Source organism: Akebia trifoliata, chromosome 6 (assembly GCF_017979445.1).
Source record: "Akebia trifoliata isolate Shusen 1 chromosome 6, ASM1797944v1, whole genome shotgun sequence".
In the NCBI taxonomy this organism is placed as follows: domain Eukaryota; kingdom Viridiplantae; phylum Streptophyta; class Magnoliopsida; order Ranunculales; family Lardizabalaceae; genus Akebia; species Akebia trifoliata.
Genome location: NC_141380.1, coordinates 25,922,808 through 25,994,896, shown reverse-complemented (window position 1 = coordinate 25,994,896; position 72,089 = coordinate 25,922,808). Strand labels below are relative to the sequence as shown.

Genomic DNA, 72,089 nt, shown 5'->3' with positions numbered 1-72,089 from the left:
AAACATTTATTGTTCTATAAATAATAAATAGTTTTCCTACTTACATTTAATAAATAATTAAAACATTTTGTTTTATAAAACAATAAATTATTTTCACACTGAAGTATATAATTAGGTATAAAATGACTTGAACCCAGAACCAAATATTTTTAATATAAATTTGTACCCACTCAAATTCTACTAATCAATACCATATCCTGATTCGGACCGGGTCCAATTGGGTTGGATAATTCAAGAATACTTGATTTTTTTAAAATCTCTTTTACTTCTTTGCAAGCTGAAAAGAGTATTCCATTTTACGATTACAGTCTTTCATTTTATAAAAATCTATATTGCAGAAAGGTAGTGTAAAAAAACATTTCGAAAATCTTTTAATATATAGTTTTCACGCTAACAGACAATCTCGAACGTATCTTGGAATGGATCTATATTTGTTCGGATCCGAGGTTGGTCAACGGACATTAAATCATATACGATGTCACATCTAGATTCGGATCTAATCCAAGGATCGGAGGAAGAAGATTCCACTTATTGATTCGCCAGAGAAGACGATGGTACCCTTAAAAAAATTAAATTCTTTTCTCAACCTGGCCTGCCCTTAGAGATAATGGCATGTCAATAAAAATTTTCGAGATTTATCCTAAATTACTTTTATTTACCTTAAGGATGATAGTCAAAAAATCGACAATCTAATTGGATCAGATTGAATTAGCGATCCGACTTCAAAAGGATATTTTAAAAATATCCCCCTCTTAAATTGGTGATATTAGATTTATCCCCTTGCAAAATGCTAGATTAGGTTAGTCGCCTTGATTGCAAGTCAAGATTGCATTTTCTTGATGGTTTAATAGTGAAATTTTGATTTTGATTTTTTTTTCAAATACTTAAAATCTAAATCAAACTTTCGAAAATCAAAATTCCACCTGTAAGAAATAGCATTGTTGACTTATGGTTAAGAGGGTAAACCTGATCTTGCATTTTATGAGGGGGGGGGCTAATCTAATATTGCATTTTGTAAGGGTGTAAACCTAATATCACCAATTAAATAGAGGGGTATTTCTAAGTTGAATGTTTTGACACCGACAACTTCACGTGTAACATCTGGTACTACATGTTGGCTGGCCCTAGAGGTTCGTGCCACACAATTGTGTCGAGCATTGGAATCAAAGGACATGGCACGTTTTCACGGCCAGTATATAAGTGGCCAATTAATCACTTAAAAAATTAGAAGAATTTTGATAACTCTATTTTCTCTCTCCTATTATAGTGAAATAAAAAAAACTTTATGATCTGATCACCTTGAGACATTAAAAACATAATCTGATGGAATATAGTTGTAAAGAACAAAATTATATGAACTTAAAAAAAAAAAATTAAACTTAAAAAGAAATTTATTTTTCACCGTTAAAATTTACTTTTAAATTTGAGTGTTCATTGGCTATCCATTTTTGACACCTTGGATCAAGTTAGAAAAGTAATATCTTTTTAATATATATATTTTTTTGAATATGAATATTTTCATGAAATTTAAAAGGTTGTGTTGTTGGATTGTAAATGTGATAATCAATGTGAGCCCAACAACCTTTTTTAAGATTTGAAATCTTAAAAAATAAATATGTGGCAGAAGGCAAGAAAGAGAATCTTTCTATTGTTAATGTCATTTACTTCAAATGTCAAACGTTTGTTGGGCTGTGAGCAAACGCGTCATATTATCAACACTCAAATAAAAAATAGTCCTAATTTTCTAACTAAAAAATCTTCACTCAGTTAATACTCAGCTGACGTGGCAAGGACATAGAGCCATAAATTTTTTCCTCGGGAAACACATTTGCACTATTTTATGAAGATGTGCAGTTGTGTATCTCAAGAAAAAGATCGATGATTCCATGTCCTTACCATTGATATCTATAAAAAAAATAGTATGAAATAATTGAAGCAACCTATAATAATTGAATGAAGCATTGATGGAGATAGTATGAAATGAGGGGGCAACTACCATCCTTTCTTAAAATGGACAAGAAAAAAAAAAAGAATTGGATATGATGTTTGGATAGTAGATAAACATAAGAACTTCATATCAGCCATTTTGTTTGGTAAGGATTATACTTGAACTTTGTCAACATAGCTAGTCTCCTCTCCACTTAATGAGAATTTATTGGATGGTTGAATTATCTACAATGATCATTACCTATATATGTCCGTACCAGCAATGGCAAAAGTAGTAAGTAAAGACTAGCATACACATATACATATATATTTATTGTGCATAAAATAAGAATCGTGATAATCAGGCTACCCCATGGGGCACACTCAATCGACTCGTCTAACGTGACAAGTTTGGGATACAAAATTGGATTTCTCCGTAAAAATGAGTATCCCGACTACGATTTCTGAACTTATCACATCAAGAGAGTCGATTGAGTGTGCCACGTGGGGTAGTCAGATTAACACGACTCCATAAAATAATGCACTCAATGAATCTCACAAGTAGTATTATGAGATGTATGTTGTTTTCATTTCAAGCAATGGAAAGGTTTCTTTCATACGCATGCCTTCATTGATTTGTCGAATGTGTCTACAACCATTTTAGCTATAAGCATCTAATATGACACCACAAGGGCAGAGTTACTAAGGAGTTGGTGGGGGCAATTGCCCACTACAGAACTTTGAATCACCCCTATATTTTCAACTAATTACATATCTCATTTGTCCCCTCACCTCTCTCCACATTTGGCCCCCTCCCCCCTCCCACCTCACCTCTCTCCACATTTGCAAACACCCCCCCCCCCCCCTCTCTAAATTTTTGATTGATGACAATGCCTCTTGACCGGGCATTCTCATATACTAATTGGTTAAATATCCTTTTCTTCAATTTCTAATTAAAAACCTCGGAATTTCTCCCTAAAACCATTCATCTTCAAATTCTTCAACTACACAACTAACCATAGTTTGCCTCCACTACAAGAAAATCCTAGCTTCGCCCGTGGGACACCATCATTATTTTTCAATCTAATTGGCATGACTCTATAATAATAGATTCTCTGCCTAGTTTTTGATTAAAGCATAGTTACTAGTAATGAAGGATAGCAGTTCCCAATCCCAACGATAACATCTACCATAGCATGTTAATTCGTTACATAAGCTAGATCTTAGGACATAATTAGTTGAGATTGGTCTTCTAATACAAAATGTAATGGTTCTTTCTCTTTCTTAGAGAGTCATTTTTTCTATTAATGACTCTTGCTTGATTAGTATAATAAATAAATAAATAAATAAAAATACTATTCTTTTATCCAATCATGATTATTTGCAACCCAATTGAGGTACTAAACCCCATAAATAATTCTTACTTCGATAGGATTGTCTTTTTTCTCATTCATCACCTTAGTGAGGTTAATGTTCGATTGACTTTAGCTTCATTGGTTAAGTAGTGAAACAATGAATTCCCTGTAACGTCTTCCTCTCTTGCTATCATTGAAGAGAGGAGAGTTTTATTTATAGAAGATACATTCCTCTTATGGGAGATTTACACAATATATACTTTCTATAAACATAATGTCAAAGAGAGAAAGTTTCCTTATTACATAGATTCCTAAATAAACATTCCTAACACAGAGATATCAAAGAGGGAAGAGGGCTCTCCTATGGCAACAACATCTAGGAGATCCTATAATGCAGGATTCTCGTGATTACCTTATATACGCCACATCAAGTTAGGCGGGCTTTCTTGAACGGTTAACTTGGATCGAAGAGTAGAAAATTGCGGATAGGTGAGACCCTTGATAAATATATCGGCAATTTGATCTTTAGAGGATATGAACCGAACATCAAGAGCTTGATTAGCAACTTTTTCGCGCATAAAGTTATAATCAATCTCAATATGTTCAGTGCAGGCATGAAAAATCGAATTCACGGTAAGATAAGTAGCACCAATGTTATCACATCAAAATATAGGGGGAGAGGAACTAGAAATACCAAGTTCATGTAGAAGAGATTGAATCCATGTCAACTCAGCTGTAGCAATAGCCACTCTTCTATATTCGGATTCAGTACTGGACCTGGAGACGGTTTTCTTTTTTGTGGGCACTCCAAGATATAAGGTTCGGACCTGGAAAGATGCAATATCCACTAGTAGAACGATGATCATCTGGACAACCAGCCCAATCTGCATCAGAGAAAGCATTCAAGGCAAAAGATTTGGATGGTCGTAGGTGAATACCATAATGAGTTGTATTCTTGAGATAACGTAAAATACGTTTAACAACATTCCAATGCTCTTCAGAGGGATTCTGCATGAATTGACACACCTTACTGACAGAGAATGCAATGTCTGGTCTAGTAAGAGTGAGATATTGGAAAGCACCAACAACACTCTGATATTGGGTTGGATCATATAGCATATAGCCAGAGTGTTTGGAGAGTTTCGAATGGCTACACATAGAAGTATTGACTGGTTTCGCTCCATGCATTTTAGTTTTTCTCAGTAGATCAACTGTGTACTTCCGTTGAGAGAGGAATAAGCTGGTGGCACTACGATGTGCCTCAATACTCAGAAAGTAACTCAAAGAGTCGAGATCTTTGATGGCAAAAGTGGATTGGAGCTGTGAGATTAAATCCTGAATGCAATCCATGTTAGACCCAGTGATAATGATGTCATCAATGTAGATAAGCATATAAATCATAAACTGAGGTGTGGATTTGATAAATAAGGAGCTATCTGCTTTGGAATCAAGAAAGCCAATTTTCTGAAGAAAAGAACTGAGCTGATGATACCAACCTCTCGGTGCCTGTTTAAGACCATAAAGAGACTTATGTAATCGACACACGTGATTACGGAAGCGAGGATCAGTGAACCCAGGAGGTTGTTTCATATACACCTCCTCATCAAGGACACCATGAAGAAAGGCATTTTGAACGTCCAACTGATGCAGCGGCCATCCTTTAGACAAGGCAATACTCAGAGCAGTGTGAATAGTGCATGGTCTAACAATCTGAAAGCGCCCTCGATCCGCGAGGTGCGCGAATCCGCTTTTGACCCTTGAGGTTTGGGAGTCGCCACCTAGTTATTACGGTCTACGAACCGATCAATGACTCTAAACAGATAAAGGACTAATCTAGAACAGAAAAAACTGAATTCGGGGATCATGTTACGGGGTTGGAAGGTGTTAGGTACCAACCCCGCCCGGTCAAAATCGGTCTCTACTAATTTCCCAAATAAGTTACATTGCTAAAAAACCTAGATAATAATAAATAAATAAATAAAAGTTATACATTTCCGATAGCAAAGAATTTGTTCCCTCAGATCCGACAAAAATTACTCCTTGTACCGTACTTCTTTCTTCGTTTTGTCTCCGGATTTGATTTTCGATCTCCGAGGCAAGGTGTCTCTTTTTTTCTTGGATCTGAATTCTTCGAGTTTGTTATGGATTTTGGGATGTTTTTGAAGGACTTTTAGGTATTTTTTAGGCTAAAATCGAAGAAGGGATGTTAGGTACGGAGTTGGGACTCCAAAACTAGGGTTTATGGGAGGCTAGGGGGATTTTTAGACCTACTTCTCTTAGGGTTTATGATTTGATACGAAAATAGGGTGTGAGGACCTCTACTTATAGATTTTTTTTAGGGGTTGATTTAGATAGAGTTTGTGTTTAATTAGAGTTATTTTAATTAGAGTTGTGTTTTAGTTAGACTTGTTTTAGGTAGAGTTGTATTTTAATTAGAATTGTTTTAGATAGAATTGTATTTTAGTTAGAACTCTATTAGATAGAGTTATTATTTAATTAGAATTCTATTATGATTTTGACTTTTGGTCTTATTTGATTGACTTTTAATATTTTGACTTTTAGTCTTAATTGATTGACTTTAATACCTTGACTTTAGTCTTGCTTAATTGACTTTAAATTTTTGGAGAACCCCCTTCTTTTATATATTTAATTCTTTGGACCCCCAAATGGAGGGGTCCTTAAATAAATATCTCACGAACCCTCAACAATTTTTCATGAGAGCCCGATTGATAGATTTTTTTAATTCAAAATTTTAAATTAATTTCATTAATGTTTCACTTTAATTATTTAATTATTTAATATTTTATTTATTAATTTCAAAAATTTTAATTATGAAAATTGTGAAATTACCGTTTTGCCCCCGGAGAGGACTTTTCACGTTTTAAGTCGGTTTTTAATGTTCTAGGATGTTTTAGAATCGATTTTTCGTAAGGAATTCAATGGAAACATTAGTTTGTGTCATTTATGAAATTTTTTGTGTGAAATGGTCATGAACTTTATGAGGGGCATTTTCATAATTTTGTTAAATTCTGTGAAAATTGGCGAAATAATTTATTTGATTTTGATTTGTTATTTTATGTGTTTTAATGAGTTTTCCTAATCGTAACGTAGGCTCTATAGTTGTTTTGATGTTAGGGGTATTTTGGTAATTTGATCATTTTTAGTGATTTTTATCGTAAAGTATTTTTTTAGGTCTGCAAGATGATGATTTCTATGTTTCTGGAGTCGTATTTTCCTAACGTAGCGTGGTTTCTAAGGTTTTGTAAGTTCGAGATACCTCATCCGAATTTCTGAAATATTTCTGGTAACAAAATAAAGTAATGGAAATAACATACATCATTGGGAACCATTGCAATCGGGTTGATGAGTTGATTAATTAGGCGAGTGTAAAAATGAGGTGTCTACATATGCCCCTTTTTGGCAGAGGGTTGAAGCAAACTAGATAACAAATCTATTTTGGTAGATAGTGCGATATCCGAATGCCAAAGCTAGTGACAATTCATTTTGCAGCCTGATTTAGCAATTCGTTAGGGTGTTCGGATCCTTGAGGGTAAAGCTCTCCCCGAACTAAAAAATTGTCAGGTCATTGAGTGCAAACTCTCACTAACAGTGTCAGATCCTTGAATTTTAAAGAATTCTCCCTGACTAAAAAGTGCAAATGTGCAAGTGTGTGCACTGTGTGAAACTGAGTAAAATCTAAGTATAATTTGAGCATAACCTGAGCATAAACTGAGCATAAATTGAGTATAAACTGAGCATAATTTCGAGAAAATCATCGACGGTAACTGAGCAAAACCCAAGATATATCATTGGTGGTAATTGAGCAAAATCAAAGATAACCCTTGGCGGCAACTGAGCAAAATCCAAGATAATCCTTGGCGGCAACTGAGCAAAATCCAAGTTAACCCTTGGCGGCATCTGAGCAAAATCCAAGATAACCCTTGGCGGCATCTGAGCAAAATCCAAGTTAACCCTTGGCGGCAATTGAGCAAAATACCCTTGGCGAAAACTGAGCAAAATCCAAGATAACCCTTGGCGGCAACTGAGCAAAATCCAAGATAACCTTTGACGGCATCTGAGCAAAATCCAAGATAACCCTTGGCGGAAACTGAGCAAGATCCAAGATAACCCTTGGCGGCGACTGAGCAAAATCCAAGATAACCATTGGCGGCATCTGAGCAAAATCCAAGATAACCCTTGGCGGCAACTGAGCAAAATCCAAGATAATCCTTGGCGAAAACTGAGCAAAACTGGCAGAGGAATGAAGGAATTTTGGAAAAGAATGAATGAATTTGGAGAAGACTGATTGGAATGAATCGGAGAATGAATAAATCCGAAAGATAATGAATCTGGAAGAGAAATGATCGAATCTAAGAATGATTGGATCTGGAAAAGAATCTGAGAATGAAAGAATGCCATATCTCCTACTCTAGGTAAGCGAATTATTAGTTAATCTCTGGGCGCAGTCAAATGTGAGATCCAAAGTGCTTTTGTTTGAACCTCAAGGTTTTATCCAAAAAGTTTGATGAATTTAAAACCTGAGTTTTTTATTTCTTTTGAACCTCAAAAGTTTTTCGAAAAACTATTATCAAGAGGGTAATCTTAAGTTTGGGGTTCTTATTATTTTTTTAGGATTAACATTGCTCAAAGACAAAATGGCCCTAGTTTGACAATGTATGTGGCATTGAAGATAATTGAATACATCATGCAAAAATTAAAAAAAAAAATACCCCTAGTATAAGGGGGAAAAGTTGCATTAAAGAAGAAAGAAAATGCCCCTTGTATGAAGGTTTGAAATATTTGATTACCACAAGCGCAATAAAGATCCAACTTTTAATTTTGGTTGATTTTATTAAAGATTTTGAGTCAGGCTCAAGAGAACAAAATATTTCCTTTTCAGACTCATCATAGGATCCACCCTTCTCTTCATTGGTTCACTTGGGGAAGTAAACATTTTCAGATCGATTGTAGACAAAATACTTGTGGCTTCTGAGTCTATGCCTGGTTTAAGCTAAGTATTGAACTTGATTATTCAGACTTCTGATGTTTCAGCTTGGACTGCTCTCAGCTTAGGATTTTCTTCTGTTTTTCTTTGTTGCTCTAACTTTTGCCTAGATCGCTTTTTCAGGTTTTCAATCTATCGAGCTTGCTCTAGTTTTTGCCTAGATCGCCTTTTCAGGTTTTCAATCTAGCGAGCTTTTTCTTTTTTCTTTGCTTTGATAGTTGTCAAAGTTATCCTTTCAGATTTTCAACCTTGCGAGCTTGCCTTAATTTTTGCCTAAGTCGCCCTTTTGGGGTTTTCAACCTAGCAGGTCATTTTTTTCTTCTTTTTCCTTTTTTCCTGTCTAAACTTCTGGGATTGCTGTCTGATCATGCTTTGTTATCTTCCTTGACTTTTCGCACGGTACTTAGGAGGACTTTCATGGGTAGGCTTAGGACTGGGTATAAAAAGAAAGGAATTTTGAGGCTCAAAACCCAAATGCCCCTTGTGTGGCACTTCATTTAAAAATTTTCTTCCCCATTTTGAAGATATTTTCCTTTTTTTTTAAAAAAAATTTTTATTTTTTTATTTTTATCTTTTTACTGTATGGGGACATAGATTTTTTTTTTTTTTTGATGTGGTCGGGCCTGAAGTAACTTCTCAGGTTGCCTACATACCCTAGAATTTTGGGATCAGACCAAAACGTAGTTCGAAGCTTCCCTTCCCTAGGTTAGGTGATCGGGCTGAGAAAGACAAAGGCATAATTTTTATTTTTGAAAAGGCTGCAAAAGGTTGAGAAAGGATATGTTGAACTGGGTAATATGAGAATTGATTCGGCCAAAGATGGCCTCCTTAAATGTAGTACAGTTTGATTTGGTCAAGGTTGGTTGGTTCTGGTAATTCGATTCCATCATGATCTTGAAGCCTGACAGTTTTTCCTGGTAATATTTCTTTGACGATGAACGGACCTCCCCAATTTGGTTTGAACTTCCCTCTAGGGTCAAAAATAGGTGTCTGATTTTCTTTAAGTACTAAATCCCCAACTTGTAAGTGGCTGACCTTGATCTTTTTGTCAAATGCGCGAGCGATTCTTCTTTGATAAGCTTGCACGTGATACAACGCTCTTAGTCATTTTTCTTCGATCAAATTCAATTCTTCATACCGTTGGCGAACCCAATCCGCTTCTGACAACTGATTTTCTAACAAGACCCTGAGAGACGGAATCTCCATTTCAACTGGCAAGACTGCTTCCATGCCATACACTATGGAGTAGGGAGTAGCTCCAGTGAAGGATCGAATTGAGGTTCGATATGCCCATAATGCAAATGGCAGTTTTTCTGAGGATGGTCTTAATATTCTTATTAGCTGCTTCGACTGCTCCATTAGTCCGAGGACGGTAAGGAGATGATTTGTGGTGTGAACTTTGAACACAATTTGATAACCTCAGCTTTGAAGTGTGACCCATTATTAGAGATCAATACCGCTTCAACTGTTTCATTAATCTAATAATGGTAATCTATTCTGGGAGCTCTACCATGCTGAGAAGTCTAGTACTGATACATTTTGTAAGATCTTCTTTGTTATCATTTTATCAATTCAATATCTAATCCGTGTAAGACAACACCCAAGTTTGCACCTAACATATCCTCATAGGCCCACGCAAACAAGTCTTTTGAAATTTATGAGAAAATTCATTATCCCCTTGTGTTCCTCTAGAGATAAGATGGTTTCTATTTGAATCTCTTTAGGAATTTATTTTTGTTCCGAGGTCAATGACCTTTCCCGACTCTTATCTTCTTGTTTAGGAGAAAAAGATATCCTTAAAGCTATATTATTAATTAATTCGTTAATGCGCTCGAGGTATTCAAAAATTTTCTTTATCCAATCAAATTTAGAAGGGGCGACAGACACCTCTATAAACTCGATAAACTAACTCGACTCAATAGGAAAAGAGTAGACTCAATTTAAAGAAGACATGACCTTGTTGAAAAAAAGGACTTGAGCTAACCCAAATTACTCATGAAAACTCAAGATAACTACCCACACCGGACTTGATTAGGACTGAGGACTGAGACATTGCTTACAACCGACATGACTGAAGCACGGTGATCTTCAAAAAATAACTGGGCGGTGTTGAGAAATTTTGAGGTCATTTCTGACTGTTGACTTAATATTGACGTTTACTCTAATTGACCGGATTTACAATCCTAGCTAGACGATGGACGATTGAACTTAGATACAATGATAACCCTTAAACCTCTTTGAAGGTGAATTTAACCAATTTCAGTGTCACCCCCTTGATAACATTTTAAATGAACCCTGAAATTTTATTGAATTTTGTGCACCAATCCATTAAAAAATTCATCCATTCAATAAATATTCAGAAGAAAAATAATTATGTTGCACTCTTGAAAATTATTGGAAAATAATGTTTTTATTATATAAAAATTTTCACAAATTTGATTATTTTTCGCAACATATTTTTGTAATTTTTCAAGGTCTATAAAAATTTTTCATGCAAAAAAAGATCTTTTGTAAATTATTTTACCTTCTTTTTTCACTTCTTTTGGAAAGCATTTTCTTTTGGAAAATATTTTTCCAGAAAATATTTCCTTTTGTAAATCATTTTCCTTCTTTGAAAATGGGTTGAAACCCAAATTTAGCAAAGAATTTGATTTTCATTTTGATTTAAATGGCTCGGCCCATCATGATTGTTGGATCAAGATGGACTGGGTCATTACGAATTATTGCCAAAAATGGATTCTTTATTGGGTCGGTGCACCCATTTTAATTTTCAAAACAAAATTTTTGATCCTTGAGGACAATCATACACTCTGATCTCATCATTCATATACATTCGCATACATTCATCAATCAAAAGGTTCCATACAATAAACAACCCGGGAACACCCACGATAAGTTCGAGTCGTGACCTATAGGGAAGGTTTCTAGACTCTAAGCTTACTACGTGCAATGCATTTTTATCTGGCCACCCTTGCCTAAGCACACCTATATACATCTCGATACGTGGTGACTTGGTTTGATATACCGTATAGGTGATAGTCTAAAACCTCAACTCACTTCTCTAAAGCCAAAAACAGCCAGTTTGATCTTCAGTTGAGAGGTGGCGCACAATGCTGAGCAAGGGCCCACTTAAATACATCTCGTCTAAAATAGACGTAGTCTATCCCCCTCGTACAGTAGGGTATAGCGGAGCAAGATCTTGCTTAGGCACCGGTTTTGACCAAGAAGTGCAATTGATATACTTAGATTATCTTTTACATACCTATGGGTACGAGTCAAGAGTTGTAGCTTTCGTAAATGGTTTGGCATCCCACGAGGAGACCGACCACGTACTAGTACTACGTTGGCAATTGGGACATGTGAATGTGTGGCTCACAATAGGTCAAAGGCTCAGGTCGCTCCAGCCTGGGTGCATCAACATGCTTCTCAGAATCACCTGATCAGATGGTATTGATGCCCCCAGTTTGATATACCCTACGGTACGTGACTGGAGTTGTGGTTTTCATGAATGACGTCGCATCTCCGAAGAGACTGGGCCACGCACTAGTGCCACGTTGGCTATATGGGACGTGTAAGTGAGTAAAATAATAAACGTGCATGTGGTGTGTGCAAAGCAGGGTGGGGTGTGCCCGGGGCCTTTTCAAACAAGTGGGCCCATGGGTGCAATCAAATCAATCATTACAACGTGAATCGTAGGAATATTCAATCAACACCATTCTAATCACATAGATGTTTAATCAAGATCAGCAACTTTCTAAATACATGATTAGAAAAATAAACATACCAAACACATATCCGTATTAGAAACAAACATTTAATCCGACATTATTTCTTTACGTGTTCCCATCGAGGGTTATTTTGGGGTGACCCGAAATAATTCAAAATTTCTAAGGGTATTGAATTGAGGGCATAATAATGATCGATTAAATAAAGATGATAATTTAAAAAAACGCAAGTTGAGCCCGATCAAAAGAAATTCAGAAAACAAAACAAAAAAAAACTTGAACATATGTTTTTGTTGGCAACATTTAAAAAATTGATTTTGTTGTTTTTTGAACTTCCTTTTTTTTATAAAAAACAAACTTTCTGATCTTTATTTTTTGATTTTGATTTTTCTTTTTTGAAACAAATTAATTTCCTCTTTTTTTTCTAGAGAACAGATTGATTTCAAAACCAAGATAGTTTTGTGAAGCAGATTATATGCTGTTGCCGACAAATCGAACTCATCCAGAAACACGTCGAGATCAGCCTTGCCGTTTTAAAACAGCAGAATCACGTCGAGATCGGCCTATAACATGGAATTTATCGATGAATTATTTGCCATTTTAGCGCTGTGATGAGAGAAAAAACTCCTTCTGGTTATTTGAACCTTTTATTTAAAAGAAAACAGAAGAAATCGATATTCAAATAACTCCCCTTACGCTTGAAGTTGTAGTCAAAACCTTCCGAAATAACAAAAACCGATTTAAAACCACTACTGGGGATCGAGCATCAAAACGATATATGATGTTAAGAAAACACAGAGAGATCAAGGTCGAGTTGGTTAAACAGGGGCTGATGATTCCAAATTTCCAGAAAAAAACAAGAGTTCTCTTTGAGGGCTAGGATCACAACTCGTCTAGATCGATCGATTTTGAGAGATTGAACCGATCGGTTTCCGGTTGGAACCAGTCGGCTTCCATTGAAGACAACGAGATTTGAGTGGATCTACACCTATTGTGTTGATTTTGCATCGAGAGAACTAAGAGATAGAATCGGTCTCTGTTGAGCAATTTGGAAAACTGGGTATAAACACATTGAGGAAGATGATGTGTCAAAATAAAGATAACAATCTTATTGGCAGCACACCAAACCCACCAGCGCCCTCTTGTTGTTTAGATGGTGTGTAAATCGAAAAAATACATATTATTCATGGCACACCACCCTTCCAGCATGTTTTGCTGTCGACAAAACCTAAAAAATGCCGAAATTTTTTTTTTTTTTTAATTTGTTAATTTTTTTTTTACTTTACTTCTTCCTATATGCTGTCAAAGGGTAGCATGTCTTGCCTAAAAAAAAACTAAACACCTAAGTACTAAACAAATAAACAAAAAAAATCTCTCATTTTTTTTTAAAAAAAACATTATCAAATAACATATAACCATGTTTCTAAAAAATATTTTGTTATCCAAACAAACATGGATCGACATACCTTAAAAAAAAGAAGAAAAATAAAGAAAAAGAAAGAAGAAAAAATCTTTTTTTGTTTCATTATTCCATCATCATTATTTTGCCCTCAAACACATTATTCTTTGAAATTTACTATTATTTAAAGTCATCCTAAGTGACTCTCAATCGAACTACAGAAAAAATGTGCCACGTTACCATACTCGGAATTAAACAGAAATTAATGATTGGGTCGATAAATAAATGAATAAAAAAAATGGTAACCGGACAATAGTAAGAAATTATCTAAAAATTAAATATAAAAGAAAGAGAGCAAAAAACAAATAAAATAAAATCTAGGTCAATGGCAATATTCCCATACTTGGGGTTTTTCAAGTCTGATCCTCAATGTCCCCAGTGGAGTAACCACTAAAAGCGCCCTCTATCCGCGGGATGCGCGGATCCGCTTTTGACCCTTGAGGTTTGGAAGTCGCCACCTAGTTATTACGGTCTATGAACCGATCAATGACTCTAAACAGATAAAAGATTAATCTAGAACAGAAAAAATTGAATTCGGGGATCATGTTACGGGGTTGGAAGGTGTTAGGCACCAACCCTGCCCGGTCAAAACCGGTCTCTACTAATTTCCCAAATAAGTTACATTGCTAAAAAACCTAGATAATAATAAATAAATAAAAAATAATAAGTTATACCTTTCCGATAGCAAAGACTTTGTTCCCTCAGATTTGACAAAAATTACTCCTTGTACCGTACTTCTTGCTTCGTTCTGTCTTCGAATTTGATTTCCGATCTCCGAGGCAAGGTATCTCTTTTTTTCTTGGATCTGAATTCTTCGAGTTTGTTATGGATTTTGGGGTGTTTTTGAAGGGCTTTTAGGTATTTTTTAGGCTAAAATCGAAGAAGGGATGTTAGGTAAGGAGTTGGGACTCCAAAACTAGGGTTTATAAGAGGCTAGGAGGACTTTTAGACCTACTTCTCTTAGGATTTATGATTTGATACGAAAATAGGGTGTGAGGACCTCTATTTATAGATTTTTTTAGGGGTTGATTTAGATAGAGTTAGTGTTTAATTGGAGTTCTTTTAATTAGAGTTGTGTTTTAGTTAGACTTGTTTTAGGTAGAGTTGTATTTTAATTAGAATTGTATTTTAGTTAGAACTCTATTAGATAGAGTTATTATTTAATTAGAATTTTATTATGATTTTGACTTTTGCTCTTATTTGATTGACTTTTAATATTTTGACTTTTAGTCTTAATTGATTGACTTTAGTCTTGCTTAATTGACTTTAAATTTTTGGAGAACCCCCCTATTTTATATCTTTAATTCTTTGGACCCCCAAATGGAGGGGTCCTTAAAGAAATATCTCACGAACCCTCAACAATTTTTCATGAGAGTCCGATTGATTGATTTTTTTAATTCAAAATTTTAAATTAATTTCATTAATGTTTCACTTTAATTATTTAATGTTTTATTTATTAATTTCAAAATTTTTAATTATGAAAATTGTGAAATTACCGTTTTACCCCAGAGAGGACTTTTCACGTTTTAAGTCAATTTTTAATGTTCTAGGATGTTTTACAATCGATTTTTCATAAGGAATTCAATGGAAACATTAGTTTGTGTCATTTATGAAATTTTTTGTGTGAAATGGTCATGAACTTTATGAGGGTCATTTTCGTAATTTTGTTAAATTCTGTGAAAATTGGCGAAATGATTTATTTGGTTTCGATTTGTTATTTTATGTATTTTAATGAGTTTTCCTAATCGTAACGTAGGCTCTAGGGTAGTTTTGATGTTAGGGGTATTTTGGTAATTTAGTCATTTTTAGTGATTTTTATCGTGAAGCATTTTTTTAGGTCTGCAAGATGATGATTTATATGTTTCTAGAGTCGTATTTTCCTAGCGTAGCGTGGTTTCTAAGGTTTTGTAAGTTAGAGATACCTCATCCGGATTTCTGAAACATTTCTGGTAACAAAATAAAGTAATGGAAATAACATCCATCATTGGGAACCATTGCAATCGGGTTGACGAGTTGATTAATCAGGCGTAATCAATGCCTTCTTGTTGATTAAAGCCCTTAGCAACAAGACGGACTTTGTAACGCTCAATGGACCCATCAGGTTTCCTTTTTAAGTTGAAGACCCATTTACTACCCACAATATTCAACTTTGGAGTAGAGGGAACTAAGCTCCAAGTACCATTACGTATGAGTGCATTAATCTCTGTAACCATGGCAAACTGCCATTGGGATCACCATTGGCTTGAGAAAAACATGTGGGCTCATCAAGAACGCCATCAGGGAGAGGGTGTTTGGTGGCAGTGAAAGCTTTGGGCTTAAAGACACCCATTTTTCCTTTTGTAATCATAACATGGTCATTTTGCACCATAGGGGGAACATGAGATGATGGTAATAGCGACTCGATTGGATCATGTTGGTGATTTAGGGGAGGGTGGTTGGTTGGAGGGGAATGTGAATGGTTAGAAGGTGAAGAGGTGAGTGGTCGAGAGGCACGAGATGATGAGGGTAATATAGGAGAAATAGGTGGCGAGGAAATGGGTGGCAAAATGGGTGATTGTAGAGGGAAGCCATGTGGCATAGTGGTGTTCAAGGGTAACAAGGGTTGTGGGGGTGGTGTAGATATGGAAAAAAAAGCATGACGTAAAATAGGCGAAGAGCTATTCTTCAAAGTCGCAAGTGGGAATGTCCCTTCATCAAATACAACGTGACGAGAAATGTACAAACGATTTGTGGGTAAGTGAAGGCATCGATAACCTTTATGAGAAGGACTATACCCAAGAAACATACAAGGGAGGGAACGAGACTGAAGCTTGTTAGTGTTGTAAGGGTGAAGGTATGGATAGCAAGTGCACCAAAGACACGAAGAGTAGTGTAATCAGGGTTTTTGTTGAATAAGACTTCAAGGGGAGACTTGTTATGAAGGACCGAAAAAGGGGAGGCGATTCACCAAATAGCAAGCAGTTTGAAAAGCATCAGCCTAATAGTCATAAGGAGCAGAGGCAGTAGCCATAAGGGTAAGTCCTATCTCGACAATGTGTCGAAGGCGACGTTCTGCTAAGCCGTTTTGTTGAGAAGTGTGTAGGCATGAGAACCGATGGGTAATGCCATGAGAATCAAAAAAGGACTTGAATTTATGAAATTCCCTAACATTGTCAGATTGAAAAACTTTGATCTTTCGACTGAGTAAATTCTCAATTTTGGTTTTAAATGAAATAAACACTGTCAAAGCATCAGATTTATGAGATAAGGGAAAAATCCAAACATATCGACTAAAAGTATCCATAAAAAGCAAGTAATATCTAAAACCATCACGAGATATAAAAGGTGAAGGACCCCAATATCAGCAACAATTAACTCCAGTGGAGATTTATAAATGGTTGAACTAGAAATAAATGGAAGTTTGTGACTCTTGCTAACTTGACAGGAAGAACAAAAAATAGATTCTTTGGTCCTAATAGGAAGAGAATGAGATGCTACAATAGCTTTAACAGTCTTCATCATAGGGTGCCTAAGACGTTGCCATGGAGGTACGTTCACCAATGAAGGTGGACGGGATGTTAGGAAATGGTGGAGTGTCATGATAGCATCCTAGTGAGTAGAGACCTCCTTTATTCGGACCTTGAAAAACTACCTTCCCCGTGCATCGGTCCTTAACAACAAAAAATGTTGGGTGAAACTCAAAGATAACATTATTATTAGAAGTAAATTTAGAGACTGATAATAAGTTTGTGAAAATTTTAGGAACATGAAGAATGTTGTCAAAAATGAAGGTTTTATTGTCATGGGTGAAGGTGGACTTACCAACATAAGATATGGAAAGGTTAGAGCCATTACCAACACGCAACTGATTCGAACCATCATACTCAGAGCAGATGTGAAGATTTTTCAAATCAGAGGTATCATGATTAGTAGCACCGCTGTCAGGATACCAGTTGATGTCAGATGAGGAGGAATGGGTAGCAACATAGGCAGCACCATTGGGTGTTGTAGATGAAGGATGATAACTCTGATCAAACCTGTACCAACATGTCCTTGTTGTGTGGTTCTTGCGACCACATAATTGACAAGGGCCAGCCTATGGGGTTGGATGCTGAGGATGTTGTCCTTGGTAATTACGACCATTGTTACGGTCATGATTGTGTCCACGTTGCTGATTTTGTTGGCCTCTTGTGTAGGGTGGAGGGCCATGAGGACCATGTTTGGTGGTAGCAACATTAGCCAACGGGGATGTTGATAGTACAGCATGTTGTGAATTAAGGCGCACCTCAAAAGCCATTAGATGGGCTTGAAAGTCATCCATGGGTAAATCCTCAAGAGTAGCAGTCAAGGAAGTCACAACAGTGTCGTATGTAGAGTCGAGGCCATTAAGACTACACTGTGTAAATCAGATTCTGGCATTGGATGATTGGACGCAGCGAAGCTATCGACGAGCTATTTTGCTCGAGAAAAATAATCTAACATAGATTGACTACCTTTTCGTATGGTTTGTAGCTCGTGTCGGAGGTGCATGAGGTGAGCACGAGAGCGTGAGGCAAATTGTTTCTCAAGTGCGAGCCAGACCGCACGAGTGGTGGTGTGGCCAACAACTTGAGCAAGCATAGGTTCTGTGAGAGATGACAGAAGCCAGCCAAGAAGTATTTGATCTTATTTCCGCCAAGTGAGATAGGCGGGATTGATGGAGCCATCGCCATTGGGGAGCATACGAGGGGGACAATGGAGAGACCCATCAACGTAGCCCTCTAAGTTGTAGCCGATTAGTAAAGGCATGAATTGAGAACGCCATAGCAAGTAATTATTCTAGTCAAGTTTAACAGAAATGAGGTGGTGAATATGAGTGAGGGAAAAGAAGGAAGAGGGAGGGCATTAGGAGATGGTGTTTGAAGGATGGGTGGAATAAGATGTCTGTGTGGGAGAACTTTCAACCACTTTGTTTGAGTTCGAAGAATTGGCAGCCATAGGTGGTGAAGAAAGATTGATCGACTGCTCTGATACCAAGTGAAACAATGAATTCCCTATAATGCATTCCTCTCTTACTATCATGGAAGAGAGGAGAGTTTTATTTATAGAAGATACATTTCTCTTATGGGAGATTTACACAGTGTATACTTTCTATAAACATAATGTCAAAGAGAGAAAGTTTCCTTATTACATAGATTCCTAAATAAACATTCCTAACACAGAGATATCAAAGAGGGCTCTCATATGGCAACAACATCTAGGAGATCCTATAATGCAGGATTCTCGTGATTACCTTCTATATAAGTTCCTTTATCTAAATTAATCTTCTAGGTTAATTCTTCTTGGCTCCATCTTGGGCATATCTTGAAAGGACTAGGCCATTTGCCTTTTTTTTTTTTTTTAAAAACCTAAATTAGCCCTAACAGGCACAATCCTATGTTTGCTCCCATTTTCGATGTCCAGCATCTCTACAAATTCTTGATTAGAATTCAAGCCTATACACGCTAATAGCCATAGCATCGTTGAAGATATCAAGGTTCAACCCAAAGTTTGTAGTCCCTATTATAATGACACTTGGGTCCTATTGCATGCAATAGCACAACCATACTCGACCTTGCGTTGAAAGTGATCACAATTATGGATGAATCTAGGAACTCAATTTATATGGAATCCATGGAATTAATACGATTTTACTAGATGAGAAATAGTTGAGTCTCGGGCTGCTGTAATAAAGAATACATATGCAACATATCAAGGCTTTATTGTATATTGATCGTTGATTGAGTGTGATGGGACATCTATCATTAAAGTCGTCTCACATTAGCTGATATAAAATAGTAAGTCCTTGATTTAAAGAACTAATTATTAATCACTAACTACTTATCTAATTACTTTGATTACACTTAAGTTGATTAGAAAAGATAGGTTCATGAAATGATGTAAATTGGGCAATCAATGGTTCATATATACCCATTAATTAAATTGGGAAAATATTCAAGATTGGATATTCAAAATCCCATGCATGTGATTTTTCAAAGTTTTTAAAACATCATTTTCTGGTAAAAATTAATTCTATGTGTATGCATGTATATACAAATTTTGTAAAACAGGTTTTCTTGAAAAAATATTCTCAAGTATCTAACAAATCATATGGAATTCCAATGCAATGCATACATGCTATGTGTTAGATAATAGACATGATCACGATTGTTTATATATGGGACATTTTGTTGTGGAAGGAATTTTGAGAGTTCAAATTAAATTTAAAGTTCCCAAACTGATTAATTGGGAAACATAATCTATGGACCCAATCAAGCCTATTTGAATTTAGTGAAATCAATCGACTTAGCAAGGATGACTCAATTGGGTTGAAGAGCTTAAAATAGTTAACTTATCAAGACATTTTTTCTAAATGTAAACAAGAGGCGTTCTAGAAAGTCTTCGTTGGACACTGCACTTACGTGGCCATTAACAAAGAACCATGGATTTTTTTCATCGAGATACAAGGAGAGAAATATACGATTCTCTATGCCTTATCACATTAGCACAGTGTTGAGTGCAGTGTCCAACAAAATCAATTCAATATTTTATGTAAGAAATACCGAGGATGACAAATTAATTGAGTTAATAAGTTTATGGAATCACATGAGGGGTGGGACATTCAACCCATTTGAGCCCACCTAATAGCTTAATTGTCATTATGGTGGCGCCCACATTGTTGGGACGTCCACCCCCAATGTCTACTTTTAATTACAATTTCTTTTTTAAGTTACCAATTGATTAAGAAACTACTTAAAACGAAATAAAAAAATGAGATTAATTAAAGAAATTCTCATTTGTGTTAAAGGTTTGCCACTAATTTTTTGTGAAAAATATAGAAAGATTTGTCTTCATTGGACAACTAGAATTATGTGAGGTACACGTAAAATCCTATTTAAAGTTAGAAGAGAAATTTTTGCAATAGTTTTTATACTTAGCATTGGAGGATTGGATCTAGGGTAAATTACAATTTCGTGTGCTGAATATGGGAAAATTCTCATTCTAGTATGGGGAGAGGTTTTTAGGCCTTTCCACTCCTTGAGATGTGTGTCGTTCCTTGATTTTGAGCTCCATCTTGTCTTGATAGTCTTTTTCCTTCGTGTGGATGACTTCAGTTCTCTGCTGCTCCTTTGATGACTTCATGAGTGGTAAAAGGTAAGATGGTGGGAAAGGTGGTTGGTCTCTGTCTTTTGCCCGTTTCGTTAAGTGGTTGCTTTAGATGCGTTTCAAAACCTTTAGAGAGGTTTGAGCTCATCTACTTGGATTTTGGAGTCACAACCATTCAATTAAGGTGTGGATGAGCTTCGTAAAATTGTTTTGAAATTTATTTTCCTTGGTTTGTAGTGACTGACATATCTAAAATGATAGGTAAAGGTGTACCTAGTGTTTTAGGTAAAAGAGTTCGGTTAAGGGACAATGAAGGTGTTAGGCACCTTGTCCCTTCCATCCTAAGATAGTTACTAATATGGCCATAAAACAAATATTAAAACTAATTTTTTTTTTTGTATTTTTGAAAGATAGAGGAAATTGTAGAGAGAATTCAGAAAAATTGATTGCAGTTTTATTTTGGAAAATAAGCAAAATAAGACGATGAGCAAGCCATTATTAGAAGTAAGTGTTTATTGGATTTTTTTGTGAACCGAAGACTATGGTGGAACTCATTTGGATTCCACCATTTTGAGTCTTTAGGCTTCAAAAGAAGATTATGTACTTACTTGGGAGTCTTTATTTTTTAGTTTGATCCATAAGTAATGTTCATGGATTGAACAAAATCATGTTGTAACCATACCTTATGCATTAGATTTTTGTCCATTTTTTAACTATTTTTATTGCCTCTAAAAGTTGAATATACGTCCATAGGGACCTACACTCTTACTTGTAGCCATTTTAGAAGTGAGTATGTGGAAACTGTATACATGTGATGAACTCAACAAGAGAAGATTACCTCCTAAGAGGGTTTACTTTCTAACTATATTACTGTCAAAGAGGGGTAAAAACAAAGAACTATTATTCTAGAAAGCTTAAAATGCAAAAAAAGTAGAGAAAGTAAATCATCTACACTATAAAATTTAAATTACATGAAAATAAAGAATGTAAAGCAACCTAATCTAATACACATGAAAAGCTTATTGAGGACTTATTGGGGGAGATAACCTTTAGGAGAGATTATTCTCTCTCCAAGCCTTTAGACTAGAAATTAAAAAACTACATAAGAAAACATGAAGATAAACTTATTAATAGGAAAATTGCTTAAAATAAAGGGATGAGAGTAGTAAGAAGAGGTTGATGGAAGGTTCAACCCCATTTTGGTCTTCTTTTTTCTTTTTTATTCTTTTTCTTCTTCTTAGTTTTGGTTTCTAGGGAATTTGAGAGAATAAGAAGGCTTTGTGGATCACCAAATGAGCTCCCATTTGTCTCAGGAGGGTCTCCTATTTATGGGAATTTAAGAGACTTTTAAGGGTGAACTTATCCTAAAACCTTGATTACCTAAATATTCTAGGAAAAATCTTTATGAAAAGCATTAATTTCATCTTCTAACTTTGGCCTTGATAGGTTTTAACCTATTATAAAGTCACACCAATCTTAATGATCAGAGGATATGATAGTCTTTGCACCCAAAATTCTAAAGAATTCTTAGTGGGGGTGGAATGGTCCTAGACCTTATGATTTGGGTCAATTATAGGAGATCTAAGCCAAATGGCATGTAATTAAGTGGAGGATTTTTTTTCCTTTTTAATTACTTCCTTAGGTTAGCTCCCTAACAAATTAAGGATACTAAGGTCATTAGACACAAATTCTAGAAACTTCTCTAGGATAGGCAAAGTGGTCATAAAATTTGGAAAGTGGTCAATTTACCTTTATACCACAAAATCCTTTTGAAATCTAAAAAAATAAAAAAATTAAAAGGGTAGACGAGGGATTTGCCTTTGATGGGTCTCAACAAACTAAGGTTAGAAGAGATAATTGTCTTTAAATTGGGACCAAAATAGACATTGAGTCAAGATTAGGATAATAGTGATTTATTAAAAAAAATCCTAGGTGGAAGGAATTATGAAGGTTTTAGTATAGATAGAAGTGAAACTAAGAAGGCTTTCTTAGAGAATAAGTCATTAAAAGAAGGGTTTAAGAAGTTATTTCCTGTGAAGAATCTTTAACTGCCTAATTGAATTGGATGTATCCCAAGTACGACAAGAAGGACTTATGCTTGACCTTACTTGAGGTAAAGCTAGTGCAATTTTAATCATGCACATCACAAAGGTAAGGTAAACACAAAGAATGCCTTGGCCATATGATTTGTATGGCCAAGCAAAGCTTTGCCTGGCCGTACATGTTATATGGTGAAAAAAATTAATTTTGAATGATCAAAATTGATCATCTTTGATTGGTCTAAGTGGGTCTTGCTTTTTTATCAAAATTCTCTTGATTTGATCATCGATATTGGATTTGAATGAGCTATCGGGCTTGTTTGATTAGATTGGGGTTTCTACAATGGCTGTCTAACTTCATCGGTCTATGTCCTCCAACCTATGTGTGGCATAGTTTGCTTGAAAGCTTCTTGGCCTTCTACACCTTAGGCGATGGAATGTCGTCCACTTTGGTTGATTAACCCGAGGTATCTTTCTCTTAACTTTGGCGATATGATCGACCACCCTGGTTGTATGAGCAATTTTCGCCCTTGGTCATCGAAGTTTCTCTCGGGCAATGTTTTAGTTCACTTTCAGCTTTTCGTTGGAGTTGTCGTGGCTCTTCTTTTATTGGTTAGCTTGGTTCTCTTTATTTGTTCACGTTGGTTCAGTTATCTCTTTCTATTGAAAGACTTGGCTTTGAATTATGGTATTTTGCCCCTTTATTTGATTTGTTGATTCCCTTTTTTTTTGCTGACTTGATTATCCCTTTTCACTGGTCGACTTGATCATTCTCCATTGTTAGTGTTGTCTTGGTTAAACCGGTATAACATCATGATTTACTTCACCTTTTCGATTTTCTTCTTTTGAGATGGTAATTTGGGACCTCCTAATTTTTTTGTGGCTTTTAGGATAATAGAAGGCAAGAAGGTGGATGGATGGGGCCCTGATGTGGTGCCTGCAAACATTCCTTTGACGATTTTGTTAGTATACAGCTAATAAAAGGATAAATATTAAAAAAAAAAAGGTGAATAGTGGACTTGTAGGGTGATCTTTTCCATACAAGGTCTTTCTCTCCCTTTTTCTTTTAACTTGTTAGTCTTTTTTCCACTTACCAACTTCCAACCTTTTCTTTGCTTGTGGGTTTGGTATATATAGATGAATATAAACATATCCAAATGTTTAACTCTGCTCTTCTGCTTAAGGCACATTTGAGTTTTTTGGGAGATGAACCCATTACTTGTTAGAGATTTGAACTTTAATGTGTAAGTGTTGCAAGCTACTTAAATGTGAGAAAATATCTATGACACATGATGTCCCATCAGTTTGATTCAAATCTTTTTGTCTCTTATCCCTGTGGGAGGACATGCTCGGGTTTAGGTATTTTCTTGGCATTGTTCATGTGCCATGAGATTGGTCAGATATGAATTAAAGATCTAATTTGAGTTTGGTCTTATGCAGATTGGAGGACTGTGTTGATATGTTCTAAAAGAGTTCTATGAGCTCGGGTATTGTGTTTTTGGGAAGTAGGTTAGATGCCTCTTAGGATGATAGTGTCAAAATGTGTTAGGACTTATTGGTTATTTTAAGTTGATTTTTGGTTTGGTTTCATAGGTACTAACTTTGATTTGATGATTGCTCGATATGACTGGCCTACTCCAAGCCAGTTGTAGCTCATTTTCTCCTATTTGCCAATTTAAGATTCTACCTTACTCTTCTTCTAGAATACTTTGGTTAATTTCGTGTTCTACTTTTTAGTAGGGGTGTGAATTACTCCCCCCCCCCCTCCCCTCCTTTTTAATCTGGCATACTTAGTTTGAGGTGTAGAGCTCAGTGTGTTGTTTTTATGGCCTAGACTTAACAGCTAATGCATGATCCTAAGTAGGTCCTAATTGTGTTTTCTATGACACATGTAACCATAATGTGGCGTGACTAAAATAGACTCCATAATTGCCCCCTTTTCATTAGCTCGATTTACCAAGGTGAAAAAAATAATCTTTTTATCAGTTGTGCTTGGTGGATGAAGATGGAACATTGTGTCATTTTTTCTTTTCATCTCGTTCTTATCTTATTTTTATTGTTTTTTTCTTTTTTGATGCAATATTTTCCATCTTTAAAGGAATTGATTGTAATTGCCTACCGACGTGTTTTGCCTTGGTTCACCTTGAAGCTGATAATTTACCTAGGATTTTTCATCTTTTTGGAATGCACGTTCGTTCTTTATTCCTACCTTTAATGGCCTTAATTACGCATGCTTCATCTTTTATATATAGGACTCGTCTTTTGTTTTCGCTCGTCATTTCTACCCTCTTTTTCTCTTTCGTTGTCTTCTTTCTTCCTTTTCTCTATTGAAAGCTCTCATTCTTCTATCGAATGTATCAGGAAGGGTGTTGTCTCCTTGTTTGCCCTTTTGTGGAAGTTTCTGAGGATGAAGATGGTGTAATTGTTTGTGCTAACGTGATGCCCTGCAAGAGGTTCTTCTTGTGTCATTGTTTTAGAAGGAATGTTGTCATGGTTCCCTGGGGATGGTGCAAGTCCGACAACGATTTCAAGAAGCTCCCAATGTGAAAGTCTTGTTTGGCTTGTGTGTTCGTCTTCATGTTTGGGGGATTCTCCTTGGAAAAGGTCTGAGATTAAGGACTTTTATACCTTAGATAGACTCAGTATTGGGTAAGTCTATAGGTTTTAGATATCTTCTCATCTTCAACTCCAATTTGGTTTCTTAGAAACCCAAGTCTTGAAGGCCAAGCTCTTCTCTTGATTTCTTCATCAATCGAACTTTTCTATTGAAAATGCTTCTAACCAAGCTCTTTTACTAATTCTATCCTTGATGCCTATGTTTTTGTTTTTGTTTTTCTATTTTTTCTTATTTGGAACTTCCTGAGTATGCCTTGTGTAAAATGTAATATACCTCTATAATGAATAAAATATATTTTATTTTATCTGGTTGTGTCTTTCTTTTTTGTGTCTCACTATTTTTTATTTGTTTCTTTCTTAGGCCATATAGTGTTCAGTTTGTCCCGAGCTTTCATCTAAAATTCTAAAAGGTTTCGAACAGATCTAGATTTTGAATATGAGAATGTAATTCTGGTTGCTGGAGTTTTGTCTGTGTATATGAGCTTATTTTATCGACCTTTCTACAGTCTAAAACAAGTTCTATCTATTGTTGTAGTATGACTTTCTTTTTGCTACGTATCTTTAAGCTCGGTATGCAAAAATTTCTTTTTTCTTGGGTACAAGTTTTACGAAAAGGTTTTAACTACTACATATGTTTTAGGGTGCTTCTAGAGCCTTTGTATCAAAGTTTTTGAAACTTCAATTTTTGTGATTTCTTTGAGACATGCTTGGTTTATACTTCCTTGTCTTTTATAACAATTATACGAGACCTTGGTATGTACATAGTTCTTTACTTTCAATTTTTTACATAAGTGCATGATCATTTTTAGCAACCTTGATACACAACTTTCTCAACCTTAAATTTCTTCAACTATACGAGTTCATTTAAGCAACCTCGGTATACAAACTTTCTTACTGCTTTCTTGACCCAACTTGCTCAAAGCACCTATTACACGATAGCTACCTTAAAACATTACTTTGTTTGAGTGCGTATAGTGACCTCGGCCTTTCTTACTATCTTTTATGAATCAACTTCCTTAGAACAGCAATTACACGATAGCTACCTCGGTGTGTTATTTTGTTTAAATGCGTATAGCGACCTCAGCCATTCTTTCCACCTTTTCTAAATCAACTTCCTCACAACACCGATTGCACGATAGCTTTTTTGGTGTGTTATTTTGTTTGAGTGCGTATAATGACCTCAAACTTTTCATGCCCTTCGAGTGTGTATAACAATCTCGGTCTTTACTTACCCTCCTGAGTGCCTATAATGGCCTAGACCTTATTTTTATTCTATAGACACATTGTCTGAGTTTGAAGATTGGAATCAGTGTTTCCCTTCTTATTCTTCTTTACTCATTTTTTTTACATAATACAAGTGTGTTGTTTTTACTTGAGTACGTGGGTCTCCCAAAATCAAAATCAAGTATGGGGCCTTGGTGTGGTGCTTGCTAACATTCCTCCGGCGTTCTTGTTAGTATACAAATAATAGAAGGATAAATGGAGAAGTAAGTAAATAGTGAACTTGTAGGGTGACCTTTCTTATACAAGTTCTTTCTCTTCATTTCTCTTTCAACCTGTTAATCTTTTTCCCTCCCACCAACTTCCAACCTCTTATTTACTTGAGGGTTTCGCTTACATAAATGAATATGTAGGGACATATTTCACCACACAGTGTATCCAGGTGTTTAAGTGAGCTCTTCTGTTTAGGGCGTACTTGAATTTTTTAGGAGATGAACCCATCACTTGTAAGAGATTTGAACTTTAATGTGTAAGTATGGCAGACTATTTAAATGTGAGATATTAATCTTGATTTGTGAATGAGAGGAATTCTTTCTCGTACTTCATACTTTAAATTATAATAATTAAAATAGCCTCCACACTCAATCATCAGTCTACATTTAAGTACCCATGCATTGAATGCTTAATCACTATTGATATTTTAAGACTAGACACTTCAGGTCTTATGAGAACATACCAATAATGTAGCAGCCATATAAATGAATTGGGTGGCTTAAGCCATGGGTGCAATATTTTAGATACATGGACTTGTTCAACTTAATCTCTCGTATCAGCTCAAATCTAATTACTTAGTTGTCTTATGGTACTACTGTAAGACCTTAAGGCCTAAAATACTCCCATTTATATATATATTTGAATGTGGTTTGGCCAAGTCGATGCTAGCGGACCGGGTTTGGCCAAGTCATACCCTTTAGGATTGGTCCACGGTCACATGCATCAACCAACTCAACAACATTAACATACAACCATTGATATCATATGCTCCATTACAATAAAATAGAACACTTTGAGCTAATGGCATGGTTGATAAGAAGAATCTAATTCTAAAATAAAATCATTTATTAATGATTAATTGATTTACAAAATTAGTTTTCTAGACATTATTTCTAACAATATATTTTCTTTCACACAAAAAAAAAAAAAAAACACAGAAATGTTTAATAATTAAATTGTAATAATACAAATTTAATACTTTTATATAAAAATAAAAGAAGATAATATAGCACAACATATATTATATATAATTTTTAAATTCTTTAATAAAAGTAAACTATGCAGCCATTGACAAATTTTGGGTCCTCCTGTTATGGTTCTTATTAAAAGCATGGGTTATTAACTAGAAAATGCTAAAGTGACTTATTATGACAATGCATCCAAAGCTGTGGTTGACGTGGAGTTATGCTCAGAACGATAGATGCTTTTCAAAGCATCTATGATTTTGATGCAGAGCTCCGCATCAACTGAGTGTTGAACTCAGTATCCTAAGAAGTCATTCTAGTACTTTTCAATTAAAAATAAGAGAGAGATAACTACCAACCAAGATTGAATATTTTTTTTTGGTTTTATGAACATAGGTTTTCTGAGTGGGACCCACTGATACTAAATTATTCATTCACAAAAAACATTTGGGAGGACCATTTGTGAGATAGATGGAGATTGAAGGACCACTTAAATAAATAAATGCCTCCAACATGTTATCAAATTGATTATCTTAAACTTTTCTCTGCCTCACAATAAATTCTAATTTAAGAAATATTTTTCACATGTTTCAAACTGTAACAAAAGCCCTCTCTATATAAAGTGAGTGATTGATTTCTAAGCCTAACAAGCAAACATGTTGAAGCCACAGGTGCACCAATCTCAGTTCACTCAACCCTTCTTCCTCTTTAACAACTCCTTCTTAGGAGGAAACACAACCATCCCAATCCAGCCAAGGACCACAACTTGTGCTAAAAGAAGTAAAGGTGGTTGTAGTAGTGGTGGTGTTAATCACACCGTTAGTAATAATGTTATTAAAGCTTCAGTTGTGACTGAGAAGTCTGTTACTGTTAAGGCTGTAGTCACTGTGCAAGTAACCCTAGGTGGGTTCGTGTCCAACCTCGGGCTCTCTCTAGGGCTCGATGAAATTACCGATTTGGTCGGTAAAACACTCCTTTTGGAGCTCGCTAGCTCCGAGCTTGACCCCAGTAAGTATGTATCTGTGAAAAAAAAAAATATAACTTCTATTTTTAGTTTTTTAATTTTATGGTACCCCAGTAAGTAAGTAAGTAAGTATCTATGAAAAAAAAATATATAACTTTTTTAATTTTTGGACTGTCATTTAGAATTCAACTACAGATTTCACTATTATGTGTCTGATTCAAATTGGTTGGACTAGTTTATAGTCCATATTAAAGAATATATATATATATATATATGACTTTTCCGAAAAATAATAATTCTAATATGTAACACACCTTGAAAAAAAAAATTAATAAATTGAAAGGTATGTCTTGAAATTTTGTGTTTTATATTTCTTTAGAAAAAAATGGACGGTTCGATTTGAAACACTGGTTTTGTGAAAAATGAAGGATTCATTTATAGATCTTAGTTTTAATTGAATCGAAATTTATTATAAAATATGATCAGGTCAGGTTATACTTCTGGCTCGGTATGATTTTCTTTTTCAAAACACTTCATAAATGAAGCCAACTTGTTGATTAACTTTTTTTAATAATTTAAATTTTAAAATCATTATTTTTATAAAAACATATTAAATATAATGAAAAGAAAAATACTAGCTAGAGAGCCCAATTGCCAGGGATATCCAAGAAAAAAATGTATCTCTAAAAAAGTTATATCAATCCTTAAAAAAGAATTGATCTATAATATATATATATATATATATATATATATATATATATATCTGATGGAGAATCATGACCAAAGGTTGAGGTTAAAATGTCCAAATATGTATATAAGCCAGTTAAATTTTTAGTTGGGAGGGATTTTCAATGGACGCACAAAATTCCCCTTCTTACCCTTTTTATTTGGACTTTTGTATTCTCAAACAGCATTTGAGATTCTAAAAGCATATATTTTTCAGAGATTAGTACAATTTGTTTTTCTTTTTTCTTCTTCTAATGAAAATTTATTTTTAAGAGAATTTTTCCATGGAATGAAATCTAGGTTTAGGGTTGAAATTATAAAATATTTTAAAAGAATTTCTCCCCCATTTTTTCGATTTTAGAGAGTAAAAAAATCATTATTTTTTATTTTTTATTTTTGTTTTTCTCTTCTCTCCACCACTTAACAATCCAACCAAGAGAAATAGAGAAATGGTGAGAAACTCATTTATTTTTTTTCCTCTTTATCTTCATTTCTCCCAATCCAAACACAGCTTAAGATGATTTTTCCCATGGAATGAGGCTGGTGTTTTTCCTTTGATGAGTTTGTACGGCACATCAGCTTTAAATCCTATTGGGTCCGGTGGAATAGACTAAGCCAGACTTTGAACGCTAACTTCTGTCAAGAATCTTAATTAGTTTCGTACATGGCAATGACTCAATTCAATTGGTTAGCTTTTCCATGATGGAAACATATCAAGGAAATAAATAATGAATTATTAATTATTTGAACGTGCCCCTCCATGTTTTGATGGATATTTAAGATACCCCTGTGTTTTCAAACTATGATATCCTCCCCCCCCCCCATAAAAAAAATTTAAAAAAAAAAGAGGCCTATATATGTCTCACTCACTCAAAAATTATTTGACTTAATATACCCTACTTGACCTGGGGAGTAAAACTTGTAAAATTTTTTATATTTATTTGTAGAATTTTCATGTTCACTAATTTAGAATAATATTACATAATTTAATTTCTCTAGAGACGGGTTTGGAGATGAAGAGAGTCAAGGGATATGCACACAGAATAAGCCAAGGACGAGATGAGGTGAAATACGAGACAGAATTTGTAATTCCAGCGGGTTTTGGTGATGTGGGAGCAATTCTTGTGGAGAATGAGCATCACAAGGAGATGTTCCTCAAGAACATAGTCCTCGATGGTTTTCCTAATGGTCCAGTTGATGTTAGCTGTAATTCTTGGGTGTGTTCCAAGTTTGATAATCCAACAAAGAGGATCTTCTTCACAAACAAGGTAACCATCTCTCTCTAAACTTCATAATTTATGAGTTAATTTGAACTAATCACTAAAATATATAGGCTCAACCCTGAGTGGTTGGCTCAATAGCAATTTCGAACCGAAAAGTGATTAATGCTCATAAATCGTGAGTTTGATACCCAATATGAGCATTAATTCTTGAGGGGCCACCCGCAAGGGCACACACTCACTTACCTGGTGCGTGTGATGTGCCGACTTTGCACGTGCCCAGGGACTAGTCCTTGGACAAGACTGTGATCTATGAACTTGGCAAAGCCCAGATACAAGCCCAATCTGCTACCTACAAGGATAATCAATTAACATATATACATATATAGGTTGATTTGCCAAAACATGCACTAAAATTTGAAAATTTCCCCAAATAATAGATTATTCCTTTTAATTTCTAAAACAGTTAAGTAGGTTTTTGGAATCAAAACATTTTATGTAACAGGGGAAAAAATATTGTTTGATAAAATAGTAAATATTTTCCCCCACGAACAAGAAATATTTTAATTTTGAAAAATAATAATTTATTTTTTCCGAAGTTATTAATCTGCCCAATATGTATTTAATAGAATGATTTATCAAAATTGCAGTTGAAAATTGCAAAATTACCATTCCTTATACTATTCATTTTAATTTTTAAAAAAGTAATAATCCCATAATAGTAATTTTGTAATTTTTATCTATTGTTTTGAAAATCATTCTATTTAACATATTAATTGTAGATCTTTTATGCCCTTAAAAATGGGACAATGACCACAAAAGACCTATGTTTTGAAAATATGTACTGAAAAGTCCCTTTAAAAAAATATGGACTTTTAGTAATCAAATATTAGTTTAAAAAATATTAATGTTTTTGAGGTTAAAAGAAATATGTTTATTTTAGAATATTTGAGGTACTCCTATGTTTTAAAATTAATGATAAGCCCCTTAACTATGATTATTTTAGATAAGTGGACTTCGAAACCTTTGGGGAGATTTGAGCTCATCTATGCAAGTTTAAGAATCGTCACCATTCAATTAAAGTGTGAATAAACACTATAAAAATATATTTTTTTAATTTATTTATTTTTTAACTTGTAGTAACTCACATATCCAAAAGATAAGAGGAAATAGTCTACCTTGAAATCTAAGGTAAGGAGGTTCGGTTAAAAGACAAGAAAGATGTTAGGCATCTTATCCCTTCCATCCTAAGATGATTACCAATAAATGACCATAGGTGAAGATTGGAAAACTCTTTTTGAAATTTGAAAATAAAAGCAATTATAGAGAAAATTAAAGGGCAAAAGAACTATAGTCTGGTTTTAGAAAACTAAGAAATCAAACTAATATGTACAGTAAAACAGAAATGTTGTTTATTGAAATTTTTTATGAGCCTAGGATTTTTATGGGAATCTACATGGATTTCACCTTCTTGGATCTCAAGACTCTTTTTGAGAGTCATGTGTTCACTTGAAAACATCTTTTTGTTGGTTTAACCTTCAGGATGTGTCAATGAGTTAGACACCACCATAAAAAGACTAGGAACCTTATGCATGAGATGTGTCATATTTGAAATTATTTTTTGTTAGCTTAGAGAGTTATGTGTAAATCTAAGATGATCTCCACTTTTGACCCATAACTATTTTAAAGAAAACATAGTGATGTGTGTGCACATAGTGTATCAATGTAATGGATTTAGAAAGAAAAGATTACCTCCAATAAAGGATTAGTCTCCAACTCTTAAGCCATTATTTTTTAAAAGTTATTTATAAATTAATATAATTTTATTTGACTCATTTAAGTCGAGTTAAACATAAGTAGTTTGATGTTGACCTCTAAGAAATATCTTATTGTAGACAAGTGGGCCCATTAATACTATGATTTTAAAATTAATCAATGGTCCCCAACTAGAGTGGTCCCATATTTTGATATGTATATAGGTGGGCCCCACTTTCTAACGTTTATACACCAACACTCACTGTCCCAAATTTTTCCATCAATAATTGATCTTCCTCAAATGGTCCCAAACTTGTTGGTGATGATCTTATGCCAAATGAGTGGTGCTTACCCAAAATTTTGGGTTCACAAGCTTGTAATATGCCAAAATGAACACGAGTTCATTGTTGATAGCATCTTATAGTATGTTTATCAATAGTTGAGAGAGTACCACGTGACCAAGACAATACACCTCAGGCCTCTAAGGTTCATGGCCAAGCTAGATTAGATTTAAAAAGAAGAAAAACAAAAAACAAAACCCTTAATCAATGCTTTGAAAATGAAAGTTAGTGAACCCCCAAATTTAAACAATGTTATTTTGTAACTTAACCACATGATACTCTCTCAACTATCGAGAAAGTGCTACTGAGAGGGGAAAAAAAAGAACATTGCTAGGGTGATTGCACAGGACACGGAGGTGTGCTCAAAACCATATAGATACTTTTTCTCGAAGAAGTGGAGGTTTGTTTAGAACCATAGATGTTTTTTCTCAAGGTTCAATGAGAAGCATCTATGGTTCTGAGCACACCTCCACATCAGTTCAGTGTCCAACACTATGATGTAGGAATTCACTTTAGGATTTCCGGGAAAAAAAATTATACATAAGACCCGTTTGGTGCGCCAAAATATCCTCTTGTGTGCTTAATGTACATGAATAATTTGGGTCAACCCAATACCATTAGTGGACCCAAAGATCCATGATCGGCCTGACTAAAGGTATCCAACCATCCATCAATATTATTTCTGTTGATTAATTATATTCCCTTAGGAAATAGGTCCTCTCACATTATCAAACTATACTTCATATATACATGCTAATTAATTAATAAGAAACATCAATGGAATTAAATAAATGATCATTAATTAATTAACGCACATTAGCTAATTAATAATTTTGCAATTGTGGCGCATATATGTGATGATGATGAGGGTACATGCAGTCATACTTGCCATCAGAGACACCAAGTGGCGTGAAAGAACTGAGAAATGAAGATCTTGAGATCAAACAAGGGAATGGAGAGGGAATGAGAAAAAAATTTGATATAATCTACGATTACGACAAGTACAACGATATTGGAGATCCAGACAAGAACCAAGACCTGGCACGACCGGTCTTGGGTGGTCCTCAGCATCCTTACCCTAGGCGTTGCAGAACTGGCCGTGGTCCAACTCGTAAAGGTAATTTCTCTGTCTTTTATAAATTTCATACATAATATTTTCTCATTTAGGCTATTTGGTGGACTCTTCCTATTTGACAACTTCTCAAAAAGTTGATTTTAATTATAAAGAACAAAAAAATCATGGTTTCAAATACAATAATGATGAATGCATGTGGTTTTGGGTTTTGATATGGCTGAAGTGGCACGGGCACATAACCACACATCTTTTATCCTGTGTATCCCGATGGAAAAAATCTATGGTTCTGTGCCCTTGTCACGTCAGCCCCATATCCAAACGTGTGCATTCATCACGACTCTTTTCAATATCTCACGCCAAGACAGCTCTAACGAGCAGGATATTGGAGGTGATTGGTCTCTTATGTTGTCTTGTTTGATAATTGAGATGGGTTGGTTGATATGTTGAAAAAATGGGCCAAGTCAGTAACATCTGATTGAATCAAATGATTTTTTTTATATTTTATTGGAACAGTTAGATATTTTATAATTTAAATATGGGTAATGCTAACGTGCAAGATCATGTAATTTTCCAAAACCTCTTCAACTAATTATTTTTTTAAGTTATAAATAAATCCTTATACATGTTTGCACATGTCATATTCTAAGTATATATTAATAAATAATTGTAAATCAAGTTAATTAATTTATCTCGCTCAAGACGTACAAGATGACTTAGATCAGTTAACTTGGTATCAATAGTAAAAAAGACGAGCTGAAATGCCAAATTTTAAATTTTAAAACCATGAAAAAAGAAGATAAGATGCCAACCAAAAGACTTCGCTAACCTCAACCCATCGTTAAGGCTACACACGGTTGATTTGAGATAAGAGGAAAAACACCACCTTCTAGTGAGGGATTAGTGCAACTTTTGGAATACATTTTTCTAAGGAATCGCTAACATCTCAACTGTTTGTCTGTTAGACCGAGGCCAGTTTTTTTCCCATCCTTCTATATTGGGTTGGAGCCTTGGATATTAAGATGAGTTGTGATGAATGCACACGGCTGACGTGGCAAGGGCACAGAACCATAGATCATTTTCGTGGGAATACACAGGAAAAAGATGTGCGGTTCTGCACCCTTGCACGTCAGCCGTGTACCAAAGACCATGTGCATTCATCATTATTCTATTAAGAGATTGGAAAACAATAGCCTCACCCCAATGTTGAGGCTCTCCATCAATCAGACGGTTGAGATACTAAGAATTTGCAAGAAAAAAATGTATTTCTAAAACACAAGAATTAATCCCTAAGACATTTTTGTTTATTTCCTTTTATCTTAATCATAAGTTTAGTGGAGAGAGCCTCAACTGTGGATTGAGGCCAAAAGAGTAGTAAGATCTATGTTTATGAGGTCTTACATCAAAACAAGTTGATCTCCATAAAGAGCTAAAAGTTCATTGATCTATCAACTCGATTAATTTGATGTATACTCTTCAAACCCGATAAATATCTTCACAAAAAAGCAGTCCATTATGAAATTTCTAAGTCAATAGATAATGGAGTGAAAGCTAAAGTGAAATTAGTGGACTAAGAAGATTTTAACTTCTATTACATTCTTGGATATGTTAGAGCGGCTGATTTCCTAATTCACTTGGGATCTTACATAGAAGTTTTTCTGTAATCACCAATGAGGAGTCTGTTCCTCATGAGTAAAAGCAGATTTTGCTTGACTCCATCAGTTGTAACTACATTAGATCCTAGTCTCTTAATAATATGGGTGGAGTCCCTTTAATACCCCAGCTTATTGATAAAAAAAAAAAAAAAACTATTTAACAGAGATGTTGTTTTTTGTTAAATTGGATAAGTTTGCGAAATTTTGGAAATTTTCGGGGATTATAAAATTTATGTTTTTCGTTTTCTTCCTGAAACCCAACATCTTCAAAGATTTCAAAAAAAAAAAAAATTTGAGGTTGAAGGATAAAAAATGTTATCATATTTGGTAATTAATCGATAAATCATTGATTTAATCGGCTAACCTTTTATTACACAAATTTTACTAGTATAGGATGATTAAGAATATAATTGGTTTTTAACCACATGAAAGAAAATTAGACTAACCAGGATTAATATAATTGTTATCGTATGTGCTAATTAATGCGAACATGCATTGTTTGTAGATCCATTGTCGGAAAAAAGGAGCAGCAGTGTGTATGTGCCCAGGGATGAGGCATTTTCAGAAGTGAAAGAGATGACATTCTCAGCTAAAATGTTGAAGTCAGTGTTGCACGCGCTGGTCCCATCAATCGAATCAATCTTGGTCGACCACGACCTTGGATTTCCTCATTTCACATCCATAGACACATTATTCAACTTAGGTATCACTATACCTAAGCATGAGTCTAAAGGGTTCTTCCAAACAGTTCTTCCAAGACTGGTGAAGGCTATAACATCAACAGAAGAGGATTTATTGCTCTTTGAGATTCCAGATTTGATCAACAGTATTTTCTCTATCCCTCCCCTTTCCCCCCTCATAATCAAAATTTCTCATTTACATGCATTTCCATATGTCAATAAATAGATAACAAAGCTCTCATGTTTTGTTAACTAATTTCTTGTTTTTTTTTTCTCTCTCTTGTAGGAGACAATTTTTCTTGGTTTAGGGACGAAGAATTCTCTCGCCAAACTCTTGCTGGTCTAAATCCTTATAGCCTTCAGTTGGTCACAGTATGATACCAAACTACCCAATTAATTAATTAAATTTAAGCTCTTTATTAGTATTTATGTATTTGTGCATGGCTACATGCATATCTCATACTCTTCTACTTGCATCCCTCGTACTCTTCTACATATGGTTTTGTAAAATGCGGTAAATATAACCCTTGATGTATATTTGAATCAGTGTGAATATTTGCATTCACATAGCATCCAACAACGTTAACATTTGATAACAATTCACATGAGTTGTTGAGATATAACTGTGCCTTATGCAATCAAATGTGCGTTGCATTGTTCAGGAATGGCCACTGAAGAGTAAACTCGATCCTAAGATTTATGGACCACCCGAGTGTGCAATCACAACGGAACTTATTGAGCGAGAGATCAGAGGAATCATGACTGTCAAAGAGGTAATCTAGTTGAAAATAAAAGGTGCAAATTCAAGAATTACTAGTAACTTTAAGATAATGATCTCTAACAAAACTTATATATAACTTGTTCCTTCGTAGGCCTTGAAGAAGAAGAAACTATTTATGTTAGACTACCATGATTTGCTGTTACCTTATGTAAACAAAGTAAGAAAACTTGAAGGAACAACCTTGTATGGGTCACGAGCGTTATTCTTTCTCACGCATGATAGCACGTTAAGGCCCCTAGCTATTGAGCTTACTCGGCCACCCTCGGGTGATAAGCAACAATGGAAGAAAGTGTTCACACCTGCTTGGAATTCCACTGATTCCTGGCTATGGAAGTTCGCTAAAGCTCATATTACTGCTCATGATGCTGGTATTCACCAGCTTTACAGCCATTGGTAAGAATCATAGTAACCAAGTTCGGATTCAGCAATTATTTGGTGGGGGTTTAGTTCAGTTAATTAAGATAAGTTTGTGAAAGTTTCTTTAAAAAGTGAGAAATTTTGGAGATTATGCAAATGATGTTTTGGTTTTTTCCCCATATTAAACCTATCATCTTCAACCTCGCTAAAATCCTTATCTTCACCTTGAGATTTGATAGTTGAAGACAATAAAATTTTAACAATCGCATGTGGAACCTATCAGATAATTAGTAGGGTCATATTCTTAGTGGATTCAATATTTGGATTTGATATATAAAACATCCATACACATCATATATCTAAACAAAATACATATATAATACTATTATCATAGGATCTGAATATGGTTGATCCAAAATTTATCTGATAAATTACAAGGTCAGATCTTTAACAAATTGGGTCTTTATTGAAACCCAAATCCTTGATCTAGACCCTAAATTATTGGATTAGAATGGATTGGATTTCAGGTATGATCCATTCAATGAAACCCCATGGTTAGATATCAGTTGGTAACGATCTAAGTTTTATGTAACATTGTCTGTAGGGTAAGGACCCATTGTTGCATGGAACCCTACATAATAGCGGCGAATCGTCAGCTAAGTGCAATGCATCCGATCTATAGACTGTTACATCCTCATTTCCGATACACACTGGAGATCAACGCTCTTGCCCGAGAGAGCCTCATTAATGCAGGTGGGATCATTGAGTCCTCCTTTGCGCCAGGTAAATATTCGCTGCAGCTTAGCTCGGACGCCTACGACAAGATGTGGCGCTTCGACATGGAGGCTTTGCCAGCCGACTTGATTAGAAGGTAACGTTGAATGCCATTCAATTGTCTTCAGATCACAAATTAGTAATTACAACACTAATATGATTCAGTGTATCTCGACACATCTTAATAAATTACTACATTATTACTACTCTAATACTCGCCCACAATCACATGTTGCTTTGAGGAAAGAACATCCGATTGATTACACAAAAGAGAGGCAGATACATATTTCTGGAAGTCTTATATTGCCAGACCGACTTTTCTAATTATAACACACCAAATAATGGAAATATGGTGTTTGGCATACAAATAGCCCCTTTATATTTTAATGACTGAAACCCATTTTCATTTCTTCTTCTTCTTCTTCTTCTTCTTCTAAGGAGCTTTTCAATTTGGGGTTCTATGCATGTGAGAAAAGTTCTTAAAGAAACCTGATTAAGAGGTAATGTGCTAAGCATTATGGAGTCCCTACCATTCATTGGGTTCATATAAGATATGAACCCATACACCGAACCCCAACCCAATAATTCAATAGGACTTATATATAATGCCACATCAACTTCTTTTTTTTTAATGGATGTGCCAAACAATGCATGGTGTCACTACGTGAAAACTAAAAATTTTTATGTTCCCCGATTTGACGGCTTAAACTGCCATCAAATTTATCCCATCCTGCATTAATTTGACGGTTTTGATCTGTGGAAATTATTTTTGACAATGAGTGTGGATAAACATTTTATTTTCTTGACGAGTGTACCAATTTCATCAATTGGAGACTATTAAAAAAAATTGGTGAGGAAGGAAATATATACTCTCAAATTCAATTTGTTCTGATCAGTGTTTCAACACATTGTCTAACAGGGGTATGGCAGTTGAGGATCCAAATGCTGAACATGGTCTAAAACTGACAATCGAAGACTACCCTTTCGCCAATGACGGTCTACTCCTTTGGGACGCCATTAAACAATGGGTGACTGACTACGTCAATCACTACTACCCCGATCCCAGCCATGTTGAAAATGATCAAGAGCTACAAGCATGGTGGACCGAAGTCCGAACAAAAGGTCACGCAGACAAGAAGAATGAACCGTGGTGGCCAATCCTAAAGACTCCGGCCGATGTCATCCAAACCATAACAACTATAATTTGGGTTGGATCGGGTCATCATGCCGCAGTTAACTTTGGACAGTATCTATATGCGGGTTATTTCCCTAATCGACCAACTATTGCTAGGACAAAAATGCCTAATGAAGACCCTACCGAAGAAAGTTACAAAACCTTCATGGACAAGCCTGAGTCTGCACTCTTGGAGTGCTTCCCTTCACAACTTCAGGCAACGAAGGTAATGGCGGTGTTGGACGTGTTGTCGAGTCACTCTCCGGATGAAGAGTATCTCGGTGGCAACATGGAGCCATCATGGGCTGAGAATCCAGCAATAAAAATGGCGTTCGAACAATTTTCAGGAAAGTTGAAGGAGATGGAAGGAATCATTGATGCAAGGAATATGGATTCAAAATTGGTAAACAGATCGGGTGCCGGTGTAGTCCCATATGAGCTCTTGAAGCCATCCTCTAAACCTGGGGTGACAGGAAGAGGAGTACCTAATAGCGTCTCTATTTAGATCATGAACTTATGCTAAATGATTTTATAGTAAATGGGAAAGAAATGTGTTTTGAATCACTAATGAAGGATTATTTGTCCTACTCTTTAATTTCCCATGGTTTGATGCAAAAACTCGGAGGGCATGTGCAAATTTGTCAATGAGAATCGAAGCTAGGACTGCAACCTGGGCAGGCTGGCCCGAACCAAACTCGAGTTCAACCTGATTGATGGGCGAGCTTGGGCCGAGTTATGTAGAAGATGAGTTGAACCTGGGTTAGAATATCTCAACCCAACCAAAATTCAGGTTGAGGGTTTGAGCAACCCAACTTAACCCAAACTCGACGTTATGTATATACTAATATATCAATATTTTCATATTAATTATATATTTTAAGTTACTTTTTTAATTATTTCTTCCTATAATTAAGGAAAATCATTTTTTTAATATTTAAGTCCATTTCTAATGTGTTTTGTCTTGTATAGGTTAGAAGTTTTGGAATGGCCTACTTCTTGGTGATGATGATCTCCTCACCATAGAAATCATCCTCAAAAAATTAGCCCATGCCATTCTAAAACTTCCAACTCATAAGACAAAGTACGTTGTTCATCCTACCCATATATACATGGGGAATGTTAAGTCTAAGACCTCTTGGGGACATTAGCATCGTCCACCAAATTCAATTTCTAATAATATCCCTTTGTATTTTGTCTTTTAGTAAAAAAGACAAGATTATGTTAATCTTTTACATAATAAGTATTAATGGCCTCTGAGTCTGCTAGGGTGACATAGGATTTACTGTGATTCTCACAATTCTTGCGTGGACATGCATACATCACCGTAGATGGTTTTTACTTGTATCGCGAGGAAACACATCTATGGTTATGTGCACATCCCACGTCAAACTTGTGAGAATCCCAGTAAATACTTTATGTCATTTCAGCATTTTCCATGGCCTTTTAGTCTTTTGATTGAAATATTTATTTTGTAGTAAATACTTTAGCAATCAATACCAATAAAATACATTCATTTATTAATGATATAATAAATGTATTTATTATGTAAAAAACTAACATACCCTCATTTGTTTTACTAGAAAACAAATTGGAGATGGGTATTATTGGAAAAATGTAGTGGAGAATGTTAATATCTATGTATAAAGTTTTATCTTATATAACTAAAAAGTTTCGGAATGGGCTGGTTTTTTGTAAGGACGATCTCTATGATGAGGAGATCATCCTCACTAAAAATCAGCAAATTCCAAAACTTATAACCCCATGAAAAGTGGTTACAAATTAACGGTTAAAAATTGACAATCCATAATTTTTCAACTTATAAAAGAGGGTTAGAAATTTCAAAATGGCCTGATTTTTTGTGAGGATGATTTCTCATCATAGAGATCATCCTCACAAAAATCAGGTCATTCCAAAACTTTTAGCCTATATACGAAATAATACTTTGTATATAAATATATGAGAGAGAGAGAGAGAGAGAATCATTTCATTAATGATATTAAAATTAAAAACTAAGGAATAAAGGAAAGCATCATCAAGAATTTTTTTCAAATTGTTCCATTAAAAACTAAAAGATGGTATACTACTATTAAAATTAAAAACTAAGAGATGGGTATTTTTCTATAGCAGTATCCTAGTGTTCCATTAAGTAGAGAAAGAGAGAGAGAGAGAGAGAGAATCATTTCATTAATGATATTAAAATTAAAAACTAAGGAATAAAGGAAAGCATCATTAAGAATTTTTTTCAAATTGTTCCATTAAAAACTAAAAGATGGTATACTGCTATTAAAATTAAAAACTAAGAGATGGGTATTTTTCTATAGCAGTATCCTAGTGTTCCATTAAGTAGAGAAAGAGAGAGAGACAGAGAGAGAGAATAAAATGAGTCTAGATGAAGGTTTACATAAACAAGGGAGATTTATTATATAGGTTTATTTGGTATTTTTGATTCAATCATCAAACATCAATGTGAAAAGTACGCTCTAATATTTCTTCAATTAGTAGATTAAATTGATGTAAGATCTTTTGACACTATACCGAATTTGTGAATTTGGAACATTGTTTTGTAATAGTTATAAACTGTATCAAACATGAAACGGTTTAAAGTCGTTCTGTAATAAAAATCCGTTTCTAAATCAGAATTTAAACTGTCAGATTATAATTTCACACCACTATCACTCGTAAAAAAAAGGTTTTCGAATTCGATGTTATCTCACAAAACCCCTAACTTCTCTCTCTCTCTCTCTCTCTCTCTCTCTTCAACCCATAAATGTTTGAAAGATTAGGATTTTTGTAACACGATCAATCTAACATTCTTTTTTTTATGTAACCCCTGGATCTGCTGAACAATCTTTAACTTCAGGAATTGTAAGTCGAAAAGAATTTATTTATCATTTTTTGGATTTTGTTGTGATTCAAGGGTTTCATGTAGCTTAACGACACTGCTAAGATCTCTACTCTTGCAATTCTAGGATTTGGAACTCTTTATTCAATTTATGTATTACCTCTAAAGGTGTCAGAGTTGTTAAGCTACATGTTCTCTTTCTCTCTCCAATCGCTTTGCAAATCCTCCTAGTTTGATCAATAAGTTATCGATTTTGATTAAGCATTTTTTTTCCTTCACTTGAAGATCTAGAATTTAAGGGAAATTATCTATTTTTAGGATTTTTTTGGTTGATTTATGGCTTTAAGATGTTAGAGTTTTAATAACATGATTATTTTTCTACAAAGTAAAAGGATCTGATTTTCTAGTTGCAGTTGCAAAAGAATTTTGGAGGATTTTCTTCGATCCTGTATGGTTTTGAATTTGCAAAAACCCTAATCAATGATTCCTTCTCCAAGTTGAAGTGATCAAACTAGCACAAGAGTTTCGGAAATCTTCACAGTCGATGTAGTTCATGGATTATAGTTAGGATTTTTCTATTTTGATTAAAAATAAATTTTTAGAAGAGTTTTTATGGATAATCGGTAGTTCATAAAGTTTCTGTTAGTGATAGACAGACCAATAGACTTCGTAAGCATATCGAAAAGCTGATTTTAAGAAAGAACGAAAACTATCTAAAGATTACCAAATCAAACTTTCTCCATGAGAAAGTAAATATCAACCTCAATATGCTTAGTTATTTCATAAAGAAATGAGTCAGAAGCAATCGTAATAGCAGACTTGTTATCACAGAATAAAGTAGAAGAACTAGAAACATGAAATCTCAATTTTTTCAGTAAATATTAAAGTCAAATTAGTTCTCATGTACTAAGGGCCATAGTACGGTACTCTTCTTCAGCAGAAGAACGAGATATCATATTATGCTTCTTACTTTTCTACGAGATAAGATTATTATCATAAAAAGTACAGAAATTAGAGGTAGATCTCTTATTTATGAGAGAACCAGCATAATCAGCATATATAAAACAAAACAAATGCGATTGAGCAAGTAAGATTATTACCAAAAAAAGTATAGAAATCAGAGGTAGATCTCCTATCTGTGAGAGAATCAACATAATTATTATCTGTAAAAGAAGACAAATGAGGCAAAACTGTGGAAGAGTAGAAAAATCCAAGACTAGGACGTGATTTCAAATAGCAAAGAATACGATAAACAACATCAAGATGAAAAGTATACGGATTATGCATGAACTAGCCGACCACAAAAGATAAGTCTGGTTTAATGTTAGTTAGATAAACCAGACGATCTACAAGTCTCTGATAAGACGAAAGATTTGATAAAAGATAACTAGAATCAGCTTGAAGATGATGATTCTGATCCATAGGAGAAGAAGAAGGACAACAACCAAGCATCCTAATGTCTTGAAAAAGATCCAATGTGTATTTACACTAAGATAGTGCAATATCACAATGAGAACAGGCCATTTCTATCATCAAGAAGTACTTGAGTGGATCCAAGTCTTTAACCTCAAAAGCACGGCCCAATAACGGCTTAACTTGGTCAATTCACTATGCATCATCCCCAGTCATAATAAAATCATCCACATAAATCAAGAAAATAGTGCAACAACCATCCACTCCTCAACGAATAAATCAAGTATAATTTAAGTAGCATCTAGAAAATTCCATAGATAAAATAACCTCCGAAAATCATTGAAACCAAGTTCTCAAAGACTACTTCAGGCCATACAAAAATTTAAGGAAGTAACATACCTTCCTAAAATACTCCCCCTGAAGAAGAAACCCAAGAAGAGGGTCAATATAAATAACCTCAGTCAAATAATCACTCAGAAAAGTATTTTTCACATCAATTGGTGCAGTGGATAGGAGTTACATATTGCTAAAAATATAAGAAGGTGAACAGTGAAAAGATTGGCAACCGGAGCAAACGTGACACTAAAAACGTGCCTTGTACTAATCAACAGTCACATCGATGTGATATTTCACAGTAAAGACCCACTTACATCCAATAGTACCCTTCCTAGATGAAAGGATAACAAATTCCCAGGTATTATTTTTCTACAAAGCATCTATCACAGTAAGCATAGCTCTAGTCCACTAAGGGTCTCACAAATCCTCTGATATACACCAAAGAATCCGAATAGAATTAGTGGCCGCAACGTGAACCCAATAAGAAGAAGAAATACCCAAATAAAAAATAAACTAAGTAATAGGACGATCAATCACACACCCCCGCTTATCTTTGTTAATAATAATAGACAAGTGAGAGTCAGAAATCGAAGGTGTAAGAACAAGTATAGGTGTAGAGATAGGAGAGGGTATACGTGAGTCTAAGTAGGAGGTTGGCACAGGTAGAGGAAGGCGAGAGCGACGAGTGTAAACCTTAAGCATCAACGAAGATAGATAAAAAACTAGATAAGACAACACTATAAGAGATGGGTCCTGCAAAGTAGAAGGGTCCTTCAAGGTAGAAAAGTCCTGCAAAGTAAATGTGACACGAGAGACATTTTCAAAAAAAGTCACATCAATAGAGTATATGATCCAGTGAGAAACTGGATCATAATACTAATACCCTTTTGACATAGAAAAGTAACCCAAGAAAATACATTGAATAGTTTTGTCATCTAATTTGATATAATTAGGAGTTCTTTCCTGAACAAAGCACGTGCACCCAAAGACTCGAGGTATAATGGAAAAAAGTATACTATCAGATTGAAGGACATGAAGATGTACTTGTCCCTTTAAGGTGCCATTAGGGACGTAATTACTAAAGAACGTCGCAGTGAGGACTGTCATATCCTAATATGCCTTAAGAACATGCATTCCTCAAAGAAGACATCGAACAATATTCATGAGGTGGCGATTCTTACGTTCTAACACCCCATTCTACTTAGGAGTATAATGGCAAGTCAACTAGTAAAACATATCATACTCGTGAATATGGGAACAAATCCCATCAGATATATATTCCCCCCTCTCAATTATCAAACTGAAGAGATTTAACAGTAATATTGTACTGAGTTTGAATCATTTTAAGAAAATTGACAAACATAATAAGCACCTCAAAATGAGAACTCATCAGATAAATCCAAGTACAAGATAATAGTCATCAATAAAAGTAACATAGTATCTATGGCCATCAAAAGTAGTAATAAAGGAAAAACCCCACACATCAGAATGAACTAAATCAAATATTGCATTAAATTGATACATACGAGGAATATAAGAAGTACATATAAGTTTAGAAAGTTCACACACAGCACTAAAATTTATATCAGCTACAAACAGTTTTTAAAGTAAAAAATAAATAACATAAGTGCTAAAAAGTGAAATGTCTTAAGCGAACATGTCATAAATCTGGGGTCTGAGAAGAAAAGGTGTGACTCCTAGAAAAAGGAAGCACAGAAATCGGAACACTAGTACGTTGAGATCCAAACAAATATAACATATCCCTCTCATACCCCTTACTAAAAATCTTCCTCGAAGTCAGGTCCTAAAAAATGTAGTAAGTAAAAAAAAAAGTAACTGAACAATTTAGAGATCTGGTAATATCACTCACAAACATAAGATAAAAGATAAAGGAAGGACATGGAACACAAATTCTAATGAAATATTAGATGATAGGGGATGGTATCCTTATTATGGATTGGTGTAAGAAATACACCAGCAAGGCGAACTTTCCTATAAGTGATAGGAAAAGTAGACAAAGTAAAATGACTAGACTCACCTATCATGTGATCAGAGACACCATAATCAACAACCCATATCAGAGGAATAGAGCCAAATAGAGTGACATGAAATGCAGAGGATATACCTGAAGGCGTAGTAATTGAAGCCATTGTCAAAGAGGGGTGAGTGTGAGTATAAATCTGATCCTGAACAATAGTAGCAATTTGAGTCAGTAGTTATTGTAAGTCAATTGTGCCAAGTGAGAAAGGAAGATTAGTGAGAAGAATGGATGATGACTCCACTGTAGTGGCACGAAGAGCAGACTATCCCAAAGACAAAGTGGAAGATAATCATAGTATCAAATGAGAATAGAACTGAAAGCAACGAGTCTTCTCATGACGAGTCTTTTAACAATGATTGTAAATGAGGCCAATCCTTTACCACGACCACGACTCCCTGATCTCAAGGTCTGAGAGTCAGAAAAATTCGAGTTAGCTGTTAAAACCATCTGATCTATATTCAGAGCAAATAGAATACCAAGTGCCTGAAAGGGGACAACACAACAACGATGCTCATCACTGTCAATGATCGCAAATATCTCAAATAAAGAGGGCAAAGGGATGGTGTTAAGAATCTAGGTCTGAAGTATCTCAAACTCAAGACGTAAATCCATAAAAATTGATATATCTGATATCAAGAAATCCTCTTAACCACATACCCAACTATCTCTGTAAACAATTCAGTCATAGATTCATAATGGGAGAGCTCCTCCCATCGAGACTGAAGAAAATCAAAGTAATCGGCTATACTCTGAGTCCCTTGGATAGCATATGTTATGTCTCTATAAAGTTCATAAATCCTTGAGTCATTCCTAGCATGTGTATGTCTGAGTGAGAACTTACCACAAGGCTGAGATAGACTCATGATACATAACATGGTATAAATACGTTGTCCCATGGAATTAAATAACCACCCAAGAGTAATGTAGTTTTCAATTTCCCATTGTTCAAATTTAGGATCAGTGGGGGGTGGTTTAGTAATGGTATCCAAAAGCCATCCGATTTTCCCTCTACTACCCAAATAAAAATGCACAGACTGAGACTAGGATTGAAAATCTAACCATCTAATAAAGAATTCGTGATACGCTGGGCTGAGAAATTTTCTCCAAGAATCGTATTAGAATCATTAGACTTCATCGAAATTACTTGTGACTTTGGTTTAAAGGGAGATCAGTATGTAAAAAAACTCACATGTAAAAGGAGGGCAACAGCATTATCGCACCCTCACAAGTGGTCTAGAAACTGTATCGCAAACCCTCACAAAGACATACAGCCATGTTGCAAATATGTAGCCTTACTACTGTCGTACCCTCAAACAGTCCAAAAATTCTATCGTAGGCCCCAAATATTAGTTATGTTGTTGTAGATCCTCAAAAACAACCTATACTAGTAAACTTACTATTGTCACTCTCAAAACAGTCCAAAAACTATTATCGTACCCTCAAAAATAGTCTAGAAACTGTTGTCGCACCCTCAACAACAGTTATGAGGTTGTTGCAGGTATACTCAACCCCCAAGAAGCTTATCGCAGGCAATAGGAGGTACTCCTACAAACAGAAAACCTAATCACAAGCAAAAAAAATCACCTATGATAAATAGAAACATATCGTAGGGTAGAAGCACAACGTAGAAGATATTATCGCAACATGTGGAGAGAGAAAACAAAGAAAGAATCCCTATCGCAACATACGATCAAGGAAAGATGAACAAGATTAAAAAAAAAAAAAACCCTTGGGGGAAACCTTCTAACAAAGTTCCTACTAGGTTATTAGGTCTCAAATACTTCTACAATTTTTGATGGAGAGAGGAAGAGGAAGAAAAAAAAAAGGAATGAGGCTTCAAGATCCCACGACCTAAAGAGGTGAACCCAAAAGGGGTCGTTAGATTCTCTAGGCTCTGGTACTAAGAAGAATTTTGTCAAGACTCTTTTATGAGAGCTTGGTAGGAATTTATATTAATTGAAAGAGTCAAAAGACAAAAATGTCCTTACAGAGAAGAAATAAATAAAAATTATTACTACTAAACAATTATGACTAAAAAAGTAACTAGATTACTTCCAATAGATTTCACTCCAACTACAGTTATGAGGTATAAACGTCCCACTCCAGCTACAATGGAATGGGGTCCATAATATCTCACTCTATTGGTTTTTCTCTTTCCTTCCTCCCCCCTTCCAATGAAATTCCTCCAATTTTACTATATTTTCTCTTTTACCCCTCTTTTTCAATAATACCCCTCTAGTTTTACTATATTTCCCCTTTTACCCCAGAGAGGGCAAACTCTAATTCATCTATAAGCCATGACATTGTTTTTCTCATTCTTTTTTATGAGAATTATTTCATGTGGTTTTAAGCATTATAGTATTGCAAGACATAATGGCGAAACAACCTCACCCTCCATTGGTAATTCAAAAGGTAGCTAGCCAGCTCCGTGTTGGTTCGAGCATTTCCCAAGGTTTACAAGCACGCAATGGTGGATTCCATTTGCCTTCCATGTATGAGAAACGCTTTGCATATAAAGACAATAGAAACGGTGGATTGCAATACCCCTTGACACAGGCATGCCAAGGTAGCCATAATCTATCAATGGTTACTTCCACCGCTTCACCTGTTTTCATCCAAGCACCTTCAAAGAAAGGCTTCACCAACTTTGCCATCGATTTTCTTATGGGCAGTTTCTCCGTTACAGTATCCAAAACAGTCACTGTGCCCATTGAGCATGTGAAGCTTTTGATTTAAAACCTGGATGAGATGATCAAGTTTGCCCGACTCTCTAAACCCTAGAAAGGAATTGGTGAATGCTTCAACTGAACGATCAAGGACGAAGAGTTTTGGTCATTGTGGAGAGGGAACACCACCAATGTGATCCGTTACTTTCCTACTCAGGTGGGTTATCTCTAATCTTGACAGAGATTTCAAATCAAATATTATTCCTCTTTCCCGTTATGCACTTAATATACTTATGAGTCCCACTAGCCTTATTAAGTAGTAAGGATTTCACCCTTACCAAGGGTTCTTGGGCTATACTTGTGGCATCCAAAAAACATGATCCAATGCTTCAGGGTTGTAGAGGACAAAATTTTATTAACTTTGAAAATAAAAATTCCAAAAAAAATTATTTTTTACCATTGAATTTTAATTTTAAATTTGGGAGTTAGGTGGAAATTCGGTAGCCATCCAATTTCAAAACCTTGATTCAAGCCCAAAAGAAAGAAAAAAAAATCAAAAAAAAATTTGGATCTGAGTTTTTTATGAAATTTAGAGGGTTGTGGTGTTGGATTTGCTAATGTGGTAATCCATTTGAGCAAAATGACCCTTAGTAAAATCTTAAAAGTTTGTGAGGAAAGTGTGTGTCTATACTAATTACTCCATACTGAAATCTGCAACAGGCATTGAATTTTGCTTTCAAGGATTATTTCGAGAGACTGTTTAATTTTAAGAAAGATAGGGATGGGTACTGGAAATGGTTTGCGGCAACTTCGCATCTGGAGGTGCTGCTCATGCTTCTTCCCTCATCTTAGTTTATTCTCTGGATTATGCTCGAACACCTTTAGCTAATGATGCAAAAGCGTCAAAGAAAGGAGGGGAGAGACAGTTCAATGGCTTGGTCGATGTCCATAGAAAGACCTTAAAGTCGGATGGTATTGCTGGACTCTACCGTGGTTTCAACATTTCATGTGTTAGAATCATTGTCTATAGGGGTCTCTACTTTGGAATGTATGATTCTCGGAAGCCTGTTCTTCTAACTGGAAAGTTGCAGGTTAGTAAGTCATTCGTCAGTATTTTTTTTCTACTTGTTTTATGATAAATGGGATTGTTTACCTATTTTATATGTCATGGCTGTATCTATTTAAATGAATATATTTATAAAAATGGACTCCTAGGTGGTGATTATTTGGTCTGACCAACCACACCCCTACCCCCACCACAAATATAGAGATGTAAACAGGCTTAGAATATTAGAATGAAGGATTATCTTGGAACTACAACGAGGTATTGAGAATAATTGGCAAATATTGCATAACTGAATGTGGCACATACTTGAATGACCCGTTCTCATAATGAGAGATTCTAGTCTTGCTCAGTATGGAATGAACTTTAACCATGGAATCGACTAGAATTGTAATTTCCTTGGAAGGGCCCAATAAGATCTTTCAAGAGTAGATCGAGTGTTAGAATTGCATTTGATTGATTCTCTATTGATGAACTTTAGAAAAGAGGGTTGAGGTTGGAGCGAGTTTTGGCCAATTATTATGACCTTTACCACAACAATCTTATCCATGGACCAAACTATTTTGTTTTTTGGATTTCACGTAACTTTTGATGGCTCCACTGCATATCCTTGGGATAGAAGTTCTGCATAAATGGAATATAAGAAATTACACACGGGATTTATTAGAAAAAAAAAAAAAAAAAAGTACAGATGTTGGAACTAAAAAGTTGGTATTTGTAATGTAAAGGTCAAGCCAACTCTTCTGTATGATTCAATATTGAGTTATATTTCTTGCTTGATTTTTTTCTTATTGAGTTAATATTGAGGAGAGAGATTCTATTGCCACACCAATTTTTGCTTACACGTGTATCAATCTAATTAAACAGCACATTTTTAATTGAGGAAGACTACAAACAGAGGTTTGAAATGAGCGTTGTGTATGTGAATAATTTTGTGAAGTTCACTTAGTAATTTGATAAAACACCTATTAGGTATTTCACCAAACACCCTGAATACCACACCTTCCAAGACTTTATGTAATAATGGTAATAAAGGATAAATCTAATTAATAGTAGCAAATGCAAAGAAGATAAACAATTACAAAAGAAAGAGTAATAACACAATATCCATAACACGAGATTTTACGTGGTTCACCCAAAGACTACATCAACTAAATTATGAGCGTTGAAACTCTATTTCACTATGAAAAAAAATGTGGGGAATTGATACAAAGAAACACATCTATCACTTAGCTTCACCTTCTAGATCTGAATCTTTTCAAACCTCTCCTCTCTTGGGTTTTTTTTTCTCTTTCTCTACTATTTTCTTTAGAAAAGACTTAAGACTTAGAGAGTTATAACAAAAGAAAATAAAACCCTTTTTAGAAACACAAGATAAGTGGGTCATTTACATAAGTTACAAGTCTAACCCAAATTATCTTGGACCGACCCAAAAATACAAACATACTTAGACCGTGTCTAACTGTTTTGAGCCATAACTTCAACAACAAGAAGTTAGCTTAATGGCTCTCTTGGACTCGGCCAATGCTTGAAACCATACTCACATAATAGATTATAACAACTAACACTCACATCACGTAATATAAGTGTTTTAAGTGCAATATCAGAAGCTTAATTAAAGTACTAATACAACTAATAGAATATCTATGAATCAGATCCATCATCTCCTCCAATCCCTTAGGAGTACGATTATATATTTTCACCCAAATTCAATTTTCCGCCTAAAGAGATTTCTTACCTTGAAAGAGAATGTTTTCCCATCCCAAACTTCTGGGAAGATGATTTTTTTCACCTCCTAATGGTATTCTCTTGAGAATTTGATTAGTCAAATTCCCATCGAATTAAGTCAACAACTCATGAGTCCATTCAAATGAGTCAAATAAAATATATTAAATTATAAATATTTAAAAATTAATTTTTAATTTTAAAATATTAATTTTATTATTCTCCTGAATATAATATTATGTAGTTGAATTCAATCCAAGTTTTTGACTTGAGTACATTTTCGAGCAGTCCCAACCAAGTTGACACCAGCCTAAAGAGATCTACTTTCTTTGGGCCTGGAAGTGTTCCCATTCCAACCTTTGGGAAAATGATTTTCCCACCACCTAATATTATTCTCCACACCCAAAACCCAAATCCAACCAAGAAACTTGACTACTCAGATGTCCACCGATATTTTTTTATAAAATAATTTTTAAATTTAAAATAGGTGCCACTTTTTTATGCTTGTAACACCCACTTATTGTTTTAAGCTATTGTACTTGCGGGTTTACGTAACAAAAAAAATTGTTCACCAGTTTCACCCACCAATTTATTTTAAAACTTAATAGTAACCTATCAAACCTTTCAATAATTTTCGGTAATAACATGCCAAATGCTTTTGACATGGGATCCCATGCAAAGAACTGTTTGGTATGTAACCACCGATCTAACCAAGGCCGGAGCCAGGATTTTCTTGTAGTGAGGGCAAATTATGGTTAGTTGTATAGTTGAAGAACTTGAAGATGAATGGTTTTAAGGAGAAATTCAGAGGTTTTTTATTAGAAATTGAAGAAAAGGATATTTAGGTAATTTCCAATTAGTGTATGAGAAGACTCAGTCAAGAGCCAATGTCATCAACAACAACAAATTGAAGGGTGTGGGGGCAAATGGGGAGAGAGGTGAGGGAGGAGGGACAAATGGGTCATATAATTAATTAAAAATATAGGGGTGTCTCAAAATTTTGTGGGGGAAATTACCCCCATCTCCTCCTTGCTAGCTCTGCCCCTGGATCTAACAATAAATTTGATAGAAACACATCAAAAATATAGGCTATCATATGATAGGTACATATCAAACAATTCTTTACATGGGGATCCCGTGTGAAAAAATGTGTTCAGTATGTACCTACCAAAATAGTGTTGATGAATTCGACCACTATTTACTGAATATGCTTTAAATTTTGAAGAAAGGAAAAAAAATCGGATGCAAACAATAAATATAAAATCAATTTTTAACACAATTTATTGCAAAATGATTAAAAACAATTTCAATGACAAAAGATGATGAAAATAAATGATAAAAACACCATCAATCAAAATGTTTAATTATATCAAACAATAGTAAAAAATTCATATTTTTCAATGAGTGTTAAGCGGATGTATACAGTAAAACATAATAAAATCAAAAAAGATATTTACATACTTACACATTATTAACATTTGACATTTAAACAGGGTGGCGAACAAAAAAGTGGGTGTCAATAGCACGCCCCTTTAAAATATTTATATTGCTATTTTCCACAAATATTATATGCAAAAATAACACATCTGAGTTTCTGACCCAACTGTCAATTTCCAGCTGACTCAACAAGGTTGGCAAGTTGACTCAATGGTTTGACTCGACAAATTGATCCATCAGTCCATTCTTCAGCTGGAGTGACCAAATTGACGAGATGCCTCAATGATTTACCAATTTAACTCTTAAGATATGGTTCCATCTAGTTTGGGACAGTCGCCTTAAAATCCAATTGAATCAACTTGGCTGAGTTTCAAATTGACCCGACTAGTTCTAAAATTATGCTGAAAGCCAACTCTCTATTTGATGTTTTCCAAGTGCAATCAAACGGGGAAATTCATTTGCCCATGGAATTTAATTTTCCCAGACCATTTCCCCAAAAAAAATTGTTTTCCTTCGAAAACGAATTTCTCACAATCATACAAACTTTGCATTAAAAAAAGGTTCAATAATAAGGGAACTTATATTACATTGATATTTAGAAATATTGGAATTGTTTTGGCACAGCTGTGGGACAATTAGAACTCATAACTTCCACATAACTTAATCGTGTACTGAACTCCTGTCCGTCGAAGTCATGGCTTCCATCCAAACGAAGGAAGAAAAGGTCAATATGCATTAATTAACTATGCTGCAGCCAATTTTCGGTTCTGCCGCACCGAAGGTTCTTTTGTGTTTGTAACAGCAGCCCTTCCTGAAAATAAATGATCCAATTCCACAAACTAGTTAAAATGCACATTTCAATATTCTGGTTACAAAAAAGATTCAAGAACCAAACTACAGAACTCTTCTCAGGGATGTCTGAGAGTTTTCTTTGCTAGTAGTGGCAGCTGAGGTGTTTGGCCCCAATAGGCCAAAGTGCATCAACATCTACACATCGCTCACGTGGCAAGCTTGAGCATATTAGTTAGACACATGAAATTCATTACAAGGAACACTATAGAATTCTCTCCAACTCTATAGATAGCAGAACCCTCAAGATTCGTCCATGGTCCAGCACTATCCAGGCTTTTCTAGAATATTCTAGCTTTTATATAACTTCTTCAAATTTGGGCATCTCGGGATACACAGTATACCCTTGACATATGGGTCCAAGCCAGCCCTATGTGTGTGTGCATTTTATAGGCCTCATTGGTACTTCAGGATATGTATATTATTACCTTCAAAACACTACCAAGTACTAATAAAAATGACAACCATGGGCCCCAAAATGTTAATGGTGAGCTTTGAAGTCAATGGCATTATGCACTGACCTTCATCTTTTTCCATTTTTCTTCTGCTTCTCCATAGGAGCCGGATTGGTGTACCTGGAAATCCTGCATCTGAACGTAGTTGCTTTTCCATGTAACGCCGGTATGTGTCAGGGAAAAGCTCTGCATCATTAACGAAGAAAACAAACGTAGGTGGGCGAATAGCTGCCTGCACAAATAAATTCAGATTTTAGTCCCTCAGGTTCCATTGCTAAATGAAAGGGGAACAAAAGGTTGATGAAAGAAAAACAATAAGCTCGTGAATTATGCTTTTACAACCCCCCACCCTGCCATTTTTTTTTATTACTGACCAATGAATGAAATTAGTCTCTGGGATGATGACAACCACTTTTTTTTAATGACCACAGCTGCTTTCCATTCCTTTAAAGTTCTGCGACCTGGGTTTCTACTTAGGTTAAAAAAGACTTTCCAGAGAGAGAGGGAGGTGGGGGGGGGGCCGGTTGTGTTGTTGCCAGACTGCAGTTGCAGCTTCTCCTTTTTTCAGAGAGAGCTGCTATTGGCACCCCAACTTTCACTATTACACCCCAAATAAAAAGTAATGAAAATAAGTAAATGGTTGAAAATAAGTAAAAGTTGGGGTGCCAACTTTCACTATTTTTTGTGTATAAGATTTTATATGAGCCTAAAAACATAATTGTAAACTACTGAAATTGTTTGAATGAGTATAATAATGTTTTCTCTTCTATTTTTTGTGTACAAGATTTTATATGAGCCTGTCATAACTGCAAACAACTACTGAAATTGTTTGAACGACTGTAATAATAATTTGTAATGTTGAGAGAATAATTTGAGCCAAACCTTTGTAATGTTTGAATGGTGTGCTTTAATATTTAATTGGGGTGTGATAAATAATTTAAGAAATCGGGGTGCAATAAGTAAAACTTGGAGTGCTAATAGCAGCATCTTTTTTTCCCCAAAAAAAAAAAAAATTTTGACCCCCGCCCAACCAACCTTTTGTGTTTATATCCTCATTTGATGTGGTATTTATAATTTTATAAATTTGTATCATAAAAAAGTTGGTGAAGCAATATGAGTTCTCAGGGGAACAAATTCATGAATGAATTAAGTACAGGATCAAGTCAAGTATGCCAAAATCTTCCATAAAATACTGCAATTTGATGATAAATAATTCCAGATAAGGAAAAGGGAAGATTTTCTTGGGAGAAATAAAAGATAATTATAGATCACCAAAAAAAAAAAAATCCATGATTGTTTTGAGTGGTGCGCATTCGAAGTACCTGAGTGCTATAATAAACGCGTCCTCTTTTTCCACCTCTTGTCCTCGGAGGTGATTTAAAAGCTAGTGCCTCCTGTACTACTTGATTCAATATAGAAGTGCCTAGCCTTCTTGACCTCTCTTTCTCTACCAAACTAGCAGCATCAATGATCCTGAAACCAAATAAATGATAAGTAGGCTCAGGCATAGTATTAAATTTTGATATATCTCCACAATATATTCCAAAACATTTCCATTTCCATAATGCTTGAAATGAAATTTAACCGAAAATCTCTTTTTGCGTACTTTTGGTGGAAATCACTATTTATTTCATGAAAGATTTCAGTATACAATAAATTTTGACTCAAATAACTAAATTTCATGAATAAAAATGCAACATTTCGATGGAAATATTTTGATAAATTGTAAAATTCGATTGTTTACAAATATAAATTTCTTGTAGAAAGGGATTGTAAGTTTACATAACATCCATACAATAGTACAAATGAATTATAATTAATTAGTTGTCTATATATCATCTTACTTTGATGTATTATATAAACATACTAGAGTTTGCCTGTGCATATGGCACGGGCATCCTCTTTGGGGTTAAAGGGGTAGAAGAGGGAAAGCAATAAAGTGGGAAGGGTATTACTTAGAAAAGTAGTAGTAGAGGAAAGACGATAAAATTGGAGGGGTATTCTTGGCAACGAAGAGAAGGGTTAAGATAATAACGTTAAAGTTTCCTCGAGATTCATAGCAAGATAAATCCCAACCCCTCTTTATGTTGGGGATAAAGGGAGTGGGGTTCATAGTTGTATTCTATTATATAAATTAGCATTTATGTATGTATGTATGTTCGTATGTATGTGTGTGTGTGTGTGTGTGTGTGTATTTATAAAGGAGGTAAAAACTACCCAAAAATGTGTACAAAGGTTCAAGTCCAAAAGACATTTTTGGCCATACCGTTCCAAACATTTCATTCATTTGGAGACTCTTGAGCTTAACAACCATGCTTTTTTATTATTATTATCATAGAAAGAATATGTATAAAGCAGGCAAAAACTGCCCTAGAAATGTATACAAAGGCCTCAAATCAACACCAAACCAAAAATAATTCCTAACAAACTCATCTGCTCTAAATACAAAAGCAAAGAATCAAATCCCCCTAAAATACCAAAGATGGATGACCAGTTATACAATAAAGTTTTAGTCTTTAAGGCCACCAATTCTAGATAACCTGAATGATTCTCTCCCTCCAAATAGACCAAAAAAAGCAAAACAACATATTCCCCCGATAAGAAAATACCTTAGCCAGCCATCCCTAAATCATAAAAGACTGCAGAATCTCCAGCCAACCTGGCCGAAAGACCTAAAGAGTTTTATGTCAATAAACGGAACCACAAGAGATTGTTAGTTCCAGTGGCATGTCCTATGAGGAACATGAGGACTGATGCTCTACAAATAATTCACAAGGATTCGAAAGACAAATTAATAGAATCAAGTAAACTACGCAAACTTTCTCATTTTCTTTGTTCAATAATGAATATATTTTAATGACATGTTTAGTGGACATATTAGCAATAAAATAATACAAATGAGATGAGGAATTCTCATTATTATCACTGGTTTAAGAAAATTGTAAAACACAAAGATAACATGAAATAAAAGACAGCAACAAGTAGGCACACACATACTTTTCAACACTATGACCAACTGTTGCAGTTGAATAAACTATTGGTGCCCAATCAAGCATTCGTAGCTTCATCCTAACATCTTGCTCATAATATGTTGCTGTCTGTTGATTTTTATTTGGTATAGTATCCCATTTGTTTACAACAATCACACACCCTTTCCCTTCCCTCTCAATTCTTTCAGCAATCCTGCAATCCTAGAGCAATACAAAATAGTAAACTGGATCAGACTGGATTTATGAGATCCAAATATCTTTTCATTCCGAAAAGAGAAGCCAAAGTCACCCAACACTAGTGGTATTGTCTGATAATTCATTCCAAGAAACTAACAAACAGATGGCTTCTTTTGCCAACATTTTATTCCATGATGCATGGATGGTATTATACATGATCAGTATGCATAGGTCAAAGTCACATAGCATTCAAGAAGCATATCTCAACTTCAGCCAATCAGTTCTTGTGATGGTTACTTTGGATATTTTATTGGAGAGAGCAAAAGAATCTGCTTATGGTTTCCACCACATACTAATGCACAAAGTGGAAAACTTCAAGTATGGTTTCTACCTATAAACATTATAGATATTATGCATGCAAATATAGCTTCTAAAATCACGTAATAGGGGAAAAGTACCTGCTCTGTTATACAAGCCATAGCCTCAATAACAAGAGCCACAACATCTGAACGACGAATGGCACTAAATGCTCGGTTCACTGATAGTGCCTCTGTTGTGCTACCTGATGAAGCTACTACTGCCCTTCTTCTAATCCCAGCAGTGTCAATAAGCTTGAACTTCTGGAAAATATATATATATATATATATATATATATATTAGTATCAAGATCCTTAGATAACTTGAAGTGCAAAAGAAAGGAAAAATAATCAAAGCATTACAACTGTAGTCAAAGTATTGTCTATAGGAATGCCCCTTCCAAATTGTGGCACCTAGAACCAGGGAAGAAACCAGTGGGACACCTAGGCATCGATGTCCTAGGCATTAAAGCGAGACAGCTTGCCATCATATGTTTTTGTTTAAAACAAATGTCTTTCAAGTCTAAGCATGGATTAGGACATAAAAAATTAAAAATTGTATTACATCTTTTAGTAACAAGAAAGGCATTATTATTATGTACATAATGAGGTTGAGTTTTTGAGCCATTCTCAAAAACCCTAGAAAAGCTATCACTGACAGGGCACTACTTGATTCCAACACTTGAGAAAGTAGTCCACCCAAAAGAACTGGCCCAGCCAAATTTGAGAAGTAGCTTTCCTCATCGGCTGAAAGAACTAACCCAAGCATTGACAGGAGGAATGAGAACAAGACCCGACTCCAATCGATTGAATTTTAGAGATCACATCATCGATGGAAGAGGTGTGCACTAAGAGAAAGAGATCTACTGAAGCTCGGGGTCCAGGTGCCTTCTTCATTTCAAGTACCGACTCAAGAGCAACTGAAGCATGGGTGGATTCGAGCAATACTCCTCCATCTGGCTAAAGAAGAAGAAATGCTCCTTTTTGTCTGTATAGTTGTAGATTAATAGTTTATCAACTCTTTTAATTGTATTTGGACCATGGAGATTTAATAAAGAGAGAGATGTGATGGAAACATGAGAAATTATATTATATACAGTCTTTACTGCATTCCACGTCGTTGTTACCAATGAAGTATCAATTTTGTTCATGAGATTTCTGTTGAAGTTCTCAGTACATCAGACTCATTATAAATCATTGATAAATTATCATATTATGTAGAAAAACGAAGTATTAAAATTTTTCTTAAAAGTAGACCTTAATTGGGAAATAGCAACCTGCCCATTTGGTCCAATAAATTCAGTATCAATAGCATCACGAGTAGTTCCACTGATAGGGCTAACAATTGTTCTGTCCTCTCCGACTAATGCATTCAAGATGCTACTTTTACCGACATTTGGCCGACCAACAATAGCAATAGCAGGAACATAATCTTCTTGTTCATCAGGATTCTCTGACTCCTGCAAATTAAAGTTTATGAAATTACCAAGAATTATTGATCAATAGAGCCAAAAAACTATAGTGTACATTTGTTATAGGAGGACCTTAAGCACGATAGATGAAGTGTGCAAACCCTTCGTGGCAAAGTGTTTTTAATACAGAAATCTTTACATCCAAGACCAAATCACTCCAAGTGTAAAAAAACCAAATACCTCAACTGTTTTCAGCTCTGAGCACACAAGATCAAGTAGCTCTCCAGTTCCAGTGCCAGACACAGCAGATATTGGAAGGGGATAAAACCTAATTGATCAACCAAAAGTAGTTTTACATTTTATGATTACCAAAGAAAAATATATTGCTGAAGGGGAGGAATAAATAGTTCCCATCTAGTCTCCAAATCACATCAACGTGTACAATTTTATTGATGGAAATTAGTAGTTTTTTTTTTCACCCTTGCGGGTGAGACTAATCCCACAGTCAAACGCACCACCCCCTTGGAAAGCCCCAAGGAATTCATTTCTTTGTGGGGTTTCAAACACTTGACCTACCCTTCCTAAGGAGCTTATCAAGGCTCAGCTTGCCACTTATGGAAATTAATAGTTGGCCAATAAAAACTCTACAACAATCATGACAGTTGCAGCAAAATATCCCAATTTCCAATTTTTAAGGGCTAGGTTAATAATGCATCCAGATCTTACTTCCTTCAGACAGACATCACTATTCTGGATGAGTCATAGATAAACTTGGATGAGTGATTTGGGCAAATGACCAAACTCACACTTGTATAATTCACTTAAACAGAAAATGAGCACAATATTATTTTTTTTCTGATAAATAAATGAGCACAATATCTTAGGTAAAAGAAATAAATAAGTTAAATTGTAGGATAATCAAATTTCAGCATCAGTGATAAAAGGTAAGCCAAAACTAGAACATGTTATATGTTCAAGACCATGGCAATAAGCGAAAACTATTATCACATTAGGGATCTTGTTGTTAACTTGGACATTTTGCATAGTAACAACATAACATGCTTAGGAGAGCCAATGAAATAGTGAATACTTCCAAAGAGGATAATGCTACTTGGTCTTCTTTGTAAATTGGGGACAACATTTATTTGTAACTCCCTTCTTGCTTCCTCTTTCTATCAATAATGTTGTATCTCTTTAACTAAGCATTAGAACAATCATTGCTTATAAGTTTTCAGTGATTGAAATTTTATAAGAAACCTTAACAACAAAACTATCATTAAACACAAATAATTTGGTTGGTATCTATGGAAGTGAGGCGACCATAAAGAACATTAGGTAAAATACTGTAGAGTAGCTCACCCTAAGGACCAAAATTCTGATGCTTGCATGATTCCCTTGCGTGGAGACTCACACTTGTTCACAGCAAGAATGGTAGTCTTGTTCGAAAAGTTCTTCCGTAGCCAGTCTGCTATTTCCACATCCGCTGCTGTTAGACCTGCCTGCACATTTTCTTATATCATGTTTGTACTAAAAAGTCAGGCCCAGAAGCCCCATCATAGAAAACAACACTACACAAAGAATTGAATAGTTTGGTGAGAAAAAAATTTAAATTAATGTTCATCTTGAACATTTATTCTTTAGCTATTAATTTTGGAAGAGATTCTAAAGCTATCTTTCTAGGTATAAATTTCATTGAAAGTAGAAGCTAGACGAGATGACCGGCAAAGAAAACAAAATGCACTATCAAACCCAAAAACCCACGACAACAACATGATGCCATTGCAATACAACAAATCCGCTCCCATCTTCCCAAGAAGTCCCCAAAGAAGATAGCTCCAAATTCCTTGAGATTCTACATCAAAAGAACAAAAACCACAAAATTGAGATTATGATATCCTGAAGAGATGGCTCATTTCCATCGAAGATGCCTATTCCACTCTTTCCAAATCCCCCGACAATCACAAAATGTAGAAGGTTTTCACAGCATCATCTTGATGTTGAAAAACACAATCCATCAACATCCATGACTCAAACAGCGAACGGAGAGTAAACATAAAGCATCCCACAATCCCAAACAAGCCTAGGAAAGGAGCCCAAATCTCCCGGGTGACTCTATAATGAAGAAGGAGATGATTCACAGACACTCCACTCTCTTTACATAGAGAAAAAAAGCTAACTGCACAGAGACCCCTTCTAATAACCAAGTCCATTGTTAGGATCATTTCTCAATCCACCACCCAAACAAAAAAAAAAAAAACAAGACCTTGAAAGGAACATTTGGCCCCAACCTGCAATCTCCCAGGAAAAAGGGAGCCTCGCCCATGCAAGAACATGATAAAAACTAAACGAGAACCCACCAACTCTACTACCAGCCCATAACCTCCCATCCTCCATATCCAAGCAATGAGGCACCTCCTCCATACAAGCCAACAACCTAGCAACCTGACTAACCTCCCAATCATTAAACGAGTGCCAAAAGCCAAGATCCCAATCTTCTTCCCAATGCAATCCCAACAAGAAACTTGAAATAGGCCTATCTTTCCTTCAAGAAATAGTAAATAGCGCCAGAAATTGCTCCTTCAAGAGAACCTCACCATGCCAAATAGTCTAAAAATGAGTCATATTTCTTTGCCCAATCCTGAAAATAGATTCTGAAGCTATCAAAATACAACAGGCAGAAGTTTGGGTGGAAGCATGAACTCAACTAGCTATTGCTCATTTTAAAGTGTCTTATCTTAAAACTAAGGTTGAAAAGCTTACTATGCCGAAAGTTTATCACTTAGGGAATGAACGTTAAGAGGAGAATCTTTATGAATCAATTTCTTCCCCTTGGAAAGATTCCTTCTCTCTACATTTGATTCTCTGATATGCCAAAATAAAGTTGAAACAATCCCAAGCAACAAGATTTCTTTTGAAGTTGGGGGGGTGAGGTATGGAATGAACAAAGCAGACATATCCTTGTGTAATCTAGATGAAGGGAAACTTTTTTCCAATGATCTTGTACTATCTTCCGCATGTAGAATTGTTTAGGGTCATCCGAGCACTACCCTGTAAGGTAATTTTCCATGGAGTTATGTTCTTGAAACAGAAGGATTTATGTTGCTAGGCATGGAAAGAGCCAGACACATCATGACTTTTAGTTTATTATTATCCTTAGATAATCCTTTTTCTCAATGCTCAAGCTTTTAGTTGTTGTTTGAGAAGTTGGGTTCCCTTTTCTTCTCTTAAAAAAAATAATGCAGATTTGTTAAGTCAAAAGTAATATGTAGGGGGTGGTGGGGGATAAAATGTTTGGAGGTGGAGCTCCAAGAGAGTTTTCTAGATTAAGCTTTCTTCAACCGTATTTTCAAAGGAGGGACCTGAGAAATTGGGAGCTCCAGTTCCATCAAAAAGTTGCCTACTTTTGTGGGCCATAGTTATTGGCAAATTTTAACAATGGATAAGCTAATAATAAATAATAGCACGCCTAACTTCTATTTTATGTGTAAAAGCAATAGAGAGGCTGTCAAATACATTCTCATTAATTGCAGATTCCTATGCAGGGTGCAGGAGCTAATTTTGTAGCCCATTGGCATATCATGGACCTTCCCAATTAGCTTTTGTCAAGTCCTTAGTGGGTGGCCATCCTTTACATTTAATTGTAGAAGGAAGGTTCTATACAAATTGATAGACTTTGTTGATTTGGAAGGGGGAAAAGTACAGAAGAAAAGAAAAATAGGAGCATATTAAAGGTAAAAGAGGTGGATATTTACAAGGTGATCCTTTTGGTCACCCTGATGTCAAAATGCAAAGTGTTATGATTTAGACACCTGGTTTCCACATGGGGTGTCATAGCATTTGATATCTAGTCTTTGCATGGTGTAGTGCTTCCTACCAAAGACAACTCTGCAAAGATTGATCAACTACCTTCGCCTGTTTACCAAAATTTCTCTAATGTCGTATTAGGTTAGGGATTCTAAAGTTTTCCATTAAAGGAGGGTTTCCAAGTGTATTGTGAAAAGAAAGAATTTCTATGTTCCAATTCCCTAGTATCTCAGTCTAGCAAAGCTGGGGTACAGAAAGTAGGTGCTTGTAGATAGTACAATAATAGCCAGACAAGTAACCAACTTCGAATAATTTGACTCAAATATATGTTCAAATATATTATAATAAACTCATTATAGAAAATATAAATTACTTGGTCGTTTAATGATTGTGAACTCATGAAAGAAATTTTTTTTTTTTTTTTTTTAACATAAAGGAGCATTACTTATGACATTTATCTATCTGATAATACCTGGCCATCAACAAGGAATATTATGACGGAAGCTTCTTCTACAGCAGCAGTAGCTTGTCTCTCGATCATTGAGGGCATCCTAGCAACAGCTGCTTCCCTAGAGGCAAGTGGAATCCCCTCCATGCCAATAGTTGTTGTGATAGCCAAATCTTCCATAACATTAGCCTGTGATTTTGAAACAGTAAGAACACCTCCAGTATCTACTACCATGAATTCATGGTCTCCCCAAAAGGATCTACCATACAAGCGGTCTCTGGTAACACCAGGTTCATCTACCACTATTGCCTTGCTCCCCTGCAAATATTTTGAGGAAAAAATTTTCGACTTCTAAATTATTAAAAAGAAGGGTAACAATCCCAACTCAAACCTAATAGATATTATTAATCAAAAATAACATTTAAAAAAAAAAGCTGATGAAACTAGGAAATACCCCAACAAGGCGATTAAACAATGCTGATTTACCAACATTTGGCCTTCCAACAATTGTGACCCTTGGAAGAAGATGGTCAGGGATCTGCATATGAAAAATGGAAAATACAGTAAATGACTGGCACAGAAGATAGAACCCTATAAAACTTAATAGTCTAATGCTCTTAGTATTAGTTCATTGTCCTTATGCTAGATATAATGCTCCAACGTCCCGTCCTTGAATGAGATGGTTACAAGTTCTCAAGGTTATCAACTATATGTATATTCAAGAGAAGTGTGAATCATATCATGTATTGGCTTAAATGCAACCCAAACCAAGAGATGCATCATCCACAAAAATTTGTCGTTGAAGTTGAAAATTTTGCATGCAAGAGAACTGATACAGATGAGTGATTTGTAGAATGAAGCAGGAGACAACTTGTTGATTTTTGGCAACTACTTGCTGAACATGTGTAATGGCTGTATCTTAATTAAATTGGACTGAAATCATAAGGACCTTTAAGGAAGCTGTGGAGAGCATGGATATTGAAAGGGAATGACCAGATACTTCGGTCCCATTAGCCAATGGATGAATATTTTTCGTGTCATGCTAGTAGAAAAATGACACCAAACGAAGGCTCGTTCACCCTTAATGACATGGAGCACGTCAAATTCTCAAGGGAATGATTCATTTCTCACACTTACCGATTTATACTCTAGGCCGCAAGAGGAAGAAGGAAAGAGTAAAATACTCCTTCTAAGGATAGCCCAGAGATGTCTCTTGTTCCTTCTAAGGTGTCTATCTTTCTTTGACTTGCGTCTTTGGGTAGAATACTCACCTTGGATAATTTGATCTATCGGGGGTGGATTACTCCAAATTTTTGCTATCTTTGTTCTAAGGATGGGGAGTCTGTCAACCACATTCTTATTCATTGTCCTTTTTCTCGGATTATTTGGATGTTTTTCTTATCTCGTTTCCAGGTGGATTGGGTCCTTCCTTCTTCTCTTTTTGAGCTTCTAGAGGGTTGGAGTTTCAATATCTTCTATACTAGAAAGAGACATCTCTGGGCTATCCTGCCTTCCGCCATTGCTTGGGGTCTTTGGAGAGAGCGCAACAACAGGGTAGTCCATAGCAAGGAGAGCTCGTCTCACACAGTAATCTTAGAGATTTTGGGTTTTCTATTCCTCTGATCAAAGTTGAGTAAAGACTTTGAGGGAGTGGGGTTCCAAGACTTCGTTTTTAATTGGGATACCATTTGTGACTCGTGGGATCCCGCCAGGCGTATATTTTTGCTTTCTTTTTCCTGTTTTCCTTGTTGTTTTTCGTTCTTGTTGTTAAGGGCTACCTCAGCCTCCCTTTCTTCTTCTCTTCTTTAATCTAATTTATATTTATCAAAAAAAAATGTATGGCAAGGAATAATATAGTTTCTCAAACTATAGAACCGAGCAATAAATTGGACCTTCTTTTGAAACTCGTCTTTTTTATTCAAAGAAGAAAAGTGTAGCTTTCTAGAAGGGTTAGTGGATAGAAACAAGGGCTAATGTGAATACTTTTTGATGCTATGAAAATAGCATTTCTTCTTTCAGAGAGGCCACTAATTGCTCAAATCAAAACGTACTGAATAGTATTGAATAAAGTTTGAAGGCAACAAATATGAGTGAATCTAGGGGCCCCATTGCCCTGGTATCAACACTTTTAACTTTGATGGTGAATAAGGAAACTTTGGTTATCCATGAATGTGTTTATCACTCATGATTTTCATTGGTATGTTTGTCCATCTTATCATCCCAAATGTCACAAGACCGAAAAATGAATATTAAGAGGTACCTTGAATTTAATCATAGGAACCACTTTTTTAGCTTTGTTTTGTGGTTAGTTGTGATTTTGTCATAAAGTCTGGATGTGGTCATTGGTGATTGGACTATTAACTTGACATCCAACACCTTTGTATTTAATATCAAAATAAACAGCAGGGAAGAACTCCGAGAACTGAATTTCTAATTGACAATGAGCTGAGATTGCCGATTTGTTTGTGGGAGGAGCATCTTTATTCTTCCGGATCAAACATTTCACATCAGCATCCATTTATCAGTTGACTCCTTTGTTAATACAGATCAGAAGAACTTACAAACTACTATATCGCAGTTAATAATAGATTTGAAGACATATTCCTTTAGGGACAAATAAAAGGATGAACATATTGACCGAACAACAAATGCTTACTTACATTTCTGCTTGAACTCCTACGCCCCTTTTGCTTTCCATCTCTTTCATTTCGATCATTTGTCCCATCTTATGAAAACATCAAGAAATAAATATGCTTAGATTAGCAAACCTTGCAGTCATAATAGAGGGGCAGTACTCTGAACGGAACAACAGATCTCAATCCCTATGAAAACAAGATTTTCACATGTAGAAACTGAAGTACTGAAACTAAAGAGGTCTGCCTGTTTGATCACCTCACTCCCTTTCCATGTAGAAGCCTAATTTTTCTGGATCACAACGCAAAAACAGGAAAGTTTGTTTCACTCCTTTTTTTTTTTTTTTTTCAAGGACGCCATTCATAGGGGAGAGTGAGACATGGTTTAGTATGGAGGTGACATGGGTAAGGGTGTTATTCACATGGCCAATCTAGAGGATAGCCTCAGTCCTTATTTGCTCCATCAGCATCCCAAGAAGAGAAAAAAAACCTGAATTAAAAGGGCATGAAGTCTGCATTGAGAGCCCACACTACCATTTACCTTGAGATTATCATCAACGCATAACATAGCAAAAAAAGGGTAGGGTATAGTGGTTCTTGGATTTGGCTCATAGCAAGATAATACCTGATCAACTCAAACTCTTCAGCTAGTAAAAGCCACGAAGTTGAAAAGTACAAAGAAAGTAAGTAAAAGTACAAAGATAATACCTGATTTTTTTTTTTTTTTTTTTTTTTTTTATTATCGGTATAAGGTTAGTGGTTAGCAAATGAAGTTGGGTTCAAGGGGTTTTGAACCTAAGACGTGGGAACAACACTCCACATCTCTTACCACTTAGCTAAGTTGGCCCTTAATCATGGATGTGGAATTTCTGCATTATTGTCCAGAAATAGTAGGAGTATGAAAAGAATCCTCACGTGATGGTTTGATCAAGTTCATGACTTCGAGTAAAGAAATTCAAAGAAAGAAAGTATGACCCAAGTTTCTTTCCAAAACAAATAACAAATTTAATGGATTGATTTCTTTGCAAAATATATTGAGATAAAAAAGAATTGCAATGCCAAAACAATGATAACTTTAATCTATAGATCTAGTTGCCAGCCCAAAGAAATACCATAACAAGTGTAGGAACCAATAAGTCCACTCCTCGGGATTATCAAAATAACCTTAGAGATGAGGGAAAAATATCGACATGCGTAATTCATCCGAGCAAAATTCGATCTGACCAAGGTCCTAGACAAGAGATCAACCTCCTATCCATGTGATAGGAGGTCTGGCACTTAGCAATTTATCGAACCCCTCATCACATGGATAGATGTTTTAGTCACCATAGAATCCTTCTCCTTGAGCTACCTTCATATGGTTCGATACTTCAATCCCTTTTAAAGTTTTCCTTCTTTCTCTACCTTGCTCTCTCCCATGCACATGGTTCGGCCTCTATTAAAGTTCCCCTTCTTCTATCAACCTCTCTCTCTCTCTCCCCCTCCTGCACAAGGTTTGGCCCCCTATTTCATGGTTTGGCCCTTATTTAAAGGTTCAGCCATAATCTGATGGTTTGGCACCTATACCAATACTTGATTCTAGAGGGGCTATAATTGGAGATACCATTGTTTCTAGTACAATAGTTCCTATTTCAATGAGAAATGCCCAACCTTTGAGTGAGGTTTGAACCATTTATTTACGTAATTGGAAGCTGCCAATTACGTTTACAACGAAACATAAAAATAATCATTGGCCCAATTTGAGTACTGCTACGGGATAGACTCAACAGAAAACTGAAGGGTAACAATAGCAAGTGATAGCACAAACTTACTAAATTGATAGAACATTACCTTATCTCCATCAATTAATTGATTCGCCTACATAAACCCATTATACAAAGCAAGGGTAAAAATTGTGACCAAACAAGTATTTAACCCAATGCTTAAGAAAGGAGTGACCTCAACCAAGTCAACTCAAACCAAGAATGTACATTAGAGATATCTACCCAAATGGCAATCTTTAATGCAATCAAAGGAGGACTCAACCAATTCGTCAAACTCCGACATGATCAATTAAACACAACCCAAAGCTTCTATGAAGGCATAACAAGACTGAGCCAACTATCAACGAAACCTATCTAACACCATAAAAGATGATAGTCTTCTCCATTTGGAGGGGCCCAGACTCAAGTCCTAAAGTCTAAGTCTATTATCTTCTCATTTTTACTCCATAACTCACAAGTTCACTAGCTTGATTGCCGGTGTCTCTGCAAGTTGAGCAATCAAAAAAGAAGACTGGAGAAATTACTTCCTAGCGGAGAAGACGACATTAATTGTGACACAGATCTCGATGAGTGAGCAACCCGAAAAATTGCCCACAACAAGACCACCCATCTTCTGAAAATATTGCTCCATAGGAGACATACTCTTGTGCAAGCAGTCTTATTTATACCTTGTTTTCCGGGAACTAATTCTATTGTATTTGGAACATTTTAGCCTCCCAACTAAATTCCTCGAGATCAATTTCTTCCTCAATCGAAAGAAGTCATCTCTGAGAAACTAGAAAGCAAATTGCCCTAAATGACTCAAATTGTTAAATGTATATCGAAACACAGATTCTGGTATAAACCCAAGTAATTTCTACAATCAAATTCAATGTGAGAGAGATAATTGATCATACCTATAGTCAATTCTCGCGATAAAGAGAGAGAAAACTCTTTAACAACATCTCTTGCTTCTTTTTCGAGAAGTTTGGTATCAATCGAAACAACATTACTATCGATTTCCTCATCATCCACACTACCGGACTCAAGTTCTTCTTCTGAGACCTCGTCTCCAGAGATTTCTCCATCGGATGATTGATAAACAAACTTGAGACTATTTCGGCACAATTTCAGGTTGGTTTTTCCGATGGAGGCAGTGAGATTGGAGAAAGAATTGAACTTGAGAGAGATCGATGAGAAGAGATTATTCGCAGATGGATTTCTGAAGAGAATTGAAGGAGAAAAATGGATAGTTGGAACCCTAGAAATGGTAGAAGTGAGAGTAAATCTCTCGCAGAGAGGAGATGTACAGAACTCGCGAGCTGACATTGTAGCTCTTGGTCCTGCTAAGTGACTGAGAAATGAGAAACGAAAGGTTGGCGGTTTCCTCACTTCTTTATCCTCTTTTGCTAATTATAAATGAGTAATTATAAAGGCACCCCACGAATTAATAAAGGCAACCCTGCCATGCCAAATTGTTTTTATCTAATATGAGTTAAAAGTTTTTTAAATAAGCTGATTTTTTATGAGGATGATCTACCCACTTCAAAACTTCTAACCCAATCAAAATAAGTTCAAGAATCGTAAATCGTCCATTTTTTTATAAACCAATTTTGATGGGGTTCAAAATTTTGGAATGAACAGATTTTTAGTGAGGATGATCTCCTCATCATAGAGATCATTATCCTCACTAAAAATCAGCTCATTTTAAAACTTTTAACTCATTTAAGACAAAAACATTCGGCTATTATTAAGTTGCCCTTATTAATTCATGGGGTGTTTTTATAATTACCCATTATAAATAGGAAAATTTAGTCTTACCCTCCTATAAAATTGGTGATACCTCTCGTGAAATGCAAGATGAGGTATGTCCCCTTGACTGTCATTGACTTGGTCAAATCGTTAAGAAAAATAATTCTCTGTTAACTGAAATTGTGAATGAATGCAATACCCTCATTTAATAAGTACCCTCACTAGATCGTGTAATCTCAACTTTGATTTTTCTCCAAGAGTTAAGATCCAGAACAATGTCTATGTGGCAAGATTTTGTTAGTGTTTAAAACACATTGGGCTCTTGAACAAGCCGTGCACACAGCCCTATGGGTTTTAAATTAAAACAAAATGTGCCACATAAACACCGTTGTTGATATAATCATATAGGAATGGGACATCGTTCAAGATCATGACTCTTCCACCTCACCCAAGAGAAACATTTTCCTAACTAACTCAGTAAAGATTTGAGGCTTACTAAGGGTCGTCTTGCTCAAATGGATTACCACCTCAGCCATCCAACACCATAGCCCTCTAATTTGCTTCGAAAAACTCATACCCTTAAAAAAAAAGTTAGAAAAGCAATTTTTTTTAACTTGATCCAAGGTTTTGAAAATGAACTACTACCAAACTTAAAATTGAAATTCAAGGGTGAAAAATAATTGTTCTTGAGATTTTTGTTTTTGAAGTTTATAGAATTTTATCCTCTACAACCCTGCAGCATTGGTCATGTTTTTTGGATTCCACAAGTTGAGCCCAAGAACCTCAATCCTTACTAACTTAGTTAGGCTAGTCAAACTCTGTCCCAACTTGAATTTAAGATCTAATTAGATCTCTTTGCAATTTACACAACTCGTTAATGGTGGCATCATCATAAAACCTTGGCATGAAGAAATCCAACCACTCGATCTCTAATTAACAAACTTTGGGAGATTCATACCAAACCCCCTCAAATGAAGAGGAAGAAGAGAGAGATAGAGAGAGGAGGGGGGGGGGGAGAGTTCCATTAAAGAGATCCAACTGTGAATCTCCATTCAATTGAGGGTTAGGATTTAGACGCCATGGTCAATTCGTTAGATCTAGGATTTCCATTTTTTAATTTGTTCTTCATCGAATGAGGGATTTGATCTCCATTAGGTTTTGTTTGAACGAAGGATATTTTGGTAATTTAGCCTAAATGAGGGTATTATACTCATTTCACACTTTCAATTAACAGAGAACTATTTTTACTAACGATTTGACCATATCAACGAAAGTCAAGGGGGGCAGACCTCATCTTGCAATTCGAGGGAGCATCACTAATTTCACCAATTTTATAGGGGGTAAGACTAAATTTCCCTTATAAATATAAATGATTTTAAAATTTTAATTATTTTATATTTATATAATACTTTATTATTACTACTATTATTATAAGGTGGAGTAAATGCACAATCCCAATAGTCACTTCAAAACTATTTACTATTTTTTATATTTTTATTAATTATATTATTTTTCTTATTATAAGGGGAGTGGAATAATAGATACTAAGTCCCAATATCTTATATATATATAATTTTTTATAAAGAAAAAAAATCATGAAATACAAAAAGAGTTTTCATAAACTCAATTGATATTTTCAAAATATCAAACGGGCAATTTTGAGGGAGTGATGTGATGGACCATTCTCATTGACTACTAGAGTTCATCCATGCGTATGGCACAATTATCCTCTCCCGGATTAAGGGGATAAAAGTGTAATAAATAAAGTTAGAGGGGTATTATTGAAAAAAATTAAGATTAAAATGGTAAAAGATGAAAAATAATAAAATGGGTTAAAAGGTAAAGAAAATAAAGTAAATCCCACAAAACTATAGTTTGATGGGAGGGTTAAAGAAGTAAAAGTTGAAAAACAATAAAATAAGTTAAAATGGCGTTAAAAAGAAAATTTAGTAAAGTTAGAAGAAGTAAAGAGTAAAAAAATAAAGTGGGCCCCACAAACTATAACTTGATGGGAGATTTATCCACACACACACACAAAAGTAGGCCCTACCGTTATTATTAAAAAAATATGAAGTTAAAAGGTAAAAAATAAAAAACAATAAAATGGGTTAAAAAGAAGATATAATAAAGTTAGAGGGAATAAATATGAAAAAATAAAAAGTGTGTAGGTCAATAGGACATTTTTCCAATTACAAAACTGCAACTGATGAGACATTTATCCCCAACTCAAAAAACACAAAATTGTAGCAACTCAATTGTATTTTATTAGATTATATAGATGTTGCCCAATTAAATCCAAGATTAGGATGACTTGCTAGTCATCTCGATTTCTAACAATTTTTTTTTCACAATGTCTCACTTCATAGGTATTTTGAACTACTTGTCATTAAATGAAACTCTATAAAACTCACCTTTGAGAAAAACATTAACTTCAACGACGATTGAGACTCTTCATCAAATAGATGATTGAGATGCTTTGTACCCTAAAAAAATTATTCCAAAAAATGATGAGATTATTTTAAGGAAAAAATGTTGGACTAACTTCATTGGAAATTGTGCTCAACAATATGTTGATATGACAATGCATAGATAACTGTTGATTTTTAAACTTGTATCTCAAGGAAAGAATTCTATGGTTTTTTGTGCACTACCACGTCAGCACAGTATTGAATGCAGTGTCCAACAAAGTCAGAGTAGCACAAGTCTTATTTTAATTGTTCTCTTTCATATGGTGTGCAAACTCTTTTGGTTAATGCTCCCT

General features: G+C 35.2%; 2 protein-coding genes and 1 pseudogene across 3 annotated transcripts; 2 read left to right on the top strand and 1 right to left on the bottom strand.

Moving 5' to 3' along the window:
- The first annotated feature begins 28,327 nt into the window (after nucleotides 1-28,327).
- On the top strand, nucleotides 28,328-39,774 carry LOC147400525 (linoleate 13S-lipoxygenase 2-1, chloroplastic-like). Of its 2 annotated transcripts, none has more exons than XM_086446217.1 (9): nucleotides 28,328-28,696; nucleotides 30,378-30,646; nucleotides 33,574-33,811; nucleotides 35,927-36,247; nucleotides 36,388-36,473; nucleotides 36,764-36,874; nucleotides 36,974-37,275; nucleotides 37,844-38,110; nucleotides 38,933-39,774. In XM_086446217.1, the coding sequence occupies exons 1-9, from the start codon at nucleotides 28,345-28,347 to the stop codon at nucleotides 39,690-39,692; spliced, it is 2,706 nt and encodes a 901-aa protein (XP_086302343.1). In that variant the 5' UTR covers nucleotides 28,328-28,344; the 3' UTR covers nucleotides 39,693-39,774. The 2 variants fall into 2 exon arrangements, with proteins under 2 accessions (XP_086302343.1, XP_086302344.1); XM_086446218.1 differs by having other exon boundaries at nucleotides 28,483-28,700.
- An 8,418-nt stretch (nucleotides 39,775-48,192) lies between these two features.
- On the top strand, nucleotides 48,193-53,349 carry LOC147400524 (ADP/ATP translocase, mitochondrial-like; annotated as a pseudogene).
- On the bottom strand, nucleotides 53,261-68,965 carry EMB2738 (GTP-binding family protein). The gene is made up of 12 exons (XM_086446216.1): nucleotides 68,494-68,965; nucleotides 65,862-65,926; nucleotides 63,656-63,739; nucleotides 63,226-63,519; nucleotides 60,309-60,448; nucleotides 59,190-59,277; nucleotides 58,815-58,997; nucleotides 57,640-57,801; nucleotides 57,012-57,205; nucleotides 55,337-55,487; nucleotides 54,081-54,246; nucleotides 53,261-53,521 (listed from the first exon to the last, which is right to left on the bottom strand). The coding sequence occupies exons 1-12, from the start codon at nucleotides 68,903-68,905 to the stop codon at nucleotides 53,454-53,456; spliced, it is 2,007 nt and encodes a 668-aa protein (XP_086302342.1). The 5' UTR covers nucleotides 68,906-68,965; the 3' UTR covers nucleotides 53,261-53,453.
- Nucleotides 68,966-72,089: the final 3,124 nt, after the last annotated feature.

Coding starts and splice junctions, on each gene's coding strand:
- LOC147400525 (XM_086446217.1), top strand. CDS start 28,345: ATGTTGAAGCCACAGGTGCACCAATCTCAGTTCACTCAACCCTTCTTC. Junction 36,474..36,763: donor ATAGCCTTCAGTTGGTCACA/GTATGATACCAA, acceptor TGCATTGTTCAG/GAATGGCCACTGAAGAGTAA. Junction 36,875..36,973: donor GAATCATGACTGTCAAAGAG/GTAATCTAGTTG, acceptor GTTCCTTCGTAG/GCCTTGAAGAAGAAGAAACT.
- EMB2738 (XM_086446216.1), bottom strand. CDS start 68,905: ATGTCAGCTCGCGAGTTCTGTACATCTCCTCTCTGCGAGAGATTTACT. Junction 58,998..59,189: donor CAGAGCTGAAAACAGTTGAG/GTATTTGGTTTT, acceptor TTTAATTTGCAG/GAGTCAGAGAATCCTGATGA. Junction 53,522..54,080: donor AAAAATGGAAAAAGATGAAG/GTCAGTGCATAA, acceptor ATTTATTTTCAG/GAAGGGCTGCTGTTACAAAC.